We start from the raw sequence: 72089 nt of genomic DNA on the forward strand, positions 1-72089 counted from the left end.
GCTTGTGACACCCCACTGGACCTGCCGTGCTCTGAGGGCCCTGCCTTGGACCCCTGCTCCCCTGCCTTTTGTTCAGTCACAGCAGAGATGGCCACACCCACTCCTTCAGTGAGGGCAGAGTTCCAACCACCCTCAGCCCCGCCCCCTCTCCGCAGGTTACCATGGACTACAGAGGCTGCATCCTGAGGCCAGGGCGTTCCGAGAATGCCAAGGGCAGACATGATGACCTTAAATGATTTCCTCTTGTGTCAGGTTTGGTAAACTTTAGGAGCTAGGAAATGGTCCACTTTACAGAAATGTTCAATTTACTGGCATTTCATATATTCTCTGCTATAACATTGTCCTGATTCTTTCTGTATATTCTTTACTTATGTTTTTGTTTTCCTTAATCAAAGTGTGTCTTTTCAATCTTTTCAAAGAAGATTCTTTGGACTTACTAAATCACCTCAATTTTATACGTTTTCTGTTGTATTAAGTTCTGCTCATATCTTTATTTATCTTTTTTCTATGTTCTCAGGGTTTATTGTTTTGATCTTCTGATGTCAATTAAAACACTTGGTTATTCATTTTAATAAATATTTTACTTATAAAGATTTGAACTTTTGAAGATTCCAGCTTACTTGTAAGTTTCTAAGGGTCAGGTCCTCTCCATTGTTGCTGGCCTAAGGTTTAGTTCACCATATAGCAATGTATATATTGAACTATTTTCCCCTCGACTTTCTGTGATTCCCTACATCTCACCTTTCTTTGCAGACAAGCCATTTGAAATACCCTTAACTTATTTCACAGCCAATAAGTCATTGAAATAATGTGTATTTTTAGAGAAATCTTCTTATATAATTAGGCAGAAAATCTCACCTGCCATAGTTTTCAAAACAGCATAATTTCACTCTTCTCAATGCTTAATCTGTTGTATTACACAACCTTTGAGTATTTAGCTTTATCAATGACATGTACTTTAAAAATGTTTTCGAGATCCTACCAGTCTTTGAAAACATCCTTGTTCCTTGTTTCAGGTCCAGTTTTATGTATATATTCTGCCTTGCACCTGATTATTCCAACAATTGATGGATGGCCTTGGGAATCTAATTCTGGTATTGATAGTCTTTACTGATTGTCTCCCCTCGTAGCTGATTTCTTCATTATTGTGTAAATTTAGATCATGAGCTCATGTTTAGCTAAACAGCTGACCTTGTAAGACGCTTAGGTGTGAACGCTCGTAAGCTTCCGCAGAAAGACGGCAAATATTTATTTGTGTCCCTCCAATGAGTTGCCCACGAGGACACCGTTTTCTACAAGTGTTGGTCCAATACTCCCTCTAGAGGAAGGGGACTCCGACAGGGCTGATTGGTGGCCCCCGATCTGGGGCAGGGGCAGTGGGCAGCCTGTGGCCCGGGCAGGAGCCTCTTTGCATGTGTCCCTGGGACACATCTGCCTGCGAACTTCGGTCACCTGGCAGGAAGCTACGATGCCCAGACCTATGGTTAGCTGTGCAGCGAGGTGTACTGTGAGGACAGGTTCCACACACACTTCAAGTAAGAGGTCGGCCTGAGTGGAAAGGTGAGAGTTTGGGCAGCTGTGCAGACAAAGAAGGCGCCCTTTGGCCTGGGCCTAAATGCTTGTGACACCCCACTGGACCTGCCGTGCTCTGAGGGCCCTGCCCTGGGCCCCCTGCTCCCCTGCCCTTTGTTCAGTCACAGCAGAGATGGCCACACCCACTCCTCCAGTGAGGCCAGAGTTCCAACCACCCTCAGCCCCGCCCCCTCTCCGCAGGTTACCATGGACTACAGAGGCTGCATCCTGAGGCCAGGGCGTTCCGAGAATGCCAAGGGCAGACATGATGACCTTAAATGATTTCCTCTTGTGTCAGGTTTGGTAAACTTTAGGAGCTAGGAAATGGTCCACTTTACAGAAATGTTCAAATTTACTGGCATTTCATATATTCTCTGCTATAACCTTGTCCTGATTCTTTCTGTATATTCTATACTTATGTTTTTGTTTTCCTTAATCAAAGTGTGTCTTTTCAATCTTTTCAAAGAAGATTCTTTGGACTTACTAAATCACCTCAATTTTATACGTTTTCTGGTGTATTAAGTTCTGCTCATATCTTTATTTATCTTTTTTCTATGTTCTCAGGGTTTATTGTTTTGATCTTCTGATGTCAATTAAAACACTTGGTTATTCATTTTAATAAATATTTTACTTATAAAGATTTGAACTTTTGAAGATTCCAGCTTACTTGTAAGTTTCTAAGGGTCAGGTCCTCTCCATTGTTGCTGGCCTAAGGTTTAGTTCACCATATAGCAATGTATATATTGACCTATTTTCCCCTCGACTTTCTGTGATTCCCTACATCTCACCTTTCTTTGCAGACAAGCCATTTGAAATACCCTTAACTTATTTCACAGCCAATAAGTCATTGAAATAATGTGTATTTTTAGAGAAATCTTCTTATATAATTAGGCAGAAAATCTCACCTGCCATAGTTTTCAAAACAGCATAATTTCACTCTTCTCAATGCTTAATCTGTTGTATTACACAACCTTTGAGTATTTAGCTTTATCAATGACATGTACTTTAAAAATGTTTTCGAGATCCTACCAGTCTTTGAAAACATCCTTGTTCCTTGTTTCAGTTCCAGTTTTATGTATATATTCTGCCTTGCACCTGATTATTCCAACAATTGATGGATGGCCTTGGGAATCTAATTCTGGTATTGATAGTCTTTACTGATTGTCTCCCCTCGTAGCTGATTTCTTCATTATTGTGTAAATTTAGATCATGAGCTCATGTTTAGCTAAACAGCTGACCTTGTAAGACGCTTATGTGTGAAAGCTCGTAAGCTTCCGCAGAAAGACGGCAAATATTTATTTGTTTCCCTCCAATGAGTTGCCCACGAGGACACCGTTTTCTACAAGTGTTGGTCCAATACTCCCTCTAGAGGAAGGGGACTCCGACAGGGCTGATTGGTGGCCCCCGATCTAGGGCAGGGGCAGTGGGCAGCCTGTGGCCCGGGCAGGAGCCTCTTTGCATGTGTCCCTGGGACACATCTGCCTGCGAACTTCGGTCACGTGGCAGGAAGCTACGATGCACAGACCTATGGTTAGCTGTGCAGCGAGGTGTACTGTGAGGACAGGTTCCACACACACTTCAAGTAACAGGTCGGCCTGAGTGGAAAGGTGAGAGTTTGGGCAGTTGTGCAGACAAAGAAGGCGCCCTTTGGCCTGGGCCTAAATGCTTGTGACACCCCACTGGACCTGCCGTGCTCTGAGGGCCCTGCCCTGGGCCACCTGCTCCCCTGCCCTTTGTTCAGTCACAGCAGCGATGGCCACACCCACTCCTTCAGTGAGGGCAGAGTTCCAACCACCCTCAGCCCCGCCCCCTCTCCGCAGGTTACCATGGACTAGAGAGGCTGAATCCTGAGGCCAGGGCATTCCGAGAATGCCAAGGGCAGACATGATGACCTTAAATGATTTCCTCTTGTGTCAGGTTTGGTAAACTTTAGGAGCTAGGAAATGGTCCACTTTACAGAAATGTTCAAATTTACTGGCATTTCATATATTCTCTGCTATAACATTGTCCTGATTCTTTCTGTATATTCTTTACTTATGTTTTTGTTTTCCTTAATCAAAGTGTGTCTTTTCAATCTTTTCAAAGAAGATTCTTTGGACTTACTAAATCACCTCAATTTTATCCGTTTTCTGTTGTATTAAGTTCTGCTCATATCTTTATTTATCTTTTTTCTATGTTCTCAGGGTTTATTGTTTTGATCTTCTGATGTCAATTAAAACACTTGGTTATTCATTTTAATAAATATTTTACTTATAAAGATTTGAACTTTTGAAATTCCAGCTTACTTGTAAGTTTCTAAGGGTCAGGTCCTCTCCATTGTTGCTGGCCTAAGGTTTAGTTCACCATATAGGAATGTATATATTGACCTATTTTCCCCTCGACTTTCTGTGATTCCCTACATCTCACCTTTCTTTGCAGACAAGCCATTTGAAATACCCTTAACTTATTTCACAGCCAATAAGTCATTGAAATAATGTGTATTTTTAGAGAAATCTTCTTATATAATTAGGCAGAAAATCTCACCTGCCATAGTTTTCAAAACAGCATAATTTCACTCTTCTCAATGCTTAATCTGTTGTATTACACAACCTTTGAGTATTTAGCTTTATCAATGACATGTACTTTAAAAATGTTTTAGAGATCCTACCAGTCTTTGAAAACATCCTTGTTCCTTGTTTCAGTTCCAGTTTTATGTATATATTCTGCCTTGCACCTGATTATTCCAACAATTGATGGATGGCCTTGGGAATCTAATTCTGGTATTGATAGTCTTTACTGATTGTCTCCCCTCGTAGCTGATTTCTTCATTATTGTGTAAATTTAGATCATGAGCTCATGTTTAGCTAAACAGCTGACCTTGTAAGACGCTTAGGTGTGAACGCTCGTAAGCTTCCGCAGAAAGACGGCAAAGATTTATTTGTGTCCCTCCAATGAGTTGCCCACGAGGACACCGTTTTCTACAAGTGTTGGTCCAATAGTCCCTCTAGAGGCAGGGGACTCCGACAGGGCTGATTGGCGGCCCCCGATCTGGGGCAGGGGCAGTGGGCAGCCTGTGGCCCGGGCAGGAGCCTCTTTGCATGTGTCCCTGGGACACATCTGCCTGCGAACTTCGGTCACCTGGCAGGAAGCTACGATGCCCAGACCTATGGTTAGCTGTGCAGCGAGGTGTACTGTGAGGACAGGTTCCACACACACTTCAAGTAAGAGGTCGGCCTGAGTGGAAAGGTGAGAGTTTGGGCAGCTGTGCAGACAAAGAAGGCGCCCTTTGGACTGGGCCTAAATGCTTGTGACACCCCACTGGACCTGCCGTGCTCTGAGGGCCCTGCCCTGGGCCCCCTGCTCCCCTGCCCTTTGTTCAGTCACAGCAGAGATGGCCACACCCACTCCTTCAGTGAGGCCAGAGTTCCAACCACCCTCAGCCCCGCCCCCTCTCCGCAGGTTACCATGGACTACAGAGGCTGCATCCTGAGGCCAGGGCGTTCCGAGAATGCCAAGGGCAGACATGATGACCTTAAATGATTTCCTCTTGTGTCAGGTTTGGTAAACTTTAGGAGCTAGGAAATGGTCCACTTTACAGAAATGTTCAAATTTACTGGCATTTCATATATTCTCTGCTATAACATTGTCCTGATTCTTTCTGTATATTCTTTACTTATGTTTTTGTTTTCCTTAATCAAAGTGTGTCTTTTCAATCTTTTCAAAGAAGATTCTTTGGACTTACTAAATCACCTCAATTTTATACGTTTTCTGTTGTATTAAGTTCTGCTCATATCTTTATTTATCTTTTTTCTATGTTCTCAGGGTTTATTGTTTTGATCTTCTGATGTCAATTAAAACACTTGGTTATTCATTTTAATAAATATTTTACTTATAAAGATTTGAACTTTTGAAGATTCCAGCTTACTTGTAAGTTTCTAAGGGTCAGGTCCTCTCCATTGTTGCTGGCCTAAGGTTTAGTTCACCATATAGCAATGTATATATTGACCTATTTTCCCCTCGACTTTCTGTGATTCCCTACATCTCACCTTTCTTTGCAGACAAGCCATTTGAAATACCCTTAACTTATTTCACAGCCAATAAGTCATTGAAATAATGTGTATTTTTAGAGAAATCTTCTTATATAATTAGGCAGAAAATCTCACCTGCCATAGTTTTCAAAACAGCATAATTTCACTCTTCTCAATGCTTAATCTGTTGTATTACACAACCTTTGAGTATTTAGCTTTATCAATGACATGTACTTTAAAAATGTTTTCGAGATCCTACCAGTCTTTGAAAACATCCTTGTTCCTTGTTTCAGTTCCAGTTTTATGTATATATTCTGCCTTGCACCTGATTATTCCAACAATTGATGGATGGCCTTGGGAATCTAATTCTGGTATTGATAGTCTTTACTGATTGTCTCCCCTCGTAGCTGATTTCTTCATTATTGTGTAAATTTAGATCATGAGCTCATGTCTAGCTAAACAGCTGACCTTGTAAGACGCTTAGGTGTGAACGCTCGTAAGCTTCCGCAGAAAGACGGCAAAGATTATTTGTGTCCCTCCAATGAGTTGCCCACGAGGACACCGTTTTCTACAAGTGTTGGTCCAATACTCCCTCTAGAGGAAGGGGACTCCGACAGGGCTGATTGGCGGCCCCCGATCTGGGGCAGGGGCAGTGGGCAGCCTGTGGCCCGGGCAGGATCCTCTTTGCATGTGTCCCTGGGACACATCTGCCTGCGAACTTCGGTCACCTGGCAGGAAGCTACGATGCCCAGACCTATGGTTAGCTGTGCAGCGAGGTGTACTGTGAGGACAGGTTCCACACACACTTCAAGTAAGAGGTCGGCCTGAGTGGAAAGGTGAGAGTTTGGGCAGCTGTGCAGACAAAGAAGGCGCCCTTTGGCCTGGGCCTAAATGCTTGTGACACCCCACTGGACCTGCCGTGCTCTGAGGGCCCTGCCCTGGACCCCTGCTCCCCTGCCTTTTGTTCAGTCACAGCAGAGATGGCCACACCCACTCCTTCAGTGAGGGCAGAGTTCCAACCACCCTCAGCCCCGCCCCCTCTCCGCAGATTACCATGGACTACAGAGGCTGCATCCTGAGGCCAGGGTGTTCCGAGAATGCCAAGGGCAGACATGATGACCTTAAATGATTTCCTCTTGTGTCAGGTTTGGTAAACTTTAGGAGCTAGGAACTGGTCCACTTTACAGAAATGTTCAAATTTACTGGCATTTCATATATTCTTTTCTATAACATTGTCCTGATTCTTTCTGTATATTCTATACTTATGTTTTTGTTTTCCTTAATCAAAGTGTGTCTTTTCAATCTTTTCAAAGAAGATTCTTTGGACTTACTAAATCACCTGAATTTTATACGTTTTCTGGTGTATTAAGTTCTGCTCATATCTTTATTTATCTTTTTTCTATGTTCTCAGGGTTTATTGTTTTGATCTTCTGATGTCAATTAAAACACTTGGTTATTCATTTTAATAAATATTTTACTTATAAAGATTTGAACTTTTGAAGATTCCAGCTTACTTGTAAGTTTCTAAGGGTCAGGTCCTCTCCATTGTTGCTGGCCTAAGGTTTAGTTCACCATATAGCAATGTATATATTGACCTATTTTCCCCTCGACTTTCTGTGATTCCCTACATCTCACCTTTCTTTGCAGACAAGCCATTTGAAATACCCTTAACTTATTTCACAGCCAATAAGTCATTGAAATAATGTGTATTTTTAGAGAAATCTTCTTATATAATTAGGCAGAAAATCTCACCTGCCATAGTTTTCAAAACAGCATAATTTCACTCTTCTCAATGCTTAATCTGTTGTATTACACAACCTTTGAGTATTTAGCTTTATCAATGACATGTACTTTAAAAATGTTTTCGAGATCCTACCAGTCTTTGAAAACATCCTTGTTCCTTGTTTCAGTTCCAGTTTTATGTATATATTCTGCCTTGCACCTGATTATTCCAACAATTGATGGATGGCCTTGGGAATCTAATTCTGGTATTGATAGTCTTTACTGATTGTCTCCCCTCGTAGCTGATTTCTTCATTATTGTGTAAATTTAGATCATGAGCTCATGTTTAGCTAAACAGCTGACCATGTAAGACGCTTATGTGTGAACGCTCGTAAGCTTCCGCAGAAAGACGGCAAATATTTATTTGTTTCCCTCCAATGAGTTGCCCACGAGGACACCGTTTTCTACAAGTGTTGGTCCAATACTCCCTCTAGAGGAAGGGGACTCCGACAGGGCTGATTGGTGGCCCCCGATCTAGGGCAGGGGCAGTGGGCAGCCTGTGGCCCGGGCAGGAGCCTCTTTGCATGTGTCCCTGGGACACATCTGCCTGCGAACTTCGGTCACCTGGCAGGAAGCTACGATGCACAGACCTATGGTTAGCTGTGCAGTGAGGTGTACTGTGAGGACAGGTTCCACACACACTTCAAGTAACAGGTCGGCCTGAGTGGAAAGGTGAGAGTTTGGGCAGCTGTGCAGACAAAGAAGGCGCCCTTTGGCCTGGGCCTAAATGCTTGTGACACCCCACTGGACCTGCCGTGCTCTGAGGGCCCTGCCCTGGGCCACCTGCTCCCCTGCCCTTTGTTCAGTCACAGCAGCGATGGCCACACCCACTCCTTCAGTGAGGGCAGAGTTCCAACCACCCTCAGCCCCGCCCCCTCTCCGCAGGTTACCATGGACTAGAGAGGCTGAATCCTGAGGCCAGGGCGTTCCGAGAATGCCAAGGGCAGACATGATGACCTTAAATGATTACCTCTTGTGTCAGGTTTGGTAAACTTTAGGAGCTAGGAAATGGTCCACTTTACAGAAATGTTCAAATTTACTGGCATTTCATATATTCTCTGCTATAACATTGTCCTGATTCTTTCTGTATATTCTTTACTTATGTTTTTGTTTTCCTTAATCAAAGTGTGTCTTTTCAATCTTTTCAAAGAAGATTCTTTGGACTTACTAAATCACCTCAATTTTATCCGTTTTCTGTTGTATTAAGTTCTGCTCATATCTTTATTTATCTTTTTTCTATGTTCTCAGGGTTTATTGTTTTGATCTTCTGATGTCAATTAAAACACTTGGTTATTCATTTTAATAAATATTTTACTTATAAAGATTTGAACTTTTGAAATTCCAGCTTACTTGTAAGTTTCTAAGGGTCAGGTCCTCTCCATTGTTGCTGGCCTAAGGTTTAGTTCACCATATAGCAATGTATATATTGACCTATTTTCCCCTCGACTTTCTGTGATTCCCTACATCTCACCTTTCTTTGCAGACAAGCCATTTGAAATACCCTTAACTTATTTCACAGCCAATAAGTCATTGAAATAATGTGTATTTTTAGAGAAATCTTCTTATATAATTAGGCAGAAAATCTCACCTGCCATAGTTTTCAAAACAGCATAATTTCACTCTTCTCAATGCTTAATCTGTTGTATTACACAACCTTTGAGTATTTAGCTTTATCAATGACATGTACTTTAAAAATGTTTTCGAGATCCTACCAGTCTTTGAAAACATCCTTGTTCCTTGTTTCAGTTCCAGTTTTATGTATATATTCTGCCTTGCACCTGATTATTCCAACAATTGATGGATGGCCTTGGGAATCTAATTCTGGTATTGATAGTCTTTACTGATTGTCTCCCCTCGTAGCTGATTTCTTCATTATTGTGTAAATTTAGATCATGAGCTCATGTTTAGCTAAACAGCTGACCTTGCAAGACGCTTAGGTGTGAACGCTCGTAAGCTTCCGCAGAAAGACGGCAAAGATTATCTGTGTCCCTCCAATGAGTTGCCCACGAGGACACCGTTTTCTACAAGTGTTGGTCCAATACTCCCTCTAGAGGAAGGGGACTCCGACAGGGCTGATTGGCGGCCCCCGATCTGGGGCAGGGGCAGTGGGCAGCCTGTGGCCCGGGCAGGAGCCTCTTTGCATGTGTCCCTGGGACACATCTGCCTGCGAACTTCGGTCACCTGGCAGGAAGCTACGATGCCCAGACCTATGGTTAGCTGTGCAGCGAGGTGTACTGTGAGGACAGGTTCCACACACACTTCAAGTAAGAGGTCGGCCTGAGTGGAAAGGTGAGAGTTTGGGCAGCTGTGCAGACAAAGAAGGCGCCCTTTGGCCTGGGCCTAAATGCTTGTGACACCCCACTGGACCTGCCGTGCTCTGAGGGCCCTGCCCTGGACCCCTGCTCCCCTGCCTTTTGTTCAGTCACAGCAGAGATGGCCACACCCACTCCTTCAGTGAGGGCAGAGTTCCAACCACCCTCAGCCCCGCCCCCTCTCCGCAGATTACCATGGACTACAGAGGCTGCATCCTGAGGCCAGGGTGTTCCGAGAATGCCAAGGGCAGACATGATGACCTTAAATGATTTCCTCTTGTGTCAGGTTTGGTAAACTTTAGGAGCTAGGAACTGGTCCACTTTACAGAAATGTTCAAATTTACTGGCATTTCATATATTCTTTTCTATAACATTGTCCTGATTCTTTCTGTATATTCTATACTTATGTTTTTGTTTTCCTTAATCAAAGTGTGTCTTTTCAATCTTTTCAAAGAAGATTCTTTGGACTTACTAAATCACCTGAATTTTATACGTTTTCTGTTGTATTAAGTTCTGATCATATCTTTATTTATCTTTTTTCTATGTTCTCAGGGTTTATTGTTTTGATCTTCTGATGTCAATTAAAACACTTGGTTATTCATTTTAATAAATATTTTACTTATAAAGATTTGAACTTTTGAAGATTCCAGCTTACTTGTAAGTTTCTAAGGGTCAGGTCCTCTCCATTGTTGCTGGCCTAAGGTTTAGTTCACCATATAGCAATGTATATATTTACCTATTTTCCCCTCGACTTTCTGTGATTCCCTACATCTCACCTTTCTTTGCAGACAAGCCATTTGAAATACCCTTAACTTATTTCACAGCCAATAAGTCATTGAAATAATGTGTATTTTTAGAGAAATCTTCTTATATAATTAGGCAGAAAATCTCACCTGCCATAGTTTTCAAAACAGCATAATTTCACTCTTCTCAATGCTTAATCTGTTGTATTACACAACCTTTGAGTATTTAGCTTTATCAATGACATGTACTTTAAAAATGTTTTCGAGATCCTACCAGTCTTTGAAAACATCCTTGTTCCTTGTTTCAGTTCCAGTTTTATGTATATATTCTGCCTTGCACCTGATTATTCCAACAATTGATGGATGGCCTTGGGAATCTAATTCTGGTATTGATAGTCTTTACTGATTGTCTCCCCTCGTAGCTGATTTCTTCATTATTGTGTAAATTTAGATCATGAGCTCATGTTTAGCTAAACAGCTGACCATGTAAGACGCTTATGTGTGAACGCTCGTAAGCTTCCGCAGAAAGACGGCAAATATTTATTTGTTTCCCTCCAATGAGTTGCCCACGAGGACACCGTTTTCTACAAGTGTTGGTCCAATACTCCCTCTAGAGGAAGGGGACTCCGACAGGGCTGATTGGTGGCCCCCGATCTAGGGCAGGGGCAGTGGGCAGCCTGTGGCCCGGGCAGGAGCCTCTTTGCATGTGTCCCTGGGACACATCTGCCTGCGAACTTCGGTCACCTGGCAGGAAGCTACGATGCACAGACCTATGGTTAGCTGTGCAGTGAGGTGTACTGTGAGGACAGGTTCCACACACACTTCAAGTAACAGGTCGGCCTGAGTGGAAAGGTGAGAGTTTGGGCAGCTGTGCAGACAAAGAAGGCGCCCTTTGGCCTGGGCCTAAATGCTTGTGACACCCCACTGGACCTGCCGTGCTCTGAGGGCCCTGCCCTGGGCCACCTGCTCCCCTGCCCTTTGTTCAGTCACAGCAGCGATGGCCACACCCACTCCTTCAGTGAGGGCAGAGTTCCAACCACCCTCAGCCCCGCCCCCTCTCCGCAGGTTACCATGGACTAGAGAGGCTGAATCCTGAGGCCAGGGCGTTCCGAGAATGCCAAGGGCAGACATGATGACCTTAAATGATTTCCTCTTGTGTCAGGTTTGGTAAACTTTAGGAGCTAGGAAATGGTCCACTTTACAGAAATGTTCAAATTTACTGGCATTTCATATATTCTCTGCTATAACATTGTCCTGATTCTTTCTGTATATTCTTTACTTATGTTTTTGTTTTCCTTAATCAAAGTGTGTCTTTTCAATCTTTTCAAAGAAGATTCTTTGGACTTACTAAATCACCTCAATTTTATCCGTTTTCTGTTGTATTAAGTTCTGCTCATATCTTTATTTATCTTTTTTCTATGTTCTCAGGGTTTATTGTTTTGATCTTCTGATGTCAATTAAAACACTTGGTTATTCATTTTAATAAATATTTTACTTATAAAGATTTGAACTTTTGAAATTCCAGCTTACTTGTAAGTTTCTAAGGGTCAGGTCCTCTCCATTGTTGCTGGCCTAAGGTTTAGTTCACCATATAGCAATGTATATATTGACCTATTTTCCCCTCGACTTTCTGTGATTCCCTACATCTCACCTTTCTTTGCAGACAAGCCATTTGAAATACCCTTAACTTATTTCACAGCCAATAAGTCATTGAAATAATGTGTATTTTTAGAGAAATCTTCTTATATAATTAGGCAGAAAATCTCACCTGCCATAGTTTTCAAAACAGCATAATTTCACTCTTCTCAATGCTTAATCTGTTGTATTACACAACCTTTGAGTATTTAGCTTTATCAATGACATGTACTTTAAAAATGTTTTCGAGATCCTACCAGTCTTTGAAAACATCCTTGTTCCTTGTTTCAGTTCCAGTTTTATGTATATATTCTGCCTTGCACCTGATTATTCCAACAATTGATGGATGGCCTTGGGAATCTAATTCTGGTATTGATAGTCTTTACTGATTGTCTCCCCTCGTAGCTGATTTCTTCATTATTGTGTAAATTTAGATCATGAGCTCATGTTTAGCTAAACAGCTGACCTTGCAAGACGCTTAGGTGTGAACGCTCGTAAGCTTCCGCAGAAAGACGGCAAAGATTATCTGTGTCCCTCCAATGAGTTGCCCACGAGGACACCGTTTTCTACAAGTGTTGGTCCAATACTCCCTCTAGAGGAAGGGGACTCCGACAGGGCTGATTGGCGGCCCCCGATCTGGGGCAGGGGCAGTGGGCAGCCTGTGGCCCGGGCAGGAGCCTCTTTGCATGTGTCCCTGGGACACATCTGCCTGCGAACTTCGGTCACCTGGCAGGAAGCTACGATGCCCAGACCTATGGTTAGCTGTGCAGCGAGGTGTACTGTGAGGACAGGTTCCACACACACTTCAAGTAAGAGGTCGGCCTGAGTGGAAAGGTGAGAGTTTGGGCAGCTGTGCAGACAAAGAAGGCGCCCTTTGGCCTGGGCCTAAATGCTTGTGACACCCCACTGGACCTGCCGTGCTCTGAGGGCCCTGCCCTGGACCCCTGCTCCCCTGCCTTTTGTTCAGTCACAGCAGAGATGGCCACACCCACTCCTTCAGTGAGGGCAGAGTTCCAACCACCCTCAGCCCCGCCCCCTCTCCACAGGTTACCATGGACTACAGAGGCTGCATCCTGAGGCCAGGGTGTTCCGAGAATGCCAAGGGCAGACATGATGACCTTAAATGATTTCCTCTTGTGTCAGGTTTGGTAAACTTTAGGAGCTAGGAACTGGTCCACTTTACAGAAATGTTCAAATTTACTGGCATTTCATATATTCTTTTCTATAACATTGTCCTGATTCTTTCTGTATATTCTATACTTATGTTTTTGTTTTCCTTAATCAAAGTGTGTCTTTTCAATCTTTTCAAAGAAGATTCTTTGGACTTACTAAATCACCTGAATTTTATACGTTTTCTGTTGTATTAAGTTCTGCTCATATCTTTATTTATCTTTTTTCTATGTTCTCAGGGTTTATTGTTTTGATCTTCTGATGTCAATTAAAACACTTGGTTATTCATTTTAATAAATATTTTACTTATAAAGATTTGAACTTTTGAAGATTCCAGCTTACTTGTAAGTTTCTAAGGGTCAGGTCCTCTCCATTGTTGCTGGCCTAAGGTTTAGTTCACCATATAGCAATGTATATATTTACCTATTTTCCCCTCGACTTTCTGTGATTCCCTACATCTCACCTTTCTTTGCAGACAAGCCATTTGAAATACCCTTAACTTATTTCACAGCCAATAAGTCATTGAAATAATGTGTATTTTTAGAGAAATCTTCTTATATAATTAGGCAGAAAATCTCACCTGCCATAGTTTTCAAAACAGCATAATTTCACTCTTCTCAATGCTTAATCTGTTGTATTACACAACCTTTGAGTATTTAGCTTTATCAATGACATGTCCTTGAAAAATGTTTTAGAGATCCTACCAGTCTTTGAAAACATCCTTGTGCCTTGTTTCAGTTCCAGTTTTATGTATATATTCTGCCTTGCACCTGATTATTCCAACAATTGATGGATGGCCTTGGGAATCTAATTCTGGTATTGATAGTCTTTACTGATTGTCTCCGCTCGTAGCTGACTTCTTCATTATTGTGTAAATTTAGATCATGAGCTCATGTTTAGCTAAACAGCTGACCTTGTAAGACGCTTAGGTGTGAACGCTCGTAAGCTTCAGCAGAAAGTCGGCAAAGATTTATTTGTGTCCCTGCAATGAGTTGCCCACGAGGACACCGTTTTCTACAAGTGTTGGTCCAATACTCCCTCTAGAGGAAGGGGACTCCGACAGGGCTGATTGGTGGCCCCCGATCTAGGGCAGGGGCAGTGGGCAGCCTGTGGCCCGGGCAGGAGCCTCTTTGCATGTGTCCCTGGGACACATCTGCCTGCGAACTTCGGTCACGTGGCAGGAAGCTACGATGCACAGACCTATGGTTAGCTGTGCAGCGAGGTGTACTGTGAGGACAGGTTCCACACACACTTCAAGTAACAGGTCGGCCTGAGTGGAAAGGTGAGAGTTTGGGCAGTTGTGCAGACAAAGAAGGCGCCCTTTGGCCTGGGCCTAAATGCTTGTGACACCCCACTGGACCTGCCGTGCTCTGAGGGCCCTGCCCTGGGCCACCTGCTCCCCTGCCCTTTGTTCAGTCACAGCAGCGATGGCCACACCCACTCCTTCAGTGAGGGCAGAGTTCCAACCACCCTCAGCCCCGCCCCCTCTCCGCAGGTTACCATGGACTAGAGAGGCTGAATCCTGAGGCCAGGGCGTTCCGAGAATGCCAAGGGCAGACATGATGACCTTAAATGATTTCCTCTTGTGTCAGGTTTGGTAAACTTTAGGAGCTAGGAAATGGTCCACTTTACAGAAATGTTCAAATTTACTGGCATTTCATATATTCTCTGCTATAACATTGTCCTGATTCTTTCTGTATATTCTTTACTTATGTTTTTGTTTTCCTTAATCAAAGTGTGTCTTTTCAATCTTTTCAAAGAAGATTCTTTGGACTTACTAAATCACCTCAATTTTATCCGTTTTCTGTTGTATTAAGTTCTGCTCATATCTTTATTTATCTTTTTTCTATGTTCTCAGGGTTTATTGTTTTGATCTTCTGATGTCAATTAAAACACTTGGTTATTCATTTTAATAAATATTTTACTTATAAAGATTTGAACTTTTGAAATTCCAGCTTACTTGTAAGTTTCTAAGGGTCAGGTCCTCTCCATTGTTGCTGGCCTAAGGTTTAGTTCACCATATAGGAATGTATATATTGACCTATTTTCCCCTCGACTTTCTGTGATTCCCTACATCTCACCTTTCTTTGCAGACAAGCCATTTGAAATACCCTTAACTTATTTCACAGCCAATAAGTCATTGAAATAATGTGTATTTTTAGATAAATCTTCTTATATAATTAGGCAGAAAATCTCACCTGCCATAGTTTTCAAAACAGCATAATTTCACTCTTCTCAATGCTTAATCTGTTGTATTACACAACCTTTGAGTATTTAGCTTTATCAATGACATGTACTTTAAAAATGTTTTAGAGATCCTACCAGTCTTTGAAAACATCCTTGTTCCTTGTTTCAGTTCCAGTTTTATGTATATATTCTGCCTTGCACCTGATTATTCCAACAATTGATGGATGGCCTTGGGAATCTAATTCTGGTATTGATAGTCTTTACTGATTGTCTCCCCTCGTAGCTGATTTCTTCATTATTGTGTAAATTTAGATCATGAGCTCATGTTTAGCTAAACAGCTGACCTTGTAAGACGCTTAGGTGTGAACGCTCGTAAGCTTCCGCAGAAAGACGGCAAAGATTTATTTGTGTCCCTCCAATGAGTTGCCCACGAGGACACCGTTTTCTACAAGTGTTGGTCCAATACTCCCTCTAGAGGAAGGGGACTCCGACAGGGCTGATTGGCGGCCCCCGATCTGGGGCAGGGGCAGTGGGCAGCCTGTGGCCCGGGCAGGAGCCTCTTTGCATGTGTCCCTGGGACACATCTGCCTGCGAACTTCGGTCACCTGGCAGGAAGCTACGATGCCCAGACCTATGGTTATCTGTGCAGCGAGGTGTACTGTGAGGACAGGTTCCACACACACTTCAAGTAAGAGGTCGGCCTGAGTGGAAAGGTGAGAGTTTGGGCAGCTGTGCAGACAAAGAAGGCGCCCTTTGGCCTGGGCCTAAATGCTTGTGACACCCCACTGGACCTGCCGTGCTCTGAGGGCCCTGCCCTGGACCCCTGCTCCCCTGCCTTTTGTTCAGTCACAGCAGAGATGGCCACACCCACTCCTTCAGTGAGGGCAGAGTTCCAACCACCCTCAGCCCCGCCCCCTCTCCGCAGGTTACCATGGACTACAGAGGCTGCATCCTGAGGCCAGGGCGTTCCGAGAATGCCAAGGGCAGACATGATGACCTTAAATGATTTCCTCTTGTGTCAGGTTTGGTAAACTTTAGGAGCTAGGAAATGGTCCACTTTACAGAAATGTTCAATTTACTGGCATTTCATATATTCTCTGCTATAACATTGTCCTGATTCTTTCTGTATATTCTTTACTTATGTTTTTGTTTTCCTTAATCAAAGTGTGTCTTTTCAATCTTTTCAAAGAAGATTCTTTGGACTTACTAAATCACCTCAATTTTATACGTTTTCTGTTGTATTAAGTTCTGCTCATATCTTTATTTATCTTTTTTCTATGTTCTCAGGGTTTATTGTTTTGATCTTCTGATGTCAATTAAAACACTTGGTTATTCATTTTAATAAATATTTTACTTATAAAGATTTGAACTTTTGAAGATTCCAGCTTACTTGTAAGTTTCTAAGGGTCAGGTCCTCTCCATTGTTGCTGGCCTAAGGTTTAGTTCACCATATAGCAATGTATATATTGAACTATTTTCCCCTCGACTTTCTGTGATTCCCTACATCTCACCTTTCTTTGCAGACAAGCCATTTGAAATACCCTTAACTTATTTCACAGCCAATAAGTCATTGAAATAATGTGTATTTTTAGAGAAATCTTCTTATATAATTAGGCAGAAAATCTCACCTGCCATAGTTTTCAAAACAGCATAATTTCACTCTTCTCAATGCTTAATCTGTTGTATTACACAACCTTTGAGTATTTAGCTTTATCAATGACATGTACTTTAAAAATGTTTTCGAGATCCTACCAGTCTTTGAAAACATCCTTGTTCCTTGTTTCAGGTCCAGTTTTATGTATATATTCTGCCTTGCACCTGATTATTCCAACAATTGATGGATGGCCTTGGGAATCTAATTCTGGTATTGATAGTCTTTACTGATTGTCTCCCCTCGTAGCTGATTTCTTCATTATTGTGTAAATTTAGATCATGAGCTCATGTTTAGCTAAACAGCTGACCTTGTAAGACGCTTAGGTGTGAACGCTCGTAAGCTTCCGCAGAAAGACGGCAAATATTTATTTGTGTCCCTCCAATGAGTTGCCCACGAGGACACCGTTTTCTACAAGTGTTGGTCCAATACTCCCTCTAGAGGAAGGGGACTCCGACAGGGCTGATTGGTGGCCCCCGATCTGGGGCAGGGGCAGTGGGCAGCCTGTGGCCCGGGCAGGAGCCTCTTTGCATGTGTCCCTGGGACACATCTGCCTGCGAACTTCGGTCACCTGGCAGGAAGCTACGATGCCCAGACCTATGGTTAGCTGTGCAGCGAGGTGTACTGTGAGGACAGGTTCCACACACACTTCAAGTAAGAGGTCGGCCTGAGTGGAAAGGTGAGAGTTTGGGCTGCTGTGCAGACAAAGAAGGCGCCCTTTGGCCTGGGCCTAAATGCTTGTGACACCCCACTGGACCTGCCGTGCTCTGAGGGCCCTGCCCTGGGCCCCCTGCTCCCCTGCCCTTTGTTCAGTCACAGCAGAGATGGCCACACCCACTCCTCCAGTGAGGCCAGAGTTCCAACCACCCTCAGCCCCGCCCCCTCTCCGCAGGTTACCATGGACTACAGAGGCTGCATCCTGAGGCCAGGGCGTTCCGAGAATGCCAAGGGCAGACATGATGACCTTAAATGATTTCCTCTTGTGTCAGGTTTGGTAAACTTTAGGAGCTAGGAAATGGTCCACTTTACAGAAATGTTCAAATTTACTGGCATTTCATATATTCTCTGCTATAACCTTGTCCTGATTCTTTCTGTATATTCTATACTTATGTTTTTGTTTTCCTTAATCAAAGTGTGTCTTTTCAATCTTTTCAAAGAAGATTCTTTGGACTTACTAAATCACCTCAATTTTATACGTTTTCTGGTGTATTAAGTTCTGCTCATATCTTTATTTATCTTTTTTCTATGTTCTCAGGGTTTATTGTTTTGATCTTCTGATGTCAATTAAAACACTTGGTTATTCATTTTAATAAATATTTTACTTATAAAGATTTGAACTTTTGAAGATTCCAGCTTACTTGTAAGTTTCTAAGGGTCAGGTCCTCTCCATTGTTGCTGGCCTAAGGTTTAGTTCACCATATAGCAATGTATATATTGACCTATTTTCCCCTCGACTTTCTGTGATTCCCTACATCTCACCTTTCTTTGCAGACAAGCCATTTGAAATACCCTTAACTTATTTCACAGCCAATAAGTCATTGAAATAATGTGTATTTTTAGAGAAATCTTCTTATATAATTAGGCAGAAAATCTCACCTGCCATAGTTTTCAAAACAGCATAATTTCACTCTTCTCAATGCTTAATCTGTTGTATTACACAACCTTTGAGTATTTAGCTTTATCAATGACATGTACTTTAAAAATGTTTTCGAGATCCTACCAGTCTTTGAAAACATCCTTGTTCCTTGTTTCAGTTCCAGTTTTATGTATATATTCTGCCTTGCACCTGATTATTCCAACAATTGATGGATGGCCTTGGGAATCTAATTCTGGTATTGATAGTCTTTACTGATTGTCTCCCCTCGTAGCTGATTTCTTCATTATTGTGTAAATTTAGATCATGAGCTCATGTTTAGCTAAACAGCTGACCTTGTAAGACGCTTATGTGTGAAAGCTCGTAAGCTTCCGCAGAAAGACGGCAAATATTTATTTGTTTCCCTCCAATGAGTTGCCCACGAGGACACCGTTTTCTACAAGTGTTGGTCCAATACTCCCTCTAGAGGAAGGGGACTCCGACAGGGCTGATTGGTGGCCCCCGATCTAGGGCAGGGGCAGTGGGCAGCCTGTGGCCCGGGCAGGAGCCTCTTTGCATGTGTCCCTGGGACACATCTGCCTGCGAACTTCGGTCACGTGGCAGGAAGCTACGATGCACAGACCTATGGTTAGCTGTGCAGCGAGGTGTACTGTGAGGACAGGTTCCACACACACTTCAAGTAACAGGTCGGCCTGAGTGGAAAGGTGAGAGTTTGGGCAGTTGTGCAGACAAAGAAGGCGCCCTTTGGCCTGGGCCTAAATGCTTGTGACACCCCACTGGACCTGCCGTGCTCTGAGGGCCCTGCCCTGGGCCACCTGCTCCCCTGCCCTTTGTTCAGTCACAGCAGCGATGGCCACACCCACTCCTTCAGTGAGGGCAGAGTTCCAACCACCCTCAGCCCCGCCCCCTCTCCGCAGGTTACCATGGACTAGAGAGGCTGAATCCTGAGGCCAGGGCATTCCGAGAATGCCAAGGGCAGACATGATGACCTTAAATGATTTCCTCTTGTGTCAGGTTTGGTAAACTTTAGGAGCTAGGAAATGGTCCACTTTACAGAAATGTTCAAATTTACTGGCATTTCATATATTCTCTGCTATAACATTGTCCTGATTCTTTCTGTATATTCTTTACTTATGTTTTTGTTTTCCTTAATCAAAGTGTGTCTTTTCAATCTTTTCAAAGAAGATTCTTTGGACTTACTAAATCACCTCAATTTTATCCGTTTTCTGTTGTATTAAGTTCTGCTCATATCTTTATTTATCTTTTTTCTATGTTCTCAGGGTTTATTGTTTTGATCTTCTGATGTCAATTAAAACACTTGGTTATTCATTTTAATAAATATTTTACTTATAAAGATTTGAACTTTTGAAATTCCAGCTTACTTGTAAGTTTCTAAGGGTCAGGTCCTCTCCATTGTTGCTGGCCTAAGGTTTAGTTCACCATATAGGAATGTATATATTGACCTATTTTCCCCTCGACTTTCTGTGATTCCCTACATCTCACCTTTCTTTGCAGACAAGCCATTTGAAATACCCTTAACTTATTTCACAGCCAATAAGTCATTGAAATAATGTGTATTTTTAGAGAAATCTTCTTATATAATTAGGCAGAAAATCTCACCTGCCATAGTTTTCAAAACAGCATAATTTCACTCTTCTCAATGCTTAATCTGTTGTATTACACAACCTTTGAGTATTTAGCTTTATCAATGACATGTACTTTAAAAATGTTTTAGAGATCCTACCAGTCTTTGAAAACATCCTTGTTCCTTGTTTCAGTTCCAGTTTTATGTATATATTCTGCCTTGCACCTGATTATTCCAACAATTGATGGATGGCCTTGGGAATCTAATTCTGGTATTGATAGTCTTTACTGATTGTCTCCCCTCGTAGCTGATTTCTTCATTATTGTGTAAATTTAGATCATGAGCTCATGTTTAGCTAAACAGCTGACCTTGTAAGACGCTTAGGTGTGAACGCTCGTAAGCTTCCGCAGAAAGACGGCAAAGATTTATTTGTGTCCCTCCAATGAGTTGCCCACGAGGACACCGTTTTCTACAAGTGTTGGTCCAATACTCCCTCTAGAGGAAGGGGACTCCGACAGGGCTGATTGGCGGCCCCCGATCTGGGGCAGGGGCAGTGGGCAGCCTGTGGCCCGGGCAGGAGCCTCTTTGCATGTGTCCCTGGGACACATCTGCCTGCGAACTTCGGTCACCTGGCAGGAAGCTACGATGCCCAGACCTATGGTTATCTGTGCAGCGAGGTGTACTGTGAGGACAGGTTCCACACACACTTCAAGTAAGAGGTCGGCCTGAGTGGAAAGGTGAGAGTTTGGGCAGCTGTGCAGACAAAGAAGGCGCCCTTTGGACTGGGCCTAAATGCTTGTGACACCCCACTGGACCTGCCGTGCTCTGAGGGCCCTGCCCTGGGCCCCCTGCTCCCCTGCCCTTTGTTCAGTCACAGCAGAGATGGCCACACCCACTCCTTCAGTGAGGCCAGAGTTCCAACCACCCTCAGCCCCGCCCCCTCTCCGCAGGTTACCATGGACTACAGAGGCTGCATCCTGAGGCCAGGGCGTTCCGAGAATGCCAAGGGCAGACATGATGACCTTAAATGATTTCCTCTTGTGTCAGGTTTGGTAAACTTTAGGAGCTAGGAAATGGTCCACTTTACAGAAATGTTCAAATTTACTGGCATTTCATATATTCTCTGCTATAACATTGTCCTGATTCTTTCTGTATATTCTTTACTTATGTTTTTGTTTTCCTTAATCAAAGTGTGTCTTTTCAATCTTTTCAAAGAAGATTCTTTGGACTTACTAAATCACCTCAATTTTATCCGTTTTCTGTTGTATTAAGTTCTGCTCATATCTTTATTTATCTTTTTTCTATGTTCTCAGGGTTTATTGTTTTGATCTTCTGATGTCAATTAAAACACTTGGTTATTCATTTTAATAAATATTTTACTTATAAAGATTTGAACTTTTGAAGATTCCAGCTTACTTGTAAGTTTCTAAGGGTCAGGTCCTCTCCATTGTTGCTGGCCTAAGGTTTAGTTCACCATATAGCAATGTATATATTGACCTATTTTCCCCTCGACTTTCTGTGATTCCCTACATCTCACCTTTCTTTGCAGACAAGCCATTTGAAATACCCTTAACTTATTTCACAGCCAATAAGTCATTGAAATAATGTGTATTTTTAGAGAAATCTTCTTATATAATTAGGGAGAAAATCTCACCTGCCATAGTTTTCAAAACAGCATAATTTCACTCTTCTCAATGCTTAATCTGTTGTATTACACAACCTTTGAGTATTTAGCTTTATCAATGACATGTACTTTAAAAATGTTTTCGAGATCCTACCAGTCTTTGAAAACATCCTTGTTCCTTGTTTCAGTTCCAGTTTTATGTATATATTCTGCCTTGCACCTGATTATTCCAACAATTGATGGATGGCCTTGGGAATCTAATTCTGGTATTGATAGTCTTTACTGATTGTCTCCCCTCGTAGCTGATTTCTTCATTATTGTGTAAATTTAGATCATGAGCTCATGTTTAGCTAAACAGCTGACCTTGTAAGACGCTTAGGTGTGAACGCTCGTAAGCTTCCGCAGAAAGACGGCAAAGATTATTTGTGTCCCTCCAATGAGTTGCCCACGAGGACACCGTTTTCTACAAGTGTTGGTCCAATACTCCCTCTAGAGGAAGGGGACTCCGACAGGGCTGATTGGCGGCCCCCGATCTGGGGCAGGGGCAGTGGGCAGCCTGTGGCCCGGGCAGGATCCTCTTTGCATGTGTCCCTGGGACACATCTGCCTGCGAACTTCGGTCACCTGGCAGGAAGCTACGATGCCCAGACCTATGGTTAGCTGTGCAGCGAGGTGTACTGTGAGGACAGGTTCCACACACACTTCAAGTAAGAGGTCGGCCTGAGTGGAAAGGTGAGAGTTTGGGCAGCTGTGCAGACAAAGAAGGCGCCCTTTGGCCTGGGCCTAAATGCTTGTGACACCCCACTGGACCTGCCGTGCTCTGAGGGCCCTGCCCTGGACCCCTGCTCCCCTGCCTTTTGTTCAGTCACAGCAGAGATGGCCACACCCACTCCTTCAGTGAGGGCAGAGTTCCAACCACCCTCAGCCCCTCCCCCTCTCCGCAGATTACCATGGACTACAGAGGCTGCATCCTGAGGCCAGGGTGTTCCGAGAATGCCAAGGGCAGACATGATGACCTTAAATGATTTCCTCTTGTGTCAGGTTTGGTAAACTTTAGGAGCTAGGAACTGGTCCACTTTACAGAAATGTTCAAATTTACTGGCATTTCATATATTCTTTTCTATAACATTGTCCTGATTCTTTCTGTATATTCTATACTTATGTTTTTGTTTTCCTTAATCAAAGTGTGTCTTTTCAATCTTTTCAAAGAAGATTCTTTGGACTTACTAAATCACCTGAATTTTATACGTTTTCTGGTGTATTAAGTTCTGCTCATATCTTTATTTATCTTTTTTCTATGTTCTCAGGGTTTATTGTTTTGATCTTCTGATGTCAATTAAAACACTTGGTTATTCATTTTAATAAATATTTTACTTATAAAGATTTGAACTTTTGAAGATTCCAGCTTACTTGTAAGTTTCTAAGGGTCAGGTCCTCTCCATTGTTGCTGGCCTAAGGTTTAGTTCACCATATAGCAATGTATATATTGACCTATTTTCCCCTCGACTTTCTGTGATTCCCTACATCTCACCTTTCTTTGCAGACAAGCCATTTGAAATACCCTTAACTTATTTCACAGCCAATAAGTCATTGAAATAATGTGTATTTTTAGAGAAATCTTCTTATATAATTAGGCAGAAAATCTCACCTGCCATAGTTTTCAAAACAGCATAATTTCACTCTTCTCAATGCTTAATCTGTTGTATTACACAACCTTTGAGTATTTAGCTTTATCAATGACATGTACTTTAAAAATGTTTTCGAGATCCTACCAGTCTTTGAAAACATCCTTGTTCCTTGTTTCAGTTCCAGTTTTATGTATATATTCTGCCTTGCACCTGATTATTCCAACAATTGATGGATGGCCTTGGGAATCTAATTCTGGTATTGATAGTCTTTACTGATTGTCTCCCCTCGTAGCTGATTTCTTCATTATTGTGTAAATTTAGATCATGAGCTCATGTTTAGCTAAACAGCTGACCATGTAAGACGCTTATGTGTGAACGCTCGTAAGCTTCCGCAGAAAGACGGCAAATATTTATTTGTTTCCCTCCAATGAGTTGCCCACGAGGACACCGTTTTCTACAAGTGTTGGTCCAATACTCCCTCTAGAGGAAGGGGACTCCGACAGGGCTGATTGGTGGCCCCCGATCTAGGGCAGGGGCAGTGGGCAGCCTGTGGCCCGGGCAGGAGCCTCTTTGCATGTGTCCCTGGGACACATCTGCCTGCGAACTTCGGTCACCTGGCAGGAAGCTACGATGCACAGACCTATGGTTAGCTGTGCAGTGAGGTGTACTGTGAGGACAGGTTCCACACACACTTCAAGTAACAGGTCGGCCTGAGTGGAAAGGTGAGAGTTTGGGCAGCTGTGCAGACAAAGAAGGCGCCCTTTGGCCTGGGCCTAAATGCTTGTGACACCCCACTGGACCTGCCGTGCTCTGAGGGCCCTGCCCTGGGCCACCTGCTCCCCTGCCCTTTGTTCAGTCACAGCAGCGATGGCCACACCCACTCCTTCAGTGAGGGCAGAGTTCCAACCACCCTCAGCCCCGCCCCCTCTCCGCAGGTTACCATGGACTAGAGAGGCTGAATCCTGAGGCCAGGGCGTTCCGAGAATGCCAAGGGCAGACATGATGACCTTAAATGATTTCCTCTTGTGTCAGGTTTGGTAAACTTTAGGAGCTAGGAAATGGTCCACTTTACAGAAATGTTCAAATTTACTGGCATTTCATATATTCTCTGCTATAACATTGTCCTGATTCTTTCTGTATATTCTTTACTTATGTTTTTGTTTTCCTTAATCAAAGTGTGTCTTTTCAATCTTTTCAAAGAAGATTCTTTGGACTTACTAAATCACCTCAATTTTATACGTTTTCTGTTGTATTAAGTTCTGCTCATATCTTTATTTATCTTTTTTCTATGTTCTCAGGGTTTATTGTTTTGATCTTCTGATGTCAATTAAAACACTTGGTTATTCATTTTAATAAATATTTTACTTATAAAGATTTGAACTTTTGAAATTCCAGCTTACTTGTAAGTTTCTAAGGGTCAGGTCCTCTCCATTGTTGCTGGCCTAAGGTTTAGTTCACCATATAGCAATGTATATATTGACCTATTTTCCCCTCGACTTTCTGTGATTCCCTACATCTCACCTTTCTTTGCAGACAAGCCATTTGAAATACCCTTAACTTATTTCACAGCCAATAAGTCATTGAAATAATGTGTATTTTTAGAGAAATCTTCTTATATAATTAGGCAGAAAATCTCACCTGCCATAGTTTTCAAAACAGCATAATTTCACTCTTCTCAATGCTTAATCTGTTGTATTACACAACCTTTGAGTATTTAGCTTTATCAATGACATGTACTTTAAAAATGTTTTCGAGATCCTACCAGTCTTTGAAAACATCCTTGTTCCTTGTTTCAGTTCCAGTTTTATGTATATATTCTGCCTTGCACCTGATTATTCCAACAATTGATGGATGGCCTTGGGAATCTAATTCTGGTATTGATAGTCTTTACTGATTGTCTCCCCTCGTAGCTGATTTCTTCATTATTGTGTAAATTTAGATCATGAGCTCATGTTTAGCTAAACAGCTGACCTTGCAAGACGCTTAGGTGTGAACGCTCGTAAGCTTCCGCAGAAAGACGGCAAAGATTATCTGTGTCCCTCCAATGAGTTGCCCACGAGGACACCGTTTTCTACAAGTGTTGGTCCAATACTCCCTCTAGAGGAAGGGGACTCCGACAGGGCTGATTGGCGGCCCCCGATCTGGGGCAGGGGCAGTGGGCAGCCTGTGGCCCGGGCAGGAGCCTCTTTGCATGTGTCCCTGGGACACATCTGCCTGCGAACTTCGGTCACCTGGCAGGAAGCTACGATGCCCAGACCTATGGTTAGCTGTGCAGCGAGGTGTACTGTGAGGACAGGTTCCACACACACTTCAAGTAAGAGGTCGGCCTGAGTGGAAAGGTGAGAGTTTGGGCAGCTGTGCAGACAAAGAAGGCGCCCTTTGGCCTGGGCCTAAATGCTTGTGACACCCCACTGGACCTGCCGTGCTCTGAGGGCCCTGCCCTGGACCCCTGCTCCCCTGCCTTTTGTTCAGTCACAGCAGAGATGGCCACACCCACTCCTTCAGTGAGGGCAGAGTTCCAACCACCCTCAGCCCCGCCCCCTCTCCGCAGATTACCATGGACTACAGAGGCTGCATCCTGAGGCCAGGGTGTTCCGAGAATGCCAAGGGCAGACATGATGACCTTAAATGATTTCCTCTTGTGTCAGGTTTGGTAAACTTTAGGAGCTAGGAACTGGTCCACTTTACAGAAATGTTCAAATTTACTGGCATTTCATATATTCTTTTCTATAACATTGTCCTGATTCTTTCTGTATATTCTATACTTATGTTTTTGTTTTCCTTAATCAAAGTGTGTCTTTTCAATCTTTTCAAAGAAGATTCTTTGGACTTACTAAATCACCTCAATTTTATACGTTTTCTGGTGTATTAAGTTCTGCTCATATCTTTATTTATCTTTTTTCTATGTTCTCAGGGTTTATTGTTTTGATCTTCTGATGTCAATTAAAACACTTGGTTATTCATTTTAATAAATATTTTACTTATAAAGATTTGAACTTTTGAAGATTCCAGCTTACTTGTAAGTTTCTAAGGGTCAGGTCCTCTCCATTGTTGCTGGCCTAAGGTTTAGTTCACCATATAGCAATGTATATATTGACCTATTTTCCCCTCGACTTTCTGTGATTCCCTACATCTCACCTTTCTTTGCAGACAAGCCATTTGAAATACCCTTAACTTATTTCACAGCCAATAAGTCATTGAAATAATGTGTATTTTTAGAGAAATCTTCTTATATAATTAGGCAGAAAATCTCACCTGCCATAGTTTTCAAAACAGCATAATTTCACTCTTCTCAATGCTTAATCTGTTGTATTACACAACCTTTGAGTATTTAGCTTTATCAATGACATGTACTTTAAAAATGTTTTCGAGATCCTACCAGTCTTTGAAAACATCCTTGTTCCTTGTTTCAGTTCCAGTTTTATGTATATATTCTGCCTTGCACCTGATTATTCCAACAATTGATGGATGGCCTTGGGAATCTAATTCTGGTATTGATAGTCTTTACTGATTGTCTCCCCTCGTAGCTGATTTCTTCATTATTGTGTAAATTTAGATCATGAGCTCATGTTTAGCTAAACAGCTGACCATGTAAGACGCTTATGTGTGAACGCTCGTAAGCTTCCGCAGAAAGACGGCAAATATTTATTTGTTTCCCTCCAATGAGTTGCCCACGAGGACACCGTTTTCTACAAGTGTTGGTCCAATACTCCCTCTAGAGGAAGGGGACTCCGACAGGGCTGATTGGTGGCCCCCGATCTAGGGCAGGGGCAGTGGGCAGCCTGTGGCCCGGGCAGGAGCCTCTTTGCATGTGTCCCTGGGACACATCTGCCTGCGAACTTCGGTCACCTGGCAGGAAGCTACGATGCACAGACCTATGGTTAGCTGTGCAGTGAGGTGTACTGTGAGGACAGGTTCCACACACACTTCAAGTAACAGGTCGGCCTGAGTGGAAAGGTGAGAGTTTGGGCAGCTGTGCAGACAAAGAAGGCGCCCTTTGGCCTGGGCCTAAATGCTTGTGACACCCCACTGGACCTGCCGTGCTCTGAGGGCCCTGCCCTGGGCCACCTGCTCCCCTGCCCTTTGTTCAGTCACAGCAGCGATGGCCACACCCACTCCTTCAGTGAGGGCAGAGTTCCAACCACCCTCAGCCCCGCCCCCTCTCCGCAGGTTACCATGGACTAGAGAGGCTGAATCCTGAGGCCAGGGCGTTCCGAGAATGCCAAGGGCAGACATGATGACCTTAAATGATTTCCTCTTGTGTCAGGTTTGGTAAACTTTAGGAGCTAGGAAATGGTCCACTTTACAGAAATGTTCAAATTTACTGGCATTTCATATATTCTCTGCTATAACATTGTCCTGATTCTTTCTGTATATTCTTTACTTATGTTTTTGTTTTCCTTAATCAAAGTGTGTCTTTTCAATCTTTTCAAAGAAGATTCTTTGGACTTACTAAATCACCTCAATTTTATCCGTTTTCTGTTGTATTAAGTTCTGCTCATATCTTTATTTATCTTTTTTCTATGTTCTCAGGGTTTATTGTTTTGATCTTCTGATGTCAATTAAAACACTTGGTTATTCATTTTAATAAATATTTTACTTATAAAGATTTGAACTTTTGAAATTCCAGCTTACTTGTAAGTTTCTAAGGGTCAGGTCCTCTCCATTGTTGCTGGCCTAAGGTTTAGTTCACCATATAGCAATGTATATATTGACCTATTTTCCCCTCGACTTTCTGTGATTCCCTACATCTCACCTTTCTTTGCAGACAAGCCATTTGAAATACCCTTAACTTATTTCACAGCCAATAAGTCATTGAAATAATGTGTATTTTTAGAGAAATCTTCTTATATAATTAGGCAGAAAATCTCACCTGCCATAGTTTTCAAAACAGCATAATTTCACTCTTCTCAATGCTTAATCTGTTGTATTACACAACCTTTGAGTATTTAGCTTTATCAATGACATGTACTTTAAAAATGTTTTCGAGATCCTACCAGTCTTTGAAAACATCCTTGTTCCTTGTTTCAGTTCCAGTTTTATGTATATATTCTGCCTTGCACCTGATTATTCCAACAATTGATGGATGGCCTTGGGAATCTAATTCTGGTATTGATAGTCTTTACTGATTGTCTCCCCTCGTAGCTGATTTCTTCATTATTGTGTAAATTTAGATCATGAGCTCATGTTTAGCTAAACAGCTGACCTTGCAAGACGCTTAGGTGTGAACGCTCGTAAGCTTCCGCAGAAAGACGGCAAAGATTATCTGTGTCCCTCCAATGAGTTGCCCACGAGGACACCGTTTTCTACAAGTGTTGGTCCAATACTCCCTCTAGAGGAAGGGGACTCCGACAGGGCTGATTGGCGGCCCCCGATCTGGGGCAGGGGCAGTGGGCAGCCTGTGGCCCGGGCAGGAGCCTCTTTGCATGTGTCCCTGGGACACATCTGCCTGCGAACTTCGGTCACCTGGCAGGAAGCTACGATGCCCAGACCTATGGTTAGCTGTGCAGCGAGGTGTACTGTGAGGACAGGTTCCACACACACTTCAAGTAAGAGGTCGGCCTGAGTGGAAAGGTGAGAGTTTGGGCAGCTGTGCAGACAAAGAAGGCGCCCTTTGGCCTGGGCCTAAATGCTTGTGACACCCCACTGGACCTGCCGTGCTCTGAGGGCCCTGCCCTGGACCCCTGCTCCCCTGCCTTTTGTTCAGTCACAGCAGAGATGGCCACACCCACTCCTTCAGTGAGGGCAGAGTTCCAACCACCCTCAGCCCCGCCCCCTCTCCACAGGTTACCATGGACTACAGAGGCTGCATCCTGAGGCCAGGGTGTTCCGAGAATGCCAAGGGCAGACATGATGACCTTAAATGATTTCCTCTTGTGTCAGGTTTGGTAAACTTTAGGAGCTAGAAACTGGTCCACTTTACAGAAATGTTCAAATTTACTGGCATTTCATATATTCTTTTCTATAACATTGTCCTGATTCTTTCTGTATATTCTATACTTATGTTTTTGTTTTCCTTAATCAAAGTGTGTCTTTTCAATCTTTTCAAAGAAGATTCTTTGGACTTACTAAATCACCTGAATTTTATACGTTTTCTGTTGTATTAAGTTCTGCTCATATCTTTATTTATCTTTTTTCTATGTTCTCAGGGTTTATTGTTTTGATCTTCTGATGTCAATTAAAACACTTGGTTATTCATTTTAATAAATATTTTACTTATAAAGATTTGAACTTTTGAAGATTCCAGCTTACTTGTAAGTTTCTAAGGGTCAGGTCCTCTCCATTGTTGCTGGCCTAAGGTTTAGTTCACCATATAGCAATGTATATATTTACCTATTTTCCCCTCGACTTTCTGTGATTCCCTACATCTCACCTTTCTTTGCAGACAAGCCATTTGAAATACCCTTAACTTATTTCACAGCCAATAAGTCATTGAAATAATGTGTATTTTTAGAGAAATCTTCTTATATAATTAGGCAGAAAATCTCACCTGCCATAGTTTTCAAAACAGCATAATTTCACTCTTCTCAATGCTTAATCTGTTGTATTACACAACCTTTGAGTATTTAGCTTTATCAATGACATGTCCTTGAAAAATGTTTTAGAGATCCTACCAGTCTTTGAAAACATCCTTGTGCCTTGTTTCAGTTCCAGTTTTATGTATATATTCTGCCTTGCACCTGATTATTCCAACAATTGATGGATGGCCTTGGGAATCTAATTCTGGTATTGATAGTCTTTACTGATTGTCTCCGCTCGTAGCTGACTTCTTCATTATTGTGTAAATTTAGATCATGAGCTCATGTTTAGCTAAACAGCTGACCTTGTAAGACGCTTAGGTGTGAACGCTCGTAAGCTTCAGCAGAAAGTCGGCAAAGATTTATTTGTGTCCCTGCAATGAGTTGCCCACGAGGACACCGTTTTCTACAAGTGTTGGTCCAATACTCCCTCTAGAGGAAGGGGACTCCGACAGGGCTGATTGGTGGCCCCCGATCTAGGGCAGGGGCAGTGGGCAGCCTGTGGCCCGGGCAGGAGCCTCTTTGCATGTGTCCCTGGGACACATCTGCCTGCGAACTTCGGTCACGTGGCAGGAAGCTACGATGCACAGACCTATGGTTAGCTGTGCAGCGAGGTGTACTGTGAGGACAGGTTCCACACACACTTCAAGTAACAGGTCGGCCTGAGTGGAAAGGTGAGAGTTTGGGCAGTTGTGCAGACAAAGAAGGCGCCCTTTGGCCTGGGCCTAAATGCTTGTGACACCCCACTGGACCTGCCGTGCTCTGAGGGCCCTGCCCTGGGCCACCTGCTCCCCTGCCCTTTGTTCAGTCACAGCAGCGATGGCCACACCCACTCCTTCAGTGAGGGCAGAGTTCCAACCACCCTCAGCCCCGCCCCCTCTCCGCAGGTTACCATGGACTAGAGAGGCTGAATCCTGAGGCCAGGGCGTTCCGAGAATGCCAAGGGCAGACATGATGACCTTAAATGATTTCCTCTTGTGTCAGGTTTGGTAAACTTTAGGAGCTAGGAAATGGTCCACTTTACAGAAATGTTCAAATTTACTGGCATTTCATATATTCTCTGCTATAACATTGTCCTGATTCTTTCTGTATATTCTTTACTTATGTTTTTGTTTTCCTTAATCAAAGTGTGTCTTTTCAATCTTTTCAAAGAAGATTCTTTGGACTTACTAAATCACCTCAATTTTATCCGTTTTCTGTTGTATTAAGTTCTGCTCATATCTTTATTTATCTTTTTTCTATGTTCTCAGGGTTTATTGTTTTGATCTTCTGATGTCAATTAAAACACTTGGTTATTCATTTTAATAAATATTTTACTTATAAAGATTTGAACTTTTGAAATTCCAGCTTACTTGTAAGTTTCTAAGGGTCAGGTCCTCTCCATTGTTGCTGGCCTAAGGTTTAGTTCACCATATAGGAATGTATATATTGACCTATTTTCCCCTCGACTTTCTGTGATTCCCTACATCTCACCTTTCTTTGCAGACAAGCCATTTGAAATACCCTTAACTTATTTCACAGCCAATAAGTCATTGAAATAATGTGTATTTTTAGATAAATCTTCTTATATAATTAGGCAGAAAATCTCACCTGCCATAGTTTTCAAAACAGCATAATTTCACTCTTCTCAATGCTTAATCTGTTGTATTACACAACCTTTGAGTATTTAGCTTTATCAATGACATGTACTTTAAAAATGTTTTAGAGATCCTACCAGTCTTTGAAAACATCCTTGTTCCTTGTTTCAGTTCCAGTTTTATGTATATATTCTGCCTTGCACCTGATTATTCCAACAATTGATGGATGGCCTTGGGAATCTAATTCTGGTATTGATAGTCTTTACTGATTGTCTCCCCTCGTAGCTGATTTCTTCATTATTGTGTAAATTTAGATCATGAGCTCATGTTTAGCTAAACAGCTGACCTTGTAAGACGCTTAGGTGTGAACGCTCGTAAGCTTCCGCAGAAAGACGGCAAAGATTTATTTGTGTCCCTCCAATGAGTTGCCCACGAGGACACCGTTTTCTACAAGTGTTGGTCCAATACTCCCTCTAGAGGAAGGGGACTCCGACAGGGCTGATTGGCGGCCCCCGATCTGGGGCAGGGGCAGTGGGCAGCCTGTGGCCCGGGCAGGAGCCTCTTTGCATGTGTCCCTTGGACACATCTGCCTGCGAACTTCGGTCACCTGGCAGGAAGCTACGATGCCCAGACCTATGGTTAGCTGTGCAGCGAGGTGTACTGTGAGGACAGGTTCCACACACACTTCAAGTAAGAGGTCGGCCTGAGTGGAAAGGTGAGAGTTTGGGCAGCTGTGCAGACAAAGAAGGCGCCCTTTGGACTGGGCCTAAATGCTTGTGACACCCCACTGGACCTGCCGTGCTCTGAGGGCCCTGCCCTGGGCCCCCTGCTCCCCTGCCCTTTGTTCAGTCACAGCAGAGATGGCCACACCCACTCCTTCAGTGAGGCCAGAGTTCCAACCACCCTCAGCCCCGCCCCCTCTCCGCAGGTTACCATGGACTACAGAGGCTGCATCCTGAGGCCAGGGCGTTCCGAGAATGCCAAGGGCAGACATGATGACCTTAAATGATTTCCTCTTGTGTCAGGTTTGGTAAACTTTAGGAGATAGGAAATGGTCCACTTTACAGAAATGTTCAAATTTACTGGCATTTCATATATTCTCTGCTATAACATTGTCCTGATTCTTTCTGTATATTCTTTACTTATGTTTTTGTTTTCCTTAATCAAAGTGTGTCTTTTCAATCTTTTCAAAGAAGATTCTTTGGACTTACTAAATCACCTCAATTTTATACGTTTTCTGTTGTATTAAGTTCTGCTCATATCTTTATTTATCTTTTTTCTATGTTCTCAGGGTTTATTGTTTTGATCTTCTGATGTCAATTAAAACACTTGGTTATTCATTTTAATAAATATTTTACTTATAAAGATTTGAACTTTTGAAGATTCCAGCTTACTTGTAAGTTTCTAAGGGTCAGGTCCTCTCCATTGTTGCTGGCCTAAGGTTTAGTTCACCATATAGCAATGTATATATTGACCTATTTTCCCCTCGACTTTCTGTGATTCCCTACATCTCACCTTTCTTTGCAGACAAGCCATTTGAAATACCCTTAACTTATTTCACAGCCAATAAGTCATTGAAATAATGTGTATTTTTAGAGAAATCTTCTTATATAATTAGGCAGAAAATCTCACCTGCCATAGTTTTCAAAACAGCATAATTTCACTCTTCTCAATGCTTAATCTGTTGTATTACACAACCTTTGAGTATTTAGCTTTATCAATGACATGTACTTTAAAAATGTTTTCGAGATCCTACCAGTCTTTGAAAACATCCTTGTTCCTTGTTTCAGTTCCAGTTTTATGTATATATTCTGCCTTGCACCTGATTATTCCAACAATTGATGGATGGCCTTGGGAATCTAATTCTGGTATTGATAGTCTTTACTGATTGTCTCCCCTCGTAGCTGATTTCTTCATTATTGTGTAAATTTAGATCATGAGCTCATGTTTAGCTAAACAGCTGACCTTGTAAGACGCTTAGGTGTGAACACTCGTAAGCTTCCGCAGAAAGACGGCAAAGATTATTTGTGTCCCTCCAATGAGTTGCCCACGAGGACACCGTTTTCTACAAGTGTTGGTCCAATACTCCCTCTAGAGGAAGGGGACTCCGACAGGGCTGATTGGCGGCCCCCGATCTGGGGCAGGGGCAGTGGGCAGCCTGTGGCCCGGGCAGGATCCTCTTTGCATGTGTCCCTGGGACACATCTGCCTGCAAACTTCGGTCACCTGGCAGGAAGCTACGATGCCCAGACCTATGGTTAGCTGTGCAGCGAGGTGTACTGTGAGGACAGGTTCCACACACACTTCAAGTAAGAGGTCGGCCTGAGTGGAAAGGTGAGAGTTTGGGCAGCTGTGCAGACAAAGAAGGCGCCCTTTGGCCTGGGCCTAAATGCTTGTGACACCCCACTGGACCTGCCGTGCTCTGAGGGCCCTGCCCTGGACCCCTGCTCCCCTGCCTTTTGTTCAGTCACAGCAGAGATGGCCACACCCACTCCTTCAGTGAGGGCAGAGTTCCAACCACCCTCAGCCCCGCCCCCTCTCCGCAGATTACCATGGACTACAGAGGCTGCATCCTGAGGCCAGGGTGTTCCGAGAATGCCAAGGGCAGACATGATGACCTTAAATGATTTCCTCTTGTGTCAGGTTTGGTAAACTTTAGGAGCTAGGAACTGGTCCACTTTACAGAAATGTTCAAATTTACTGGCATTTCATATATTCTTTTCTATAACATTGTCCTGATTCTTTCTGTATATTCTATACTTATGTTTTTGTTTTCCTTAATCAAAGTGTGTCTTTTCAATCTTTTCAAAGAAGATTCTTTGGACTTACTAAATCACCTCAATTTTATACGTTTTCTGGTGTATTAAGTTCTGCTCATATCTTTATTTATCTTTTTTCTATGTTCTCAGGGTTTATTGTTTTGATCTTCTGATGTCAATTAAAACACTTGGTTATTCATTTTAATAAATATTTTACTTATAAAGATTTGAACTTTTGAAGATTCCAGCTTACTTGTAAGTTTCTAAGGGTCAGGTCCTCTCCATTGTTGCTGGCCTAAGGTTTAGTTCACCATATAGCAATGTATATATTGACCTATTTTCCCCTCGACTTTCTGTGATTCCCTACATCTCACCTTTCTTTGCAGACAAGCCATTTGAAATACCCTTAACTTATTTCACAGCCAATAAGTCATTGAAATAATGTGTATTTTTAGAGAAATCTTCTTATATAATTAGGCAGAAAATCTCACCTGCCATAGTTTTCAAAACAGCATAATTTCACTCTTCTCAATGCTTAATCTGTTGTATTACACAACCTTTGAGTATTTAGCTTTATCAATGACATGTACTTTAAAAATGTTTTCGAGATCCTACCAGTCTTTGAAAACATCCTTGTTCCTTGTTTCAGTTCCAGTTTTATGTATATATTCTGCCTTGCACCTGATTATTCCAACAATTGATGGATGGCCTTGGGAATCTAATTCTGGTATTGATAGTCTTTACTGATTGTCTCCCCTCGTAGCTGATTTCTTCATTATTGTGTAAATTTAGATCATGAGCTCATGTTTAGCTAAACAGCTGACCATGTAAGACGCTTATGTGTGAACGCTCGTAAGCTTCCGCAGAAAGACGGCAAATATTTATTTGTTTCCCTCCAATGAGTTGCCCACGAGGACACCGTTTTCTACAAGTGTTGGTCCAATACTCCCTCTAGAGGAAGGGGACTCCGACAGGGCTGATTGGTGGCCCCCGATCTAGGGCAGGGGCAGTGGGCAGCCTGTGGCCCGGGCAGGAGCCTCTTTGCATGTGTCCCTGGGACACATCTGCCTGCGAACTTCGGTCACCTGGCAGGAAGCTACGATGCACAGACCTATGGTTAGCTGTGCAGTGAGGTGTACTGTGAGGACAGGTTCCACACACACTTCAAGTAACAGGTCGGCCTGAGTGGAAAGGTGAGAGTTTGGGCAGCTGTGCAGACAAAGAAGGCGCCCTTTGGCCTGGGCCTAAATGCTTGTGACACCCCACTGGACCTGCCGTGCTCTGAGGGCCCTGCCCTGGGCCACCTGCTCCCCTGCCCTTTGTTCAGTCACAGCAGCGATGGCCACACCCACTCCTTCAGTGAGGGCAGAGTTCCAACCACCCTCAGCCCCGCCCCCTCTCCGCAGGTTACCATGGACTAGAGAGGCTGAATCCTGAGGCCAGGGCGTTCCGAGAATGCCAAGGGCAGACATGATGACCTTAAATGATTTCCTCTTGTGTCAGGTTTGGTAAACTTTAGGAGCTAGGAAATGGTCCACTTTACAGAAATGTTCAAATTTACTGGCATTTCATATATTCTCTGCTATAACATTGTCCTGATTCTTTCTGTATATTCTTTACTTATGTTTTTGTTTTCCTTAATCAAAGTGTGTCTTTTCAATCTTTTCAAAGAAGATTCTTTGGACTTACTAAATCACCTCAATTTTATCCGTTTTCTGTTGTATTAAGTTCTGCTCATATCTTTATTTATCTTTTTTCTATGTTCTCAGGGTTTATTGTTTTGATCTTCTGATGTCAATTAAAACACTTGGTTATTCATTTTAATAAATATTTTACTTATAAAGATTTGAACTTTTGAAATTCCAGCTTACTTGTAAGTTTCTAAGGGTCAGGTCCTCTCCATTGTTGCTGGCCTAAGGTTTAGTTCACCATATAGCAATGTATATATTGACCTATTTTCCCCTCGACTTTCTGTGATTCCCTACATCTCACCTTTCTTTGCAGACAAGCCATTTGAAATACCCTTAACTTATTTCACAGCCAATAAGTCATTGAAATAATGTGTATTTTTAGAGAAATCTTCTTATATAATTAGGCAGAAAATCTCACCTGCCATAGTTTTCAAAACAGCATAATTTCACTCTTCTCAATGCTTAATCTGTTGTATTACACAACCTTTGAGTATTTAGCTTTATCAATGACATGTACTTTAAAAATGTTTTCGAGATCCTACCAGTCTTTGAAAACATCCTTGTTCCTTGTTTCAGTTCCAGTTTTATGTATATATTCTGCCTTGCACCTGATTATTCCAACAATTGATGGATGGCCTTGGGAATCTAATTCTGGTATTGATAGTCTTTACTGATTGTCTCCCCTCGTAGCTGATTTCTTCATTATTGTGTAAATTTAGATCATGAGCTCATGTTTAGCTAAACAGCTGACCTTGCAAGACGCTTAGGTGTGAACGCTCGTAAGCTTCCGCAGAAAGACGGCAAAGATTATCTGTGTCCCTCCAATGAGTTGCCCACGAGGACACCGTTTTCTACAAGTGTTGGTCCAATACTCCCTCTAGAGGAAGGGGACTCCGACAGGGCTGATTGGCGGCCCCCGATCTGGGGCAGGGGCAGTGGGCAGCCTGTGGCCCGGGCAGGAGCCTCTTTGCATGTGTCCCTGGGACACATCTGCCTGCGAACTTCGGTCACCTGGCAGGAAGCTACGATGCCCAGACCTATGGTTAGCTGTGCAGCGAGGTGTACTGTGAGGACAGGTTCCACACACACTTCAAGTAAGAGGTCGGCCTGAGTGGAAAGGTGAGAGTTTGGGCAGCTGTGCAGACAAAGAAGGCGCCCTTTGGCCTGGGCCTAAATGCTTGTGACACCCCACTGGACCTGCCGTGCTCTGAGGGCCCTGCCCTGGACCCCTGCTCCCCTGCCTTTTGTTCAGTCACAGCAGAGATGGCCACACCCACTCCTTCAGTGAGGGCAGAGTTCCAACCACCCTCAGCCCCGCCCCCTCTCCGCAGATTACCATGGACTACAGAGGCTGCATCCTGAGGCCAGGGTGTTCCGAGAATGCCAAGGGCAGACATGATGACCTTAAATGATTTCCTCTTGTGTCAGGTTTGGTAAACTTTAGGAGCTAGGAACTGGTCCACTTTACAGAAATGTTCAAATTTACTGGCATTTCATATATTCTTTTCTATAACATTGTCCTGATTCTTTCTGTATATTCTATACTTATGTTTTTGTTTTCCTTAATCAAAGTGTGTCTTTTCAATCTTTTCAAAGAAGATTCTTTGGACTTACTAAATCACCTGAATTTTATACGTTTTCTGTTGTATTAAGTTCTGCTCATATCTTTATTTATCTTTTTTCTATGTTCTCAGGGTTTATTGTTTTGATCTTCTGATGTCAATTAAAACACTTGGTTATTCATTTTAATAAATATTTTACTTATAAAGATTTGAACTTTTGAAGATTCCAGCTTACTTGTAAGTTTCTAAGGGTCAGGTCCTCTCCATTGTTGCTGGCCTAAGGTTTAGTTCACCATATAGCAATGTATATATTGACCTATTTTCCCCTCGACTTTCTGTGATTCCCTACATCTCACCTTTCTTTGCAGACAAGCCATTTGAAATACCCTTAACTTATTTCACAGCCAATAAGTCATTGAAATAATGTGTATTTTTAGAGAAATCTTCTTATATAATTAGGCAGAAAATCTCACCTGCCATAGTTTTCAAAACAGCATAATTTCACTCTTCTCAATGCTTAATCTGTTGTATTACACAACCTTTGAGTATTTAGCTTTATCAATGACATGTACTTTAAAAATGTTTTCGAGATCCTACCAGTCTTTGAAAACATCCTTGTTCCTTGTTTCAGTTCCAGTTTTATGTATATATTCTGCCTTGCACCTGATTATTCCAACAATTGATGGATGGCCTTGGGAATCTAATTCTGGTATTGATAGTCTTTACTGATTGTCTCCCCTCGTAGCTGATTTCTTCATTATTGTGTAAATTTAAATCATGAGCTCATGTTTAGCTAAACAGCTGACCATGTAAGACGCTTATGTGTGAACGCTCGTAAGCTTCCGCAGAAAGACGGCAAATATTTATTTGTTTCCCTCCAATGAGTTGCCCACGAGGACACCGTTTTCTACAAGTGTTGGTCCAATACTCCCTCTAGAGGAAGGGGACTCCGACAGGGCTGATTGGTGGCCCCCGATCTAGGGCAGGGGCAGTGGGCAGCCTGTGGCCCGGGCAGGAGCCTCTTTGCATGTGTCCCTGGGACACATCTGCCTGCGAACTTCGGTCACCTGGCAGGAAGCTACGATGCACAGACCTATGGTTAGCTGTGCAGTGAGGTGTACTGTGAGGACAGGTTCCACACACACTTCAAGTAACAGGTCGGCCTGAGTGGAAAGGTGAGAGTTTGGGCAGCTGTGCAGACAAAGAAGGCGCCCTTTGGCCTGGGCCTAAATGCTTGTGACACCCCACTGGACCTGCCGTGCTCTGAGGGCCCTGCCCTGGGCCACCTGCTCCCCTGCCCTTTGTTCAGTCACAGCAGCGATGGCCACACCCACTCCTTCAGTGAGGGCAGAGTTCCAACCACCCTCAGCCCCGCCCCCTCTCCGCAGGTTACCATGGACTAGAGAGGCTGAATCCTGAGGCCAGGGCGTTCCGAGAATGCCAAGGGCAGACATGATGACCTTAAATGATTTCCTCTTGTGTCAGGTTTGGTAAACTTTAGGAGCTAGGAAATGGTCCACTTTACAGAAATGTTCAAATTTACTGGCATTTCATATATTCTCTGCTATAACATTGTCCTGATTCTTTCTGTATATTCTTTACTTATGTTTTTGTTTTCCTTAATCAAAGTGTGTCTTTTCAATCTTTTCAAAGAAGATTCTTTGGACTTACTAAATCACCTCAATTTTATCCGTTTTCTGTTGTATTAAGTTCTGCTCATATCTTTATTTATCTTTTTTCTATGTTCTCAGGGTTTATTGTTTTGATCTTCTGATGTCAATTAAAACACTTGGTTATTCATTTTAATAAATATTTTACTTATAAAGATTTGAACTTTTGAAATTCCAGCTTACTTGTAAGTTTCTAAGGGTCAGGTCCTCTCCATTGTTGCTGGCCTAAGGTTTAGTTCACCATATAGCAATGTATATATTGACCTATTTTCCCCTCGACTTTCTGTGATTCCCTACATCTCACCTTTCTTTGCAGACAAGCCATTTGAAATACCCTTAACTTATTTCACAGCCAATAAGTCATTGAAATAATGTGTATTTTTAGAGAAATCTTCTTATATAATTAGGCAGAAAATCTCACCTGCCATAGTTTTCAAAACAGCATAATTTCACTCTTCTCAATGCTTAATCTGTTGTATTACACAACCTTTGAGTATTTAGCTTTATCAATGACATGTACTTTAAAAATGTTTTCGAGATCCTACCAGTCTTTGAAAACATCCTTGTTCCTTGTTTCAGTTCCAGTTTTATGTATATATTCTGCCTTGCACCTGATTATTCCAACAATTGATGGATGGCCTTGGGAATCTAATTCTGGTATTGATAGTCTTTACTGATTGTCTCCCCTCGTAGCTGATTTCTTCATTATTGTGTAAATTTAGATCATGAGCTCATGTTTAGCTAAACAGCTGACCTTGCAAGACGCTTAGGTGTGAACGCTCGTAAGCTTCCGCAGAAAGACGGCAAAGATTATCTGTGTCCCTCCAATGAGTTGCCCACGAGGACACCGTTTTCTACAAGTGTTGGTCCAATACTCCCTCTAGAGGAAGGGGACTCCGACAGGGCTGATTGGCGGCCCCCGATCTGGGGCAGGGGCAGTGGGCAGCCTGTGGCCCGGGCAGGAGCCTCTTTGCATGTGTCCCTGGGACACATCTGCCTGCGAACTTCGGTCACCTGGCAGGAAGCTACGATGCCCAGACCTATGGTTAGCTGTGCAGCGAGGTGTACTGTGAGGACAGGTTCCACACACACTTCAAGTAAGAGGTCGGCCTGAGTGGAAAGGTGAGAGTTTGGGCAGCTGTGCAGACAAAGAAGGCGCCCTTTGGCCTGGGCCTAAATGCTTGTGACACCCCACTGGACCTGCCGTGCTCTGAGGGCCCTGCCCTGGACCCCTGCTCCCCTGCCTTTTGTTCAGTCACAGCAGAGATGGCCACACCCACTCCTTCAGTGAGGGCAGAGTTCCAACCACCCTCAGCCCCGCCCCCTCTCCACAGGTTACCATGGACTACAGAGGCTGCATCCTGAGGCCAGGGTGTTCCGAGAATGCCAAGGGCAGACATGATGACCTTAAATGATTTCCTCTTGTGTCAGGTTTGGTAAACTTTAGGAGCTAGGAACTGGTCCACTTTACAGAAATGTTCAAATTTACTGGCATTTCATATATTCTTTTCTATAACATTGTCCTGATTCTTTCTGTATATTCTATACTTATGTTTTTGTTTTCCTTAATCAAAGTGTGTCTTTTCAATCTTTTCAAAGAAGATTCTTTGGACTTACTAAATCACCTGAATTTTATACGTTTTCTGTTGTATTAAGTTCTGCTCATATCTTTATTTATCTTTTTTCTATGTTCTCAGGGTTTATTGTTTTGATCTTCTGATGTCAATTAAAACACTTGGTTATTCATTTTAATAAATATTTTACTTATAAAGATTTGAACTTTTGAAGATTCCAGCTTACTTGTAAGTTTCTAAGGGTCAGGTCCTCTCCATTGTTGCTGGCCTAAGGTTTAGTTCACCATATAGCAATGTATATATTTACCTATTTTCCCCTCGACTTTCTGTGATTCCCTACATCTCACCTTTCTTTGCAGACAAGCCATTTGAAATACCCTTAACTTATTTCACAGCCAATAAGTCATTGAAATAATGTGTATTTTTAGAGAAATCTTCTTATATAATTAGGCAGAAAATCTCACCTGCCATAGTTTTCAAAACAGCATAATTTCACTCTTCTCAATGCTTAATCTGTTGTATTACACAACCTTTGAGTATTTAGCTTTATCAATGACATGTCCTTGAAAAATGTTTTAGAGATCCTACCAGTCTTTGAAAACATCCTTGTGCCTTGTTTCAGTTCCAGTTTTATGTATATATTCTGCCTTGCACCTGATTATTCCAACAATTGATGGATGGCCTTGGGAATCTAATTCTGGTATTGATAGTCTTTACTGATTGTCTCCCCTCGTAGCTGATTTCTTCATTATTGTGTAAATTTAGATCATGAGCTCATGTTTAGCTAAACAGCTGACCTTGTAAGACGCTTATGTGTGAACGCTCGTAAGCTTCCGCAGAAAGACGGCAAATATTTATTTGTTTCCCTCCAATGAGTTGCCCACTAGGACACCGTTTTCTACAAGTGTTGGTCCAATACTCCCTCTAGAGGAAGGGGACTCCGACAGGGCTGATTGGTGGCCCCCGATCTAGGGCAGGGGCAGTGGGCAGCCTGTGGCCCGGGCAGGAGCCTCTTTGCATGTGTCCCTGGGACACATCTGCCTGCGAACTTCGGTCACGTGGCAGGAAGCTACGATGCCAGACCTATGGTTAGCTGTGCAGCGAGGTGTACTGTGAGGACAGGTTCCACACACACTTCAAGTAACAGGTCGGCCTGAGTGGAAAGGTGAGAGTTTGGGCAGTTGTGCAGACAAAGAAGGCGCCCTTTGGCCTGGGCCTAAATGCTTGTGACACCCCACTGGACCTGCCGTGCTCTGAGGGCCCTGCCCTGGGCCACCTGCTCCCCTGCCCTTTGTTCAGTCACAGCAGCGATGGCCACACCCACTCCTTCAGTGAGGGCAGAGTTCCAACCACCCTCAGCCCCGCCCCCTCTCCGCAGGTTACCATGGACTAGAGAGGCTGAATCCTGAGGCCAGGGCGTTCCGAGAATGCCAAGGGCAGACATGATGACCTTAAATGATTTCCTCTTGTGTCAGGTTTGGTAAACTTTAGGAGCTAGGAAATGGTCCACTTTACAGAAATGTTCAAATTTACTGGCATTTCATATATTCTCTGCTATAACATTGTCCTGATTCTTTCTGTATATTCTTTACTTATGTTTTTGTTTTCCTTAATCAAAGTGTGTCTTTTCAATCTTTTCAAAGAAGATTCTTTGGACTTACTAAATCACCTCAATTTTATCCGTTTTCTGTTGTATTAAGTTCTGCTCATATCTTTATTTATCTTTTTTCTATGTTCTCAGGGTTTATTGTTTTGATCTTCTGATGTCAATTAAAACACTTGGTTATTCATTTTAATAAATATTTTACTTATAAAGATTTGAACTTTTGAAATTCCAGCTTACTTGTAAGTTTCTAAGGGTCAGGTCCTCTCCATTGTTGCTGGCCTAAGGTTTAGTTCACCATATAGCAATGTATATATTGACCTATTTTCCCCTCGACTTTCTGTGATTCCCTACATCTCACCTTTCTTTGCAGACAAGCCATTTGAAATACCCTTAACTTATTTCACAGCCAATAAGTCATTGAAATAATGTGTATTTTTAGAGAAATCTTCTTATATAATTAGGCAGAAAATCTCACCTGCCATAGTTTTCAAAACAGCATAATTTCACTCTTCTCAATGCTTAATCTGTTGTATTACACAACCTTTGAGTATTTAGCTTTATCAATGACATGTACTTTAAAAATGTTTTAGAGATCCTACCAGTCTTTGAAAACATCCTTGTTCCTTGTTTCAGTTCCAGTTTTATGTATATATTCTGCCTTGCACCTGATTATTCCAACAATTGATGGATGGCCTTGGGAATCTAATTCTGGTATTGATAGTCTTTACTGATTGTCTCCCCTCGTAGCTGATTTCTTCATTATTGTGTAAATTTAGATCATGAGCTCATGTTTAGCTAAACAGCTGACCTTGTAAGACGCTTAGGTGTGAACGCTCGTAAGCTTCCGCAGAAAGACGGCAAAGATTTATTTGTGTCCCTCCAATGAGTTGCCCACGAGGACACCGTTTTCTACAAGTGTTGGTCCAATACTCCCTCTAGAGGAAGGGGACTCCGACAGGGCTGATTGGCGGCCCCCGATCTGGGGCAGGGGCAGTGGGCAGCCTGTGGCCCGGGCAGGAGCCTCTTTGCATGTGTCCCTGGGACACATCTGCCTGCGAACTTCGGTCACCTGGCAGGAAGCTACGATGCCCAGACCTATGGTTAGCTGTGCAGCGAGGTGTACTGTGAGGACAGGTTCCACACACACTTCAAGTAAGAGGTCGGCCTGAGTGGAAAGGTGAGAGTTTGGGCAGCTGTGCAGACAAAGAAGGCGCCCTTTGGACTGGGCCTAAATGCTTGTGACACCCCACTGGACCTGCCGTGCTCTGAGGGCCCTGCCCTGGGCCCCCTGCTCCCCTGCCCTTTGTTCAGTCACAGCAGAGATGGCCACACCCACTCCTTCAGTGAGGCCAGAGTTCCAACCACCCTCAGCCCCGCCCCCTCTCCGCAGGTTACCATGGACTACAGAGGCTGCATCCTGAGGCCAGGGCGTTCCGAGAATGCCAAGGGCAGACATGATGACCTTAAATGATTTCCTCTTGTGTCAGGTTTGGTAAACTTTAGGAGCTAGGAAATGGTCCACTTTACAGAAATGTTCAAATTTACTGGCATTTCATATATTCTCTGCTATAACATTGTCCTGATTCTTTCTGTATATTCTTTACTTATGTTTTTGTTTTCCTTAATCAAAGTGTGTCTTTTCAATCTTTTCAAAGAAGATTCTTTGGACTTACTAAATCACCTCAATTTTATACGTTTTCTGGTGTATTAAGTTCTGCTCATATCTTTATTTATCTTTTTTCTATGTTCTCAGGGTTTATTGTTTTGATCTTCTGATGTCAATTAAAACACTTGGTTATTCATTTTAATAAATATTTTACTTATAAAGATTTGAACTTTTGAAGATTCCAGCTTACTTGTAAGTTTCTAAGGGTCAGGTCCTCTCCATTGTTGCTGGCCTAAGGTTTAGTTCACCATATAGCAATGTATATATTGACCTATTTTCCCCTCGACTTTCTGTGATTCCCTACATCTCACCTTTCTTTGCAGACAAGCCATTTGAAATACCCTTAACTTATTTCACAGCCAATAAGTCATTGAAATAATGTGTATTTTTAGAGAAATCTTCTTATATAATTAGGCAGAAAATCTCACCTGCCATAGTTTTCAAAACAGCATAATTTCACTCTTCTCAATGCTTAATCTGTTGTATTACACAACCTTTGAGTATTTAGCTTTATCAATGACATGTACTTTAAAAATGTTTTCGAGATCCTACCAGTCTTTGAAAACATCCTTGTTCCTTGTTTCAGTTCCAGTTTTATGTATATATTCTGCCTTGCACCTGATTATTCCAACAATTGATGGATGGCCTTGGGAATCTAATTCTGGTATTGATAGTCTTTACTGATTGTCTCCCCTCGTAGCTGATTTCTTCATTATTGTGTAAATTTAGATCATGAGCTCATGTTTAGCTAAACAGCTGACCTTGTAAGACGCTTAGGTGTGAACGCTCGTAAGCTTCCGCAGAAAGACGGCAAAGATTATTTGTGTCCCTCCAATGAGTTGCCCACGAGGACACCGTTTTCTACAAGTGTTGGTCCAATACTCCCTCTAGAGGAAGGGGACTCCGACAGGGCTGATTGGCGGCCCCCGATCTGGGGCAGGGGCAGTGGGCAGCCTGTGGCCCGGGCAGGATCCTCTTTGCATGTGTCCCTGGGACACATCTGCCTGCGAACTTCGGTCACCTGGCAGGAAGCTACGATGCCCAGACCTATGGTTAGCTGTGCAGCGAGGTGTACTGTGAGGACAGGTTCCACACACACTTCAAGTAAGAGGTCGGCCTGAGTGGAAAGGTGAGAGTTTGGGCAGCTGTGCAGACAAAGAAGGCGCCCTTTGGCCTGGGCCTAAATGCTTGTGACACCCCACTGGACCTGCCGTGCTCTGAGGGCCCTGCCCTGGACCCCTGCTCCCCTGCCTTTTGTTCAGTCACAGCAGAGATGGCCACACCCACTCCTACAGTGAGGGCAGAGTTCCAACCACCCTCAGCCCCGCCCCCTCTCCGCAGATTACCATGGACTACAGAGGCTGCATCCTGAGGCCAGGGTGTTCCGAGAATGCCAAGGGCAGACATGATGACCTTAAATGATTTCCTCTTGTGTCAGGTTTGGTAAACTTTAGGAGCTAGGAACTGGTCCACTTTACAGAAATGTTCAAATTTACTGGCATTTCATATATTCTTTTCTATAACATTGTCCTGATTCTTTCTGTATATTCTATACTTATGTTTTTGTTTTCCTTAATCAAAGTGTGTCTTTTCAATCTTTTCAAAGAAGATTCTTTGGACTTACTAAATCACCTCAATTTTATACGTTTTCTGGTGTATTAAGTTCTGCTCATATCTTTATTTATCTTTTTTCTATGTTCTCAGGGTTTATTGTTTTGATCTTCTGATGTCAATTAAAACACTTGGTTATTCATTTTAATAAATATTTTACTTATAAAGATTTGAACTTTTGAAGATTCCAGCTTACTTGTAAGTTTCTAAGGGTCAGGTCCTCTCCATTGTTGCTGGCCTAAGGTTTAGTTCACCATATAGCAATGTATATATTGACCTATTTTCCCCTCGACTTTCTGTGATTCCCTACATCTCACCTTTCTTTGCAGACAAGCCATTTGAAATACCCTTAACTTATTTCACAGCCAATAAGTCATTGAAATAATGTGTATTTTTAGAGAAATCTTCTTATATAATTAGGCAGAAAATCTCACCTGCCATAGTTTTCAAAACAGCATAATTTCACTCTTCTCAATGCTTAATCTGTTGTATTACACAACCTTTGAGTATTTAGCTTTATCAATGACATGTACTTTAAAAATGTTTTCGAGATCCTACCAGTCTTTGAAAACATCCTTGTTCCTTGTTTCAGTTCCAGTTTTATGTATATATTCTGCCTTGCACCTGATTATTCCAACAATTGATGGATGGCCTTGGGAATCTAATTCTGGTATTGATAGTCTTTACTGATTGTCTCCCCTCGTAGCTGATTTCTTCATTATTGTGTAAATTTAGATCATGAGCTCATGTTTAGCTAAACAGCTGACCATGTAAGACGCTTATGTGTGAACGCTCGTAAGCTTCCGCAGAAAGACGGCAAATATTTATTTGTTTCCCTCCAATGAGTTGCCCACGAGGACACCGTTTTCTACAAGTGTTGGTCCAATACTCCCTCTAGAGGAAGGGGACTCCGACAGGGCTGATTGGTGGCCCCCGATCTAGGGCAGGGGCAGTGGGCAGCCTGTGGCCCGGGCAGGAGCCTCTTTGCATGTGTCCCTGGGACACATCTGCCTGCGAACTTCGGTCACCTGGCAGGAAGCTACGATGCACAGACCTATGGTTAGCTGTGCAGTGAGGTGTACTGTGAGGACAGGTTCCACACACACTTCAAGTAACAGGTCGGCCTGAGTGGAAAGGTGAGAGTTTGGGCAGCTGTGCAGACAAAGAAGGCGCCCTTTGGCCTGGGCCTAAATGCTTGTGACACCCCACTGGACCTGCCGTGCTCTGAGGGCCCTGCCCTGGGCCACCTGCTCCCCTGCCCTTTGTTCAGTCACAGCAGCGATGGCCACACCCACTCCTTCAGTGAGGCCAGAGTTCCAACCACCCTCAGCCCCGCCCCCTCTCCGCAGGTTACCATGGACTACAGAGGCTGCATCCTGAGGCCAGGGCGTTCCGAGAATGCCAAGGGCAGACATGATGACCTTAAATGATTTCCTCTTGTGTCAGGTTTGGTAAACTTTAGGAGATAGGAAATGGTCCACTTTACAGAAATGTTCAAATTTACTGGCATTTCATATATTCTCTGCTATAACATTGTCCTGATTCTTTCTGTATATTCTTTACTTATGTTTTTGTTTTCCTTAATCAAAGTGTGTCTTTTCAATCTTTTCAAAGAAGATTCTTTGGACTTACTAAATCACCTCAATTTTATACGTTTTCTGTTGTATTAAGTTCTGCTCATATCTTTATTTATCTTTTTTCTATGTTCTCAGGGTTTATTGTTTTGATCTTCTGATGTCAATTAAAACACTTGGTTATTCATTTTAATAAATATTTTACTTATAAAGATTTGAACTTTTGAAGATTCCAGCTTACTTGTAAGTTTCTAAGGGTCAGGTCCTCTCCATTGTTGCTGGCCTAAGGTTTAGTTCACCATATAGCAATGTATATATTGACCTATTTTCCCCTCGACTTTCTGTGATTCCCTACATCTCACCTTTCTTTGCAGACAAGCCATTTGAAATACCCTTAACTTATTTCACAGCCAATAAGTCATTGAAATAATGTGTATTTTTAGAGAAATCTTCTTATATAATTAGGCAGAAAATCTCACCTGCCATAGTTTTCAAAACAGCATAATTTCACTCTTCTCAATGCTTAATCTGTTGTATTACACAACCTTTGAGTATTTAGCTTTATCAATGACATGTACTTTAAAAATGTTTTCGAGATCCTACCAGTCTTTGAAAACATCCTTGTTCCTTGTTTCAGTTCCAGTTTTATGTATATATTCTGCCTTGCACCTGATTATTCCAACAATTGATGGATGGCCTTGGGAATCTAATTCTGGTATTGATAGTCTTTACTGATTGTCTCCCCTCGTAGCTGATTTCTTCATTATTGTGTAAATTTAGATCATGAGCTCATGTTTAGCTAAACAGCTGACCTTGTAAGACGCTTAGGTGTGAACGCTCGTAAGCTTCCGCAGAAAGACGGCAAAGATTATTTGTGTCCCTCCAATGAGTTGCCCACGAGGACACCGTTTTCTACAAGTGTTGGTCCAATACTCCCTCTAGAGGAAGGGGACTCCGACAGGGCTGATTGGCGGCCCCCGATCTGGGGCAGGGGCAGTGGGCAGCCTGTGGCCCGGGCAGGATCCTCTTTGCATGTGTCCCTGGGACACATCTGCCTGCGAACTTCGGTCACCTGGCAGGAAGCTACGATGCCCAGACCTATGGTTAGCTGTGCAGCGAGGTGTACTGTGAGGACAGGTTCCACACACACTTCAAGTAAGAGGTCGGCCTGAGTGGAAAGGTGAGAGTTTGGGCAGCTGTGCAGACAAAGAAGGCGCCCTTTGGCCTGGGCCTAAATGCTTGTGACACCCCACTGGACCTGCCGTGCTCTGAGGGCCCTGCCCTGGACCCCTGCTCCCCTGCCTTTTGTTCAGTCACAGCAGAGATGGCCACACCCACTCCTACAGTGAGGGCAGAGTTCCAACCACCCTCAGCCCCGCCCCCTCTCCGCAGATTACCATGGACTACAGAGGCTGCATCCTGAGGCCAGGGTGTTCCGAGAATGCCAAGGGCAGACATGATGACCTTAAATGATTTCCTCTTGTGTCAGGTTTGGTAAACTTTAGGAGCTAGGAACTGGTCCACTTTACAGAAATGTTCAAATTTACTGGCATTTCATATATTCTTTTCTATAACATTGTCCTGATTCTTTCTGTATATTCTATACTTATGTTTTTGTTTTCCTTAATCAAAGTGTGTCTTTTCAATCTTTTCAAAGAAGATTCTTTGGACTTACTAAATCACCTCAATTTTATACGTTTTCTGGTGTATTAAGTTCTGCTCATATCTTTATTTATCTTTTTTCTATGTTCTCAGGGTTTATTGTTTTGATCTTCTGATGTCAATTAAAACACTTGGTTATTCATTTTAATAAATATTTTACTTATAAAGATTTGAACTTTTGAAGATTCCAGCTTACTTGTAAGTTTCTAAGGGTCAGGTCCTCTCCATTGTTGCTGGCCTAAGGTTTAGTTCACCATATAGCAATGTATATATTGACCTATTTTCCCCTCGACTTTCTGTGATTCCCTACATCTCACCTTTCTTTGCAGACAAGCCATTTGAAATACCCTTAACTTATTTCACAGCCAATAAGTCATTGAAATAATGTGTATTTTTAGAGAAATCTTCTTATATAATTAGGCAGAAAATCTCACCTGCCATAGTTTTCAAAACAGCATAATTTCACTCTTCTCAATGCTTAATCTGTTGTATTACACAACCTTTGAGTATTTAGCTTTATCAATGACATGTACTTTAAAAATGTTTTCGAGATCCTACCAGTCTTTGAAAACATCCTTGTTCCTTGTTTCAGTTCCAGTTTTATGTATATATTCTGCCTTGCACCTGATTATTCCAACAATTGATGGATGGCCTTGGGAATCTAATTCTGGTATTGATAGTCTTTACTGATTGTCTCCCCTCGTAGCTGATTTCTTCATTATTGTGTAAATTTAGATCATGAGCTCATGTTTAGCTAAACAGCTGACCATGTAAGACGCTTATGTGTGAACGCTCGTAAGCTTCCGCAGAAAGACGGCAAATATTTATTTGTTTCCCTCCAATGAGTTGCCCACGAGGACACCGTTTTCTACAAGTGTTGGTCCAATACTCCCTCTAGAGGAAGGGGACTCCGACAGGGCTGATTGGTGGCCCCCGATCTAGGGCAGGGGCAGTGGGCAGCCTGTGGCCCGGGCAGGAGCCTCTTTGCATGTGTCCCTGGGACACATCTGCCTGCGAACTTCGGTCACCTGGCAGGAAGCTACGATGCACAGACCTATGGTTAGCTGTGCAGTGAGGTGTACTGTGAGGACAGGTTCCACACACACTTCAAGTAACAGGTCGGCCTGAGTGGAAAGGTGAGAGTTTGGGCAGCTGTGCAGACAAAGAAGGCGCCCTTTGGCCTGGGCCTAAATGCTTGTGACACCCCACTGGACCTGCCGTGCTCTGAGGGCCCTGCCCTGGGCCACCTGCTCCCCTGCCCTTTGTTCAGTCACAGCAGCGATGGCCACACCCACTCCTTCAGTGAGGGCAGAGTTCCAACCACCCTCAGCCCCGCCCCCTCTCCGCAGGTTACCATGGACTAGAGAGGCTGAATCCTGAGGCCAGGGCGTTCCGAGAATGCCAAGGGCAGACATGATGACCTTAAATGATTTCCTCTTGTGTCAGGTTTGGTAAACTTTAGGAGCTAGGAAATGGTCCACTTTACAGAAATGTTCAAATTTACTGGCATTTCATATATTCTCTGCTATAACATTGTCCTGATTCTTTCTGTATATTCTTTACTTATGTTTTTGTTTTCCTTAATCAAAGTGTGTCTTTTCAATCTTTTCAAAGAAGATTCTTTGGACTTACTAAATCACCTCAATTTTATCCGTTTTCTGTTGTATTAAGTTCTGCTCATATCTTTATTTATCTTTTTTCTATGTTCTCAGGGTTTATTGTTTTGATCTTCTGATGTCAATTAAAACACTTGGTTATTCATTTTAATAAATATTTTACTTATAAAGATTTGAACTTTTGAAATTCCAGCTTACTTGTAAGTTTCTAAGGGTCAGGTCCTCTCCATTGTTGCTGGCCTAAGGTTTAGTTCACCATATAGCAATGTATATATTGACCTATTTTCCCCTCGACTTTCTGTGATTCCCTACATCTCACCTTTCTTTGCAGACAAGCCATTTGAAATACCCTTAACTTATTTCACAGCCAATAAGTCATTGAAATAATGTGTATTTTTAGAGAAATCTTCTTATATAATTAGGCAGAAAATCTCACCTGCCATAGTTTTCAAAACAGCATAATTTCACTCTTCTCAATGCTTAATCTGTTGTATTACACAACCTTTGAGTATTTAGCTTTATCAATGACATGTACTTTAAAAATGTTTTCGAGATCCTACCAGTCTTTGAAAACATCCTTGTTCCTTGTTTCAGTTCCAGTTTTATGTATATATTCTGCCTTGCACCTGATTATTCCAACAATTGATGGATGGCCTTGGGAATCTAATTCTGGTATTGATAGTCTTTACTGATTGTCTCCCCTCGTAGCTGATTTCTTCATTATTGTGTAAATTTAGATCATGAGCTCATGTTTAGCTAAACAGCTGACCTTGCAAGACGCTTAGGTGTGAACGCTCGTAAGCTTCCGCAGAAAGACGGCAAAGATTATCTGTGTCCCTCCAATGAGTTGCCCACGAGGACACCGTTTTCTACAAGTGTTGGTCCAATACTCCCTCTAGAGGAAGGGGACTCCGACAGGGCTGATTGGCGGCCCCCGATCTGGGGCAGGGGCAGTGGGCAGCCTGTGGCCCGGGCAGGAGCCTCTTTGCATGTGTCCCTGGGACACATCTGCCTGCGAACTTCGGTCACCTGGCAGGAAGCTACGATGCCCAGACCTATGGTTAGCTGTGCAGCGAGGTGTACTGTGAGGACAGGTTCCACACACACTTCAAGTAAGAGGTCGGCCTGAGTGGAAAGGTGAGAGTTTGGGCAGCTGTGCAGACAAAGAAGGCGCCCTTTGGCCTGGGCCTAAATGCTTGTGACACCCCACTGGACCTGCCGTGCTCTGTGGGCCCTGCCCTGGACCCCTGCTCCCCTGCCTTTTGTTCAGTCACAGCAGAGATGGCCACACCCACTCCTTCAGTGAGGGCAGAGTTCCAACCACCCTCAGCCCCGCCCCCTCTCCGCAGATTACCATGGACTACAGAGGCTGCATCCTGAGGCCAGGGTGTTCCGAGAATGCCAAGGGCAGACATGATGACCTTAAATGATTTCCTCTTGTGTCAGGTTTGGTAAACTTTAGGAGCTAGGAACTGGTCCACTTTACAGAAATGTTCAAATTTACTGGCATTTCATATATTCTTTTCTATAACATTGTCCTGATTCTTTCTGTATATTCTATACTTATGTTTTTGTTTTCCTTAATCAAAGTGTGTCTTTTCAATCTTTTCAAAGAAGATTCTTTGGACTTACTAAATCACCTGAATTTTATACGTTTTCTGTTGTATTAAGTTCTGCTCATATCTTTATTTATCTTTTTTCTATGTTCTCAGGGTTTATTGTTTTGATCTTCTGATGTCAATTAAAACACTTGGTTATTCATTTTAATAAATATTTTACTTATAAAGATTTGAACTTTTGAAGATTCCAGCTTACTTGTAAGTTTCTAAGGGTCAGGTCCTCTCCATTGTTGCTGGCCTAAGGTTTAGTTCACCATATAGCAATGTATATATTGACCTATTTTCCCCTCGACTTTCTGTGATTCCCTACATCTCACCTTTCTTTGCAGACAAGCCATTTGAAATACCCTTAACTTATTTCACAGCCAATAAGTCATTGAAATAATGTGTATTTTTAGAGAAATCTTCTTATATAATTAGGCAGAAAATCTCACCTGCCATAGTTTTCAAAACAGCATAATTTCACTCTTCTCAATGCTTAATCTGTTGTATTACACAACCTTTGAGTATTTAGCTTTATCAATGACATGTACTTTAAAAATGTTTTCGAGATCCTACCAGTCTTTGAAAACATCCTTGTTCCTTGTTTCAGTTCCAGTTTTATGTATATATTCTGCCTTGCACCTGATTATTCCAACAATTGATGGATGGCCTTGGGAATCTAATTCTGGTATTGATAGTCTTTACTGATTGTCTCCCCTCGTAGCTGATTTCTTCATTATTGTGTAAATTTAAATCATGAGCTCATGTTTAGCTAAACAGCTGACCATGTAAGACGCTTATGTGTGAACGCTCGTAAGCTTCCGCAGAAAGACGGCAAATATTTATTTGTTTCCCTCCAATGAGTTGCCCACGAGGACACCGTTTTCTACAAGTGTTGGTCCAATACTCCCTCTAGAGGAAGGGGACTCCGACAGGGCTGATTGGTGGCCCCCGATCTAGGGCAGGGGCAGTGGGCAGCCTGTGGCCCGGGCAGGAGCCTCTTTGCATGTGTCCCTGGGACACATCTGCCTGCGAACTTCGGTCACCTGGCAGGAAGCTACGATGCACAGACCTATGGTTAGCTGTGCAGTGAGGTGTACTGTGAGGACAGGTTCCACACACACTTCAAGTAACAGGTCGGCCTGAGTGGAAAGGTGAGAGTTTGGGCAGCTGTGCAGACAAAGAAGGCGCCCTTTGGCCTGGGCCTAAATGCTTGTGACACCCCACTGGACCTGCCGTGCTCTGAGGGCCCTGCCCTGGGCCACCTGCTCCCCTGCCCTTTGTTCAGTCACAGCAGCGATGGCCACACCCACTCCTTCAGTGAGGGCAGAGTTCCAACCACCCTCAGCCCCGCCCCCTCTCCGCAGGTTACCATGGACTAGAGAGGCTGAATCCTGAGGCCAGGGCGTTCCGAGAATGCCAAGGGCAGACATGATGACCTTAAATGATTTCCTCTTGTGTCAGGTTTGGTAAACTTTAGGAGCTAGGAAATGGTCCACTTTACAGAAATGTTCAAATTTACTGGCATTTCATATATTCTCTGCTATAACATTGTCCTGATTCTTTCTGTATATTCTTTACTTATGTTTTTGTTTTCCTTAATCAAAGTGTGTCTTTTCAATCTTTTCAAAGAAGATTCTTTGGACTTACTAAATCACCTCAATTTTATCCGTTTTCTGTTGTATTAAGTTCTGCTCATATCTTTATTTATCTTTTTTCTATGTTCTCAGGGTTTATTGTTTTGATCTTCTGATGTCAATTAAAACACTTGGTTATTCATTTTAATAAATATTTTACTTATAAAGATTTGAACTTTTGAAATTCCAGCTTACTTGTAAGTTTCTAAGGGTCAGGTCCTCTCCATTGTTGCTGGCCTAAGGTTTAGTTCACCATATAGCAATGTATATATTGACCTATTTTCCCCTCGACTTTCTGTGATTCCCTACATCTCACCTTTCTTTGCAGACAAGCCATTTGAAATACCCTTAACTTATTTCACAGCCAATAAGTCATTGAAATAATGTGTATTTTTAGAGAAATCTTCTTATATAATTAGGCAGAAAATCTCACCTGCCATAGTTTTCAAAACAGCATAATTTCACTCTTCTCAATGCTTAATCTGTTGTATTACACAACCTTTGAGTATTTAGCTTTATCAATGACATGTACTTTAAAAATGTTTTCGAGATCCTACCAGTCTTTGAAAACATCCTTGTTCCTTGTTTCAGTTCCAGTTTTATGTATATATTCTGCCTTGCACCTGATTATTCCAACAATTGATGGATGGCCTTGGGAATCTAATTCTGGTATTGATAGTCTTTACTGATTGTCTCCCCTCGTAGCTGATTTCTTCATTATTGTGTAAATTTAAATCATGAGCTCATGTTTAGCTAAACAGCTGACCATGTAAGACGCTTATGTGTGAACGCTCGTAAGCTTCCGCAGAAAGACGGCAAATATTTATTTGTTTCCCTCCAATGAGTTGCCCACGAGGACACCGTTTTCTACAAGTGTTGGTCCAATACTCCCTCTAGAGGAAGGGGACTCCGACAGGGCTGATTGGTGGCCCCCGATCTAGGGCAGGGGCAGTGGGCAGCCTGTGGCCCGGGCAGGAGCCTCTTTGCATGTGTCCCTGGGACACATCTGCCTGCGAACTTCGGTCACCTGGCAGGAAGCTACGATGCACAGACCTATGGTTAGCTGTGCAGTGAGGTGTACTGTGAGGACAGGTTCCACACACACTTCAAGTAACAGGTCGGCCTGAGTGGAAAGGTGAGAGTTTGGGCAGCTGTGCAGACAAAGAAGGCGCCCTTTGGCCTGGGCCTAAATGCTTGTGACACCCCACTGGACCTGCCGTGCTCTGAGGGCCCTGCCCTGGGCCACCTGCTCCCCTGCCCTTTGTTCAGTCACAGCAGCGATGGCCACACCCACTCCTTCAGTGAGGGCAGAGTTCCAACCACCCTCAGCCCCGCCCCCTCTCCGCAGGTTACCATGGACTAGAGAGGCTGAATCCTGAGGCCAGGGCGTTCCGAGAATGCCAAGGGCAGACATGATGACCTTAAATGATTTCCTCTTGTGTCAGGTTTGGTAAACTTTAGGAGCTAGGAAATGGTCCACTTTACAGAAATGTTCAAATTTACTGGCATTTCATATATTCTCTGCTATAACATTGTCCTGATTCTTTCTGTATATTCTTTACTTATGTTTTTGTTTTCCTTAATCAAAGTGTGTCTTTTCAATCTTTTCAAAGAAGATTCTTTGGACTTACTAAATCACCTCAATTTTATCCGTTTTCTGTTGTATTAAGTTCTGCTCATATCTTTATTTATCTTTTTTCTATGTTCTCAGGGTTTATTGTTTTGATCTTCTGATGTCAATTAAAACACTTGGTTATTCATTTTAATAAATATTTTACTTATAAAGATTTGAACTTTTGAAATTCCAGCTTACTTGTAAGTTTCTAAGGGTCAGGTCCTCTCCATTGTTGCTGGCCTAAGGTTTAGTTCACCATATAGCAATGTATATATTGACCTATTTTCCCCTCGACTTTCTGTGATTCCCTACATCTCACCTTTCTTTGCAGACAAGCCATTTGAAATACCCTTAACTTATTTCACAGCCAATAAGTCATTGAAATAATGTGTATTTTTAGATAAATCTTCTTATATAATTAGGCAGAAAATCTCACCTGCCATAGTTTTCAAAACAGCATAATTTCACTCTTCTCAATGCTTAATCTGTTGTATTACACAACCTTTGAGTATTTAGCTTTATCAATGACATGTACTTTAAAAATGTTTTAGAGATCCTACCAGTCTTTGAAAACATCCTTGTTCCTTGTTTCAGTTCCAGTTTTATGTATATATTCTGCCTTGCACCTGATTATTCCAACAATTGATGGATGGCCTTGGGAATCTAATTCTGGTATTGATAGTCTTTACTGATTGTCTCCCCTCGTAGCTGATTTCTTCATTATTGTGTAAATTTAGATCATGAGCTCATGTTTAGCTAAACAGCTGACCTTGCAAGACGCTTAGGTGTGAACGCTCGTAAGCTTCCGCAGAAAGACGGCAAAGATTATCTGTGTCCCTCCAATGAGTTGCCCACGAGGACACCGTTTTCTACAAGTGTTGGTCCAATACTCCCTCTAGAGGAAGGGGACTCCGACAGGGCTGATTGGCGGCCCCCGATCTGGGGCAGGGGCAGTGGGCAGCCTGTGGCCCGGGCAGGAGCCTCTTTGCATGTGTCCCTGGGACACATCTGCCTGCGAACTTCGGTCACCTGGCAGGAAGCTACGATGCCCAGACCTATGGTTAGCTGTGCAGCGAGGTGTACTGTGAGGACAGGTTCCACACACACTTCAAGTAAGAGGTCGGCCTGAGTGGAAAGGTGAGAGTTTGGGCAGCTGTGCAGACAAAGAAGGCGCCCTTTGGCCTGGGCCTAAATGCTTGTGACACCCCACTGGACCTGCCGTGCTCTGAGGGCCCTGCCCTGGACCCCTGCTCCCCTGCCTTTTGTTCAGTCACAGCAGAGATGGCCACACCCACTCCTTCAGTGAGGGCAGAGTTCCAACCACCCTCAGCCCCGCCCCCTCTCCACAGGTTACCATGGACTACAGAGGCTGCATCCTGAGGCCAGGGTGTTCCGAGAATGCCAAGGGCAGACATGATGACCTTAAATGATTTCCTCTTGTGTCAGGTTTGGTAAACTTTAGGAGCTAGGAACTGGTCCACTTTACAGAAATGTTCAAATTTACTGGCATTTCATATATTCTTTTCTATAACATTGTCCTGATTCTTTCTGTATATTCTATACTTATGTTTTTGTTTTCCTTAATCAAAGTGTGTCTTTTCAATCTTTTCAAAGAAGATTCTTTGGACTTACTAAATCACCTGAATTTTATACGTTTTCTGTTGTATTAAGTTCTGCTCATATCTTTATTTATCTTTTTTCTATGTTCTCAGGGTTTATTGTTTTGATCTTCTGATGTCAATTAAAACACTTGGTTATTCATTTTAATAAATATTTTACTTATAAAGATTTGAACTTTTGAAGATTCCAGCTTACTTGTAAGTTTCTAAGGGTCAGGTCCTCTCCATTGTTGCTGGCCTAAGGTTTAGTTCACCATATAGCAATGTATATATTTACCTATTTTCCCCTCGACTTTCTGTGATTCCCTACATCTCACCTTTCTTTGCAGACAAGCCATTTGAAATACCCTTAACTTATTTCACAGCCAATAAGTCATTGAAATAATGTGTATTTTTAGAGAAATCTTCTTATATAATTAGGCAGAAAATCTCACCTGCCATAGTTTTCAAAACAGCATAATTTCACTCTTCTCAATGCTTAATCTGTTGTATTACACAACCTTTGAGTATTTAGCTTTATCAATGACATGTCCTTGAAAAATGTTTTAGAGATCCTACCAGTCTTTGAAAACATCCTTGTGCCTTGTTTCAGTTCCAGTTTTATGTATATATTCTGCCTTGCACCTGATTATTCCAACAATTGATGGATGGCCTTGGGAATCTAATTCTGGTATTGATAGTCTTTACTGATTGTCTCCCCTCGTAGCTGATTTCTTCATTATTGTGTAAATTTAGATCATGAGCTCATGTTTAGCTAAACAGCTGACCTTGTAAGACGCTTATGTGTGAACGCTCGTAAGCTTCCGCAGAAAGACGGCAAATATTTATTTGTTTCCCTCCAATGAGTTGCCCACTAGGACACCGTTTTCTACAAGTGTTGGTCCAATACTCCCTCTAGAGGAAGGGGACTCCGACAGGGCTGATTGGTGGCCCCCGATCTAGGGCAGGGGCAGTGGGCAGCCTGTGGCCCGGGCAGGAGCCTCTTTGCATGTGTCCCTGGGACACATCTGCCTGCGAACTTCGGTCACGTGGCAGGAAGCTACGATGCCAGACCTATGGTTAGCTGTGCAGCGAGGTGTACTGTGAGGACAGGTTCCACACACACTTCAAGTAACAGGTCGGCCTGAGTGGAAAGGTGAGAGTTTGGGCAGTTGTGCAGACAAAGAAGGCGCCCTTTGGCCTGGGCCTAAATGCTTGTGACACCCCACTGGACCTGCCGTGCTCTGAGGGCCCTGCCCTGGGCCACCTGCTCCCCTGCCCTTTGTTCAGTCACAGCAGCGATGGCCACACCCACTCCTTCAGTGAGGGCAGAGTTCCAACCACCCTCAGCCCCGCCCCCTCTCCGCAGGTTACCATGGACTAGAGAGGCTGAATCCTGAGGCCAGGGCGTTCCGAGAATGCCAAGGGCAGACATGATGACCTTAAATGATTTCCTCTTGTGTCAGGTTTGGTAAACTTTAGGAGCTAGGAAATGGTCCACTTTACAGAAATGTTCAAATTTACTGGCATTTCATATATTCTCTGCTATAACATTGTCCTGATTCTTTCTGTATATTCTTTACTTATGTTTTTGTTTTCCTTAATCAAAGTGTGTCTTTTCAATCTTTTCAAAGAAGATTCTTTGGACTTACTAAATCACCTCAATTTTATCCGTTTTCTGTTGTATTAAGTTCTGCTCATATCTTTATTTATCTTTTTTCTATGTTCTCAGGGTTTATTGTTTTGATCTTCTGATGTCAATTAAAACACTTGGTTATTCATTTTAATAAATATTTTACTTATAAAGATTTGAACTTTTGAAATTCCAGCTTACTTGTAAGTTTCTAAGGGTCAGGTCCTCTCCATTGTTGCTGGCCTAAGGTTTAGTTCACCATATAGCAATGTATATATTGACCTATTTTCCCCTCGACTTTCTGTGATTCCCTACATCTCACCTTTCTTTGCAGACAAGCCATTTGAAATACCCTTAACTTATTTCACAGCCAATAAGTCATTGAAATAATGTGTATTTTTAGAGAAATCTTCTTATATAATTAGGCAGAAAATCTCACCTGCCATAGTTTTCAAAACAGCATAATTTCACTCTTCTCAATGCTTAATCTGTTGTATTACACAACCTTTGAGTATTTAGCTTTATCAATGACATGTACTTTAAAAATGTTTTAGAGATCCTACCAGTCTTTGAAAACATCCTTGTTCCTTGTTTCAGTTCCAGTTTTATGTATATATTCTGCCTTGCACCTGATTATTCCAACAATTGATGGATGGCCTTGGGAATCTAATTCTGGTATTGATAGTCTTTACTGATTGTCTCCCCTCGTAGCTGATTTCTTCATTATTGTGTAAATTTAGATCATGAGCTCATGTTTAGCTAAACAGCTGACCTTGTAAGACGCTTAGGTGTGAACGCTCGTAAGCTTCCGCAGAAAGACGGCAAAGATTTATTTGTGTCCCTCCAATGAGTTGCCCACGAGGACACCGTTTTCTACAAGTGTTGGTCCAATACTCCCTCTAGAGGAAGGGGACTCCGACAGGGCTGATTGGCGGCCCCCGATCTGGGGCAGGGGCAGTGGGCAGCCTGTGGCCCGGGCAGGAGCCTCTTTGCATGTGTCCCTGGGACACATCTGCCTGCGAACTTCGGTCACCTGGCAGGAAGCTACGATGCCCAGACCTATGGTTAGCTGTGCAGCGAGGTGTACTGTGAGGACAGGTTCCACACACACTTCAAGTAAGAGGTCGGCCTGAGTGGAAAGGTGAGAGTTTGGGCAGCTGTGCAGACAAAGAAGGCGCCCTTTGGACTGGGCCTAAATGCTTGTGACACCCCACTGGACCTGCCGTGCTCTGAGGGCCCTGCCCTGGGCCCCCTGCTCCCCTGCCCTTTGTTCAGTCACAGCAGAGATGGCCACACCCACTCCTTCAGTGAGGCCAGAGTTCCAACCACCCTCAGCCCCGCCCCCTCTCCGCAGGTTACCATGGACTACAGAGGCTGCATCCTGAGGCCAGGGCGTTCCGAGAATGCCAAGGGCAGACATGATGACCTTAAATGATTTCCTCTTGTGTCAGGTTTGGTAAACTTTAGGAGCTAGGAAATGGTCCACTTTACAGAAATGTTCAAATTTACTGGCATTTCATATATTCTCTGCTATAACATTGTCCTGATTCTTTCTGTATATTCTTTACTTATGTTTTTGTTTTCCTTAATCAAAGTGTGTCTTTTCAATCTTTTCAAAGAAGATTCTTTGGACTTACTAAATCACCTCAATTTTATACGTTTTCTGGTGTATTAAGTTCTGCTCATATCTTTATTTATCTTTTTTCTATGTTCTCAGGGTTTATTGTTTTGATCTTCTGATGTCAATTAAAACACTTGGTTATTCATTTTAATAAATATTTTACTTATAAAGATTTGAACTTTTGAAGATTCCAGCTTACTTGTAAGTTTCTAAGGGTCAGGTCCTCTCCATTGTTGCTGGCCTAAGGTTTAGTTCACCATATAGCAATGTATATATTGACCTATTTTCCCCTCGACTTTCTGTGATTCCCTACATCTCACCTTTCTTTGCAGACAAGCCATTTGAAATACCCTTAACTTATTTCACAGCCAATAAGTCATTGAAATAATGTGTATTTTTAGAGAAATCTTCTTATATAATTAGGCAGAAAATCTCACCTGCCATAGTTTTCAAAACAGCATAATTTCACTCTTCTCAATGCTTAATCTGTTGTATTACACAACCTTTGAGTATTTAGCTTTATCAATGACATGTACTTTAAAAATGTTTTCGAGATCCTACCAGTCTTTGAAAACATCCTTGTTCCTTGTTTCAGTTCCAGTTTTATGTATATATTCTGCCTTGCACCTGATTATTCCAACAATTGATGGATGGCCTTGGGAATCTAATTCTGGTATTGATAGTCTTTACTGATTGTCTCCCCTCGTAGCTGATTTCTTCATTATTGTGTAAATTTAGATCATGAGCTCATGTTTAGCTAAACAGCTGACCTTGTAAGACGCTTAGGTGTGAACGCTCGTAAGCTTCCGCAGAAAGACGGCAAAGATTATTTGTGTCCCTCCAATGAGTTGCCCACGAGGACACCGTTTTCTACAAGTGTTGGTCCAATACTCCCTCTAGAGGAAGGGGACTCCGACAGGGCTGATTGGCGGCCCCCGATCTGGGGCAGGGGCAGTGGGCAGCCTGTGGCCCGGGCAGGATCCTCTTTGCATGTGTCCCTGGGACACATCTGCCTGCGAACTTCGGTCACCTGGCAGGAAGCTACGATGCCCAGACCTATGGTTAGCTGTGCAGCGAGGTGTACTGTGAGGACAGGTTCCACACACACTTCAAGTAAGAGGTCGGCCTGAGTGGAAAGGTGAGAGTTTGGGCAGCTGTGCAGACAAAGAAGGCGCCCTTTGGCCTGGGCCTAAATGCTTGTGACACCCCACTGGACCTGCCGTGCTCTGAGGGCCCTGCCCTGGACCCCTGCTCCCCTGCCTTTTGTTCAGTCACAGCAGAGATGGCCACACCCACTCCTACAGTGAGGGCAGAGTTCCAACCACCCTCAGCCCCGCCCCCTCTCCGCAGATTACCATGGACTACAGAGGCTGCATCCTGAGGCCAGGGTGTTCCGAGAATGCCAAGGGCAGACATGATGACCTTAAATGATTTCCTCTTGTGTCAGGTTTGGTAAACTTTAGGAGCTAGGAACTGGTCCACTTTACAGAAATGTTCAAATTTACTGGCATTTCATATATTCTTTTCTATAACATTGTCCTGATTCTTTCTGTATATTCTATACTTATGTTTTTGTTTTCCTTAATCAAAGTGTGTCTTTTCAATCTTTTCAAAGAAGATTCTTTGGACTTACTAAATCACCTCAATTTTATACGTTTTCTGGTGTATTAAGTTCTGCTCATATCTTTATTTATCTTTTTTCTATGTTCTCAGGGTTTATTGTTTTGATCTTCTGATGTCAATTAAAACACTTGGTTATTCATTTTAATAAATATTTTACTTATAAAGATTTGAACTTTTGAAGATTCCAGCTTACTTGTAAGTTTCTAAGGGTCAGGTCCTCTCCATTGTTGCTGGCCTAAGGTTTAGTTCACCATATAGCAATGTATATATTGACCTATTTTCCCCTCGACTTTCTGTGATTCCCTACATCTCACCTTTCTTTGCAGACAAGCCATTTGAAATACCCTTAACTTATTTCACAGCCAATAAGTCATTGAAATAATGTGTATTTTTAGAGAAATCTTCTTATATAATTAGGCAGAAAATCTCACCTGCCATAGTTTTCAAAACAGCATAATTTCACTCTTCTCAATGCTTAATCTGTTGTATTACACAACCTTTGAGTATTTAGCTTTATCAATGACATGTACTTTAAAAATGTTTTCGAGATCCTACCAGTCTTTGAAAACATCCTTGTTCCTTGTTTCAGTTCCAGTTTTATGTATATATTCTGCCTTGCACCTGATTATTCCAACAATTGATGGATGGCCTTGGGAATCTAATTCTGGTATTGATAGTCTTTACTGATTGTCTCCCCTCGTAGCTGATTTCTTCATTATTGTGTAAATTTAGATCATGAGCTCATGTTTAGCTAAACAGCTGACCATGTAAGACGCTTATGTGTGAACGCTCGTAAGCTTCCGCAGAAAGACGGCAAATATTTATTTGTTTCCCTCCAATGAGTTGCCCACGAGGACACCGTTTTCTACAAGTGTTGGTCCAATACTCCCTCTAGAGGAAGGGGACTCCGACAGGGCTGATTGGTGGCCCCCGATCTAGGGCAGGGGCAGTGGGCAGCCTGTGGCCCGGGCAGGAGCCTCTTTGCATGTGTCCCTGGGACACATCTGCCTGCGAACTTCGGTCACCTGGCAGGAAGCTACGATGCACAGACCTATGGTTAGCTGTGCAGTGAGGTGTACTGTGAGGACAGGTTCCACACACACTTCAAGTAACAGGTCGGCCTGAGTGGAAAGGTGAGAGTTTGGGCAGCTGTGCAGACAAAGAAGGCGCCCTTTGGCCTGGGCCTAAATGCTTGTGACACCCCACTGGACCTGCCGTGCTCTGAGGGCCCTGCCCTGGGCCACCTGCTCCCCTGCCCTTTGTTCAGTCACAGCAGCGATGGCCACACCCACTCCTTCAGTGAGGGCAGAGTTCCAACCACCCTCAGCCCCGCCCCCTCTCCGCAGGTTACCATGGACTAGAGAGGCTGAATCCTGAGGCCAGGGCGTTCCGAGAATGCCAAGGGCAGACATGATGACCTTAAATGATTTCCTCTTGTGTCAGGTTTGGTAAACTTTAGGAGCTAGGAAATGGTCCACTTTACAGAAATGTTCAAATTTACTGGCATTTCATATATTCTCTGCTATAACATTGTCCTGATTCTTTCTGTATATTCTTTACTTATGTTTTTGTTTTCCTTAATCAAAGTGTGTCTTTTCAATCTTTTCAAAGAAGATTCTTTGGACTTACTAAATCACCTCAATTTTATCCGTTTTCTGTTGTATTAAGTTCTGCTCATATCTTTATTTATCTTTTTTCTATGTTCTCAGGGTTTATTGTTTTGATCTTCTGATGTCAATTAAAACACTTGGTTATTCATTTTAATAAATATTTTACTTATAAAGATTTGAACTTTTGAAATTCCAGCTTACTTGTAAGTTTCTAAGGGTCAGGTCCTCTCCATTGTTGCTGGCCTAAGGTTTAGTTCACCATATAGCAATGTATATATTGACCTATTTTCCCCTCGACTTTCTGTGATTCCCTACATCTCACCTTTCTTTGCAGACAAGCCATTTGAAATACCCTTAACTTATTTCACAGCCAATAAGTCATTGAAATAATGTGTATTTTTAGAGAAATCTTCTTATATAATTAGGCAGAAAATCTCACCTGCCATAGTTTTCAAAACAGCATAATTTCACTCTTCTCAATGCTTAATCTGTTGTATTACACAACCTTTGAGTATTTAGCTTTATCAATGACATGTACTTTAAAAATGTTTTCGAGATCCTACCAGTCTTTGAAAACATCCTTGTTCCTTGTTTCAGTTCCAGTTTTATGTATATATTCTGCCTTGCACCTGATTATTCCAACAATTGATGGATGGCCTTGGGAATCTAATTCTGGTATTGATAGTCTTTACTGATTGTCTCCCCTCGTAGCTGATTTCTTCATTATTGTGTAAATTTAGATCATGAGCTCATGTTTAGCTAAACAGCTGACCTTGCAAGACGCTTAGGTGTGAACGCTCGTAAGCTTCCGCAGAAAGACGGCAAAGATTATCTGTGTCCCTCCAATGAGTTGCCCACGAGGACACCGTTTTCTACAAGTGTTGGTCCAATACTCCCTCTAGAGGAAGGGGACTCCGACAGGGCTGATTGGCGGCCCCCGATCTGGGGCAGGGGCAGTGGGCAGCCTGTGGCCCGGGCAGGAGCCTCTTTGCATGTGTCCCTGGGACACATCTGCCTGCGAACTTCGGTCACCTGGCAGGAAGCTACGATGCCCAGACCTATGGTTAGCTGTGCAGCGAGGTGTACTGTGAGGACAGGTTCCACACACACTTCAAGTAAGAGGTCGGCCTGAGTGGAAAGGTGAGAGTTTGGGCAGCTGTGCAGACAAAGAAGGCGCCCTTTGGCCTGGGCCTAAATGCTTGTGACACCCCACTGGACCTGCCGTGCTCTGAGGGCCCTGCCCTGGACCCCTGCTCCCCTGCCTTTTGTTCAGTCACAGCAGAGATGGCCACACCCACTCCTTCAGTGAGGGCAGAGTTCCAACCACCCTCAGCCCCGCCCCCTCTCCACAGGTTACCATGGACTACAGAGGCTGCATCCTGAGGCCAGGGTGTTCCGAGAATGCCAAGGGCAGACATGATGACCTTAAATGATTTCCTCTTGTGTCAGGTTTGGTAAACTTTAGGAGCTAGGAACTGGTCCACTTTACAGAAATGTTCAAATTTACTGGCATTTCATATATTCTTTTCTATAACATTGTCCTGATTCTTTCTGTATATTCTATACTTATGTTTTTGTTTTCCTTAATCAAAGTGTGTCTTTTCAATCTTTTCAAAGAAGATTCTTTGGACTTACTAAATCACCTCAATTTTATTCGTTTTCTGTTATATTAAGTTCTGCTCATATCTTTATTTATCTTTTTTCTATGTTCTCAGGGTTTATTGTTTTGATCTTCTGATGTCAATTAAAACACTTGGTTATTCATTTTAATAAATATTTTACTTATAAAGATTTGAACTTTTGAAGATTCCAGCTTACTTGTAAGTTTCTAAGGGTCAGGTCCTCTCCATTGTTGCTGGCCTAAGGTTTAGTTCACCATATAGCAATGTATATATTGACCTATTTTCCCCTCGACTTTCTGTGATTCCCTACATCTCACCTTTCTTTGCAGACAAGCCATTTGAAATACCCTTAACTTATTTCACTGCCAATAAGTCATTGAAATAATGTGTAATTTTAGAGAAATCTTCTTATATAATTAGGCAGAAAATCTCACCTGCCATAGTTTTCAAAACAGCATAATTTCACTCTTCTCAATGCTTAATCTGTTGTATTACACAACCTTTGAGTATTTAGCTTTATCAATGACATGTACTTTAAAAATGTTTTAGAGATCCTACCAGTCTTTGAAAACATCCTTGTTCCTTGTTTCAGTTCCAGTTTTATGTATATATTCTGCCTTGCACCTGATTATTCCAACAATTGATGGATGGCCTTGGGAATCTAATTCTGGTATTGATAGTCTTTACTGATTGTCTCTCCTCGTAGCTGATTTCTTCATTATTGTGTAAATTTAGATCATGAGCTCATGTTTAGCTAAACAGCTGACCTTGTAAGACGCTTACGTGTGAACAATCGTAAGCTTCCGCAGAAAGACGGCAAAGATTTATTTGTGTCCCTCCAATGAGTTGCCCACGAGGACACCGTTTTCTACAAGTGTTGGTCCAATACTCCCTCTAGAGGAAGGGGACTCCGACAGGGCTGATTGGCGGCCCCCGATCTGGGGCAGGGGCAGTGGGCAGCCTGTGGCCAGGGCAGGAGCCTCTTTGCATGTGTCCCTGGGACACATCTGCCTGCGAACTTCGGTCACCTGGCAGGAAGCTACGATGCCCAGACCTATGGTTAGCTGTGCAGCGAGGTGTACTGTGAGGACAGGTTCCACACACACTTCAAGTAAGAGGTCGGCCTGAGTGGAAAGGTGAGAGTTTGGGCAGCTGTGCAGACAAAGAAGGCGCCCTTTGGCCTGGGCCTTAATGCTTGTGACACCCCACTGGACCTGCCGTGCTCTGAGGGCCCTGCCCTGGACCCCTGCTCCCCTGCCTTTTGTTCAGTCACATCAGAGATGGCCACACCCACTCCTTCAGTGAGGGCAGAGTTCCAACCACCCTCAGCCCCGCCCCCTCTCCGCAGGTTACCATGGACTACAGAGGCTGCATCCTGAGGCCAGGGCGTTCCGAGAATGCCAAGGGCAGACATGATGACCTTAAATGATTTCCTCTTGTGTCAGGTTTGGTAAACTTTAGGAGCTAGGAAATGGTCCTCTTTAAAGAAATGTTCAAATTTACTGGCATTTCATATATTCTCTGCTATAACATTGTCCTGATTCTTTCTGTATATTCTTTACTTATGTTTTTGTTTTCCTTAATCAAAGTGTGTCTTTTCAATCTTTTCAAAGAAGATTCTTTGGACTTACTAAATCACCTCAATTTTATTCGTTTTCTGTTATATTAAGTTCTGCACATATCTTTATTTATCTTTTTTCTATGTTCTCAGGGTTTATTGTTTTGATCTTCTGATGTCAATTAAAACACTTGGTTATTCATTTTAATAAATATTTTACTTATAAAGATTTGAACTTTTGAAGATTCCAGCTTACTTGTAAGTTTCTAAGGGTCAGGTCCTCTCCATTGTTGCTGGCCTAAGGTTTAGTTCACCATATAGCAATGTATATATTGACCTATTTTCCCCTCGACTTTCTGTGATTCCCTACATCTCACCTTTCTTTGCAGACAAGCCATTTGAAATACCCTTAACTTATTTCACTGCCAATAAGTCATTGAAATAATGTGTAATTTTAGAGAAATCTTCTTATATAATTAGGCAGAAAATCTCACCTGCCATAGTTTTCAAAACAGCATAATTTCACTCTTCTCAATGCTTAATCTGTTGTATTACACAACCTTTGAGTATTTAGCTTTATCAATGACATGTACTTTAAAAATGTTTTAGAGATCCTACCAGTCTTTGAAAACATCCTTGTTCCTTGTTTCAGTTCCAGTTTTATGTATATATTCTGCCTTGCACCTGATTATTCCAACAATTGATGGATGGCCTTGGGAATCTAATTCTGGTATTGATAGTCTTTACTGATTGTCTCTCCTCGTAGCTGATTTCTTCATTATTGTGTAAATTTAGATCATGAGCTCATGTTTAGCTAAACAGCTGACCTTGTAAGACGCTTACGTGTGAACAATCGTAAGCTTCCGCAGAAAGACGGCAAAGATTTATTTGTGTCCCTCCAATGAGTTGCCCACGAGGACACCGTTTTCTACAAGTGTTGGTCCAATACTCCCTCTAGAGGAAGGGGACTCCGACAGGGCTGATTGGCGGCCCCCGATCTGGGGCAGGGGCAGTGGGCAGCCTGTGGCCAGGGCAGGAGCCTCTTTGCATGTGTCCCTGGGACACATCTGCCTGCGAACTTTGGTCACCTGGCAGGAAGCTACGATGCCCAGACCTATGGTTAGCTGTGCAGCGAGGTGTACTGTGAGGACAGGTTCCACACACACTTCAAGTAAGAGGTCGGCCTGAGTGGAAAGGTGAGAGTTTGGGCAGCTGTGCAGACAAAGAAGGCGCCCTTTGGCCTGGGCCTTAATGCTTGTGACACCCCACTGGACCTGCCGTGCTCTGAGGGCCCTGCCCTGGACCCCTGCTCCCCTGCCTTTTGTTCAGTCACATCAGAGATGGCCACACCCACTCCTTCAGTGAGGGCAGAGTTCCAACCACCCTCAGCCCCGCCCCCTCTCCGCAGGTTACCATGGACTACAGAGGCTGCATCCTGAGGCCAGGGCGTTCCGAGAATGCCAAGGGCAGACATGATGACCTTAAATGATTTCCTCTTGTGTCAGGTTTGGTAAACTTTAGGAGCTAGGAAATGGTCCTCTTTAAAGAAATGTTCAAATTTACTGGCATTTCATATATTCTCTGCTATAACATTGTCCTGATTCTTTCTGTATATTCTTTACTTATGTTTTTGTTTTCCTTAATCAAAGTGTGTCTTTTCAATCTTTTCAAAGAAGATTCTTTGGACTTACTAAATCACCTCAATTTTATTCGTTTTCTGTTATATTAAGTTCTGCACATATCTTTATTTATCTTTTTTCTATGTTCTCAGGGTTTATTGTTTTGATCTTCTGATGTCAATTAAAACACTTGGTTATTCATTTTAATAAATATTTTACTTATAAAGATTTGAACTTTTGAAGATTCCAGCTTACTTGTAAGTTTCTAAGGGTCAGGTCCTCTCCATTGTTGCTGGCCTAAGGTTTAGTTCACCATATAGCAATGTATATATTGACCTATTTTCCCCTCGACTTTCTGTGATTCCCTACATCTCACCTTTCTTTGCAGACAAGCCATTTGAAATACCCTTAACTTATTTCACTGCCAATAAGTCATTGAAATAATGTGTAATTTTAGAGAAATCTTCTTATATAATTAGGCAGAAAATCTCACCTGCCATAGTTTTCTAAACAGCATAATTTCACTCTTCTCAATGCTTAATCTGTTGTATTACACAACCTTTGAGTATTTAGCTTTATCAATGACATGTACTTTAAAAATGTTTTAGAGATCCTACCAGTCTTTGAAAACATCCTTGTTCCTTGTTTCAGTTCCAGTTTTATGTATATATTCTGCCTTGCACCTGATTATTCCAACAATTGATGGATGGCCTTGGGAATCTAATTCTGGTATTGATAGTCTTTACTGATTGTCTCTCCTCGTAGCTGATTTCTTCATTATTGTGTAAATTTAGATCATGAGCTCATGTTTAGCTAAACAGCTGACCTTGTAAGACGCTTACGTGTGAACAATCGTAAGCTTCCGCAGAAAGACGGCAAAGATTTATTTGTGTCCCTCCAATGAGTTGCCCACGAGGACACCGTTTTCTACAAGTGTTGGTCCAATACTCCCTCTAGAGGAAGGGGACTCCGACAGGGCTGATTGGCGGCCCCCGATCTGGGGCAGGGGCAGTGGGCAGCCTGTGGCCAGGGCAGGAGCCTCTTTGCATGTGTCCCTGGGACACATCTGCCTGCGAACTTTGGTCACCTGGCAGGAAGCTACGATGCCCAGACCTATGGTTAGCTGTGCAGCGAGGTGTACTGTGAGGACAGGTTCCACACACACTTCAAGTAAGAGGTCGGCCTGAGTGGAAAGGTGAGAGTTTGGGCAGCTGTGCAGACAAAGAAGGCGCCCTTTGGCCTGGGCCTTAATGCTTGTGACACCCCACTGGACCTGCCGTGCTCTGAGGGCCCTGCCCTGGACCCCTGCTCCCCTGCCTTTTGTTCAGTCACATCAGAGATGGCCACACCCACTCCTTCAGTGAGGGCAGAGTTCCAACCACCCTCAGCCCCGCCCCCTCTCCGCAGGTTACCATGGACTACAGAGGCTGCATCCTGAGGCCAGGGCGTTCCGAGAATGCCAAGGGCAGACATGATGACCTTAAATGATTTCCTCTTGTGTCAGGTTTGGTAAACTTTAGGAGCTAGGAAATGGTCCTCTTTAAAGAAATGTTCAAATTTACTGGCATTTCATATATTCTCTGCTATAACATTGTCCTGATTCTTTCTGTATATTCTTTACTTATGTTTTTGTTTTCCTTAATCAAAGTGTGTCTTTTCAATCTTTTCAAAGAAGATTCTTTGGACTTACTAAATCACCTCAATTTTATTCGTTTTCTGTTATATTAAGTTCTGCACATATCTTTATTTATCTTTTTTCTATGTTCTCAGGGTTTATTGTTTTGATCTTCTGATGTCAATTAAAACACTTGGTTATTCATTTTAATAAATATTTTACTTATAAAGATTTGAACTTTTGAAGATTCCAGCTTACTTGTAAGTTTCTAAGGGTCAGGTCCTCTCCATTGTTGCTGGCCTAAGGTTTAGTTCACCATATAGCAATGTATATATTGACCTATTTTCCCCTCGACTTTCTGTGATTCCCTACATCTCACCTTTCTTTGCAGACAAGCCATTTGAAATACCCTTAACTTATTTCACTGCCAATAAGTCATTGAAATAATGTGTAATTTTAGAGAAATCTTCTTATATAATTAGGCAGAAAATCTCACCTGCCATAGTTTTCAAAACAGCATAATTTCACTCTTCTCAATGCTTAATCTGTTGTATTACACAACCTTTGAGTATTTAGCTTTATCAATGACATGTACTTTAAAAATGTTTTAGAGATCCTACCAGTCTTTGAAAACATCCTTGTTCCTTGTTTCAGTTCCAGTTTTATGTATATATTCTGCCTTGCACCTGATTATTCCAACAATTGATGGATGGCCTTGGGAATCTAATTCTGGTATTGATAGTCTTTACTGATTGTCTCTCCTCGTAGGTGATTTCTTCATTATTGTGTAAATTTAGATCATGAGCTCATGTTTAGCTAAACAGCTGACCTTGTAAGACGCTTACGTGTGAACAATCGTAAGCTTCCGCAGAAAGACGGCAAAGATTTATTTGTGTCCCTCCAATGAGTTGCCCACGAGGACACCGTTTTCTACAAGTGTTGGTCCAATACTCCCTCTAGAGGAAGGGGACTCCGACAGGGCTGATTGGCGGCCCCCGATCTGGGGCAGGGGCAGTGGGCAGCCTGTGGCCAGGGCAGGAGCCTCTTTGCATGTGTCCCTGGGACACATCTGCCTGCGAACTTTGGTCACCTGGCAGGAAGCTACGATGCCCAGACCTATGGTTAGCTGTGCAGCGAGGTGTACTGTGAGGACAGGTTCCACACACACTTCAAGTAAGAGGTCGGCCTGAGTGGAAAGGTGAGAGTTTGGGCAGCTGTGCAGACAAAGAAGGCGCCCTTTGGCCTGGGCCTAAATGCTTGTGACACCCCACTGGACCTGCCGTGCTCTGAGGGCCCTGCCCTGGACCCCTGCTCCCCTGCCTTTTGTTCAGTCACATCAGAGATGGCCACACCCACTCCTTCAGTGAGGGCAGAGTTCCAACCACCCTCAGCCCCGCCCCCTCTCCGCAGGTTACCATGGACTACAGAGGCTGCATCCTGAGGCCAGGGCGTTCCGAGAATGCCAAGGGCAGACATGATGACCTTAAATGATTTCCTCTTGTGTCAGGTTTTGTAAAATTTAGGAGCTAGGAAATGGTACACTTTACAGAAATGTTCAAATTTACTGGCATTTCATATATTCTCTGCTATAACATTGTCCTGATTCTTTCTGTATATTCTTTACTTATGTTTTTGTTTTCCTTAATCAAAGTGTGTCTTTTCAATCTTTTCAAAGAAGATTCTTTGGACTTACTAAATCACCTCAATTTTATACGTTTTCTGGTGTATTAAGTTCTGCTCATATCTTTATTTATCTTTTTTCTATGTTCTCAGGGTTTATTGTTTTGATCTTCTGATGTCAATTAAAACACTTGGTTATTCATTTTAATAAATATTTTACTTATAAAGATTTGAACTTTTGAAGATTCCAGCTTATTTGTAAGTTTCTAAGGGTCAGGTCCTCTCCATTGTTGCTGGCCTAAGGTTTAGTTCACCATATAGCAATGTATATATTGACCTATTTTCCCCTCGACTTTCTGTGATTCCCTACATCTCACCTTTCTTTGCAGACAAGCCATTTGAAATACCCTTAACTTATTTCACAGCCAATAAGTCATTGAAATAATGTGTATTTTTAGAGAAATCTTCTTATATAATTAGGCAGAAAATCTCACCTGCCATAGTTTTCAAAACAGCATAATTTCACTCTTCTCAATGCTTAAT

Source organism: Mesoplodon mirus, assembly GCF_964341445.2.
Source record: "Mesoplodon mirus genome assembly, chromosome: 1".
Classification (NCBI taxonomy): Eukaryota; Metazoa; Chordata; class Mammalia; order Artiodactyla; family Ziphiidae; genus Mesoplodon; species Mesoplodon mirus.